Here is a 72,089-nt window from a genome sequence, read left to right as displayed (position 1 = left end):
CCCTCCTTGTATATAGGCCTAACCTACTATATGATTAGCTTGTGCATTCCAATTACGTATAGAAAAGCAATACGGCTAAACTCGTGAAAAGTTGCATATTTTGGATGTATATTGTAGAGCAAAATCTTGACGTGATAGAAGAAAACTGGCGGCATTTTTGAAATCAGCACACCGGAATTAGCCTAAATCAAGTGCAAAATCAAAGTCAACAAAAATTTTTTTTTCAAAATTATTCCCCAGTGGTTATGGTCGTTGTAATTCATGTTATGGTAGTATGTACCTAATTCATGTTGTTCAGCCCCCATCTCTATGGAGATGCCTCAACGCGGTGTAGAGGTGAACCCAGACTGAAAACTAGGCTTACTCCTAGAAACCCTGGGGCTAAGTAATAAACACACGTAAAAGTCCTCCACGGCATTTTTTTGGCGGAAGAGGGCAGTGTCTGACGAGCAGGCATCCTGTAAGGCGGGCCTCGATGAATAGAGCACCCGGCAGCCCGTTGCAACCAGTTCCCCTGAAGCTGCACGTTTCAATATAATAGGACCGCAGTGGACATGGAGCTGGCCAAGAGTGTGTATGTGCGTAGCCCTCGCGTAATCACGACCACCTTAAACAACCAAACAAGCGAATGGTCTCTGTCTCAATTTGGACTTGGACCAAGCAAAGCCCAATGACGATGATATCACGGGTAACGGGAGCAGGCTTGGTAGAGTTGGAAGCCTCCAGCCCGGTTTCATACATTGGCGGCGGATCTATGATGATCGTCTCCCAATGAACTGCGGTGACAATGGGTTTGGGTAGTAAGACCCGTGTCTGGGATGGCCTATCTAGGATTTCCCGCAGCCCACCCCACGTGGGGAAGCCCCTAAAAAAAGTGGGGTAAACGATGTTTTGGTAGAATAAAGATTAGCATTTTGAAAGTTGTGTATTATTTATCATTTTGTCAAATCTTACAGTAAGCTATACCCTGTGCTTTTTTTACTAATACAGCACTGGAAATAACTACTTGCCAATGAATTTCTGCAATCATAATAAAAAATAAGCTTAGGCTAAGCCAAACCTTACTTTTCATGAAAAGCTCTTGTGCACTGCAAAAATTAATTGAAAAAAAATGACTTCGATTGGCGTCGAACCGTCGTTCTCACGAATATTAGGCACAAGATGAAACCACTGAACTAAACAAGCAAACGAAAAAATACTTGCATTCACACTGTATCAACACAAACTTTATGCGAAGTAGGCTACGGTAACCGACAGAAAAATTTACCGCACGCGGTAACCAATAATGACTCACTTACCGAAATATGTAGGCTAAATGAGATAGAAAGTTTGTGGGAAAAAATTTTGCCACCGGGCCTGCGTCAATGATTCAAAGCCTCTACTTCTACATCTAAGTTACAAGTAGCCTATACGAAACTGCCAGGGTTAAGCAAGAAGCTTTCCCAGTCCGAGGATTCAATCAATCAAACACCCAATCAAAGCAGCTTGCAAAGGTTTATGGTAATCTGGTAGACAAAGCATTAAATAATATTACAAAATTTATATTTTGCTTTGTTTCCAGGGTCGTTGACAGGATTTCTCGGGCCCGCTCTACCAATTTATTTTCGGGCACCGTTCATCGACAATGTCATGAATATAAAAGTTGTGTACAAACTTTTATTGATGTGCTGTTAAAATGAGGATGTCGTAGGATGACACATGTCGTTCAAAGTAGAATATTAGGAAGAATAAGCTATCATTTATACTATAGGCCTACCGTATTCTCAAACACATTAAAATTGTTCTACATAGCCTACCACCTTTCTTCACCCACTTTTTAATTCTGAATATATATTTTGGTGGTAATCACTTCTAGCTACTTAATTGCGTCTACTTAACGAAAAATTTATTTCTGCCAAAAACTCAAACAATTTTAAACATACCGATGAAGATCGTGATTGAGAAAAAGGATTTTGCAGTATAAGGAGAAATTCCTAATGCGTACAAGTAATTGCGCAGTTGGTGAAATTCGTGGATACAACAAATCCTACAAATTGCACGTTTATTTTGGAATAAATTTACTTACATTTGACATAGTTAGCTCCTGCATACCTACTAATTATTTTCAGAACTTTCATCCGAAAAAAAAACAACCTTAGGGTAATGGATCCCGAAAACGAAAACAATTTTCCTAATTCTTATTTATTTAGAGAAGAAATATCAATCCAAACATTTTAAAGACTTGGAAACACAATAGCAGTGATGACATTTACTAATCAACGCTATTACACAATGCAACAGTCGACATACGAAATTTATTAAACCAATTAAAATCAACAACACAGCAGAAGAAACACGAAAACAACACAGAGAAATTAAAATGATTTCACAAAGTCTTCAAATGTCTTGATTCGCTCTGCGTGACTAAAACTCTATCAAACTAACTCCAACTAACTAACTCTATCAGGTTTAACCACGAATATTACCCAAAACACGAATTTCAAAACAAACAGGCTAATATTTGCTCAAATTCAAAAACTGAAATGGCATAGGTAATTAGAAGATTGCTATCCCTATTTTTGCACTAAAAGTCAGACCAAAACCGCTTTTCAGATTGCAGCAATCAGCAAATGTTTGATCTAGGCCCAAAGACCTTTTCCAAATCAAATTGAAAACTTTCTGACTGTCTGCACTACCTTTGCTGTAAATTCTCTTTTGGTGAGCCTATATTGACCAATGAAACACCAATGGAATCGGGAAGTCCTCTAGCGCCATGTGACAAATATAGTTCAAAAAAGCAACTGCTAGATAGAGATACAGGTTCAAGAAATTTTAAGATTGTGCAAGATTTGTTAAATAACCATGCTTAAACGACATCAATGAAAGTTTGTACACAACCTTTATATTCATAACATTGTCTATGAAGGGGGCTCGAAAATAAATTGGTACCGGGCCCGAGAAATCCTGTCAACGGCCCTGATACGCACCGTTTATTTTTTAGACAAGGTTTGATTAATAAATTATACTATAATTTATAGTTGAAAGTTATCAATATCTCACAAAAATTAAAAACAAAATAAGAAAAAAATTGGTGATATTAAATGCATTTATAATTTCACAGAAGGTAGACTTACTGAAAATAGTTTTTAAAAAAATATTTAAAAGCAAATTAAGAAGAAAGATTATACTGTAATTGCAACAATTTGTATAATACAATTACGTTAAGCTACATAAATGAAGCAGTTTTGTAATAATACGAATTTGAATACAAATATCTAATAAGGTCTGGCAGCACTGATTTTAGAAATACAGGTTAGGTTTACTACAAGACGATCTCTATAACTGTTATAGTATAACAGGCCTGGACGCCGTGCGCCTCCAGACAAAACTGGAGGCGGGTGGTTCAAGCGAGGTTTTTAGCTATCACACAAAGTACTTTTGATTTTTGCGACTGCATTGTTATTCAGGGAGCTTAATAACAATAAATTTAAACTAGGCACTGTAGTTTTTTCAGAGAATTGAGGTTTTTGTGTGTGAAACTAGATTAGCCTGGCAGTAAAGCTGCAGAGGCCAGCAGGCTAGTGTGTTACATATGTTTAGTAGCCTACATGAGTTAAAATTGAATCCAAGCTAATTAGTCTAAATTGTGTGCTTTTGAAAGTACCGGTAACATATATGTTTCATAGTTTGGAGACACCGCTAGCCCTAATGTGATAATGGGCAGAAAGTGTTGTGTTACTGGATGCAGATCTGGTTACGATGGAAATGAACAAATTTTAATGTATCACTTACCCAACGATAGTGAAGAGAGAGAGCGCGCTCTTACTAGAATTGCATCAAAAGTTAATAATATGCAAGGTTTTAACTTAAAAACTATTTTAAATACATTGCAGAGTCGCCAGAAACAAGTACGGTACCGTATATCTTTTGATAAACAAAATATAGGCCTATGTCAAGCCTAGTATGTCTTACCATGGAAGAGAGATTTTTTGGAAAGCTCAATATAATTCTAAACAATTAGCAACCACTGTTTTAGCGGTTATGGTTAAGTATTTTTTGGCGGTCCCGAATTCTTATTAAAAATTAAACCAGTTCATCATTTAACAGCAGACTTTCAATGTGATCAAATCATCATTATTATCGATAAACTTGAGCAGTGCTGTTCAAGAGCAGTGTTGAGCATATTGGTGATACAATCTGTGATCGAAACCAAGTCAATAGGTATTTTTTCAAACATTTTGAAACAATTTCAAACAAGCCTTGGTTGACAAAACACAAGATTGTCAATGTGAAAGGGTTAGGATCTAATTTGTGCTATATTAAGGATCCAGTCAGAGATGTTGTAAGATTTGACGATGACATTCAGCTGAAGATTTTAACACAGTTGGCTAATTCAGTTGAATGTATGAGTAGAGTTCAAAGAAAACAAGTACAACAGCTGTCCAGTTTAACAAGCTCAGCTTTTCATCATACCTGCTTAGGTCTAGTTGATCTTGCTCGAAGCCTTTTATCAGCAGATCATGAGTTTGTTATGTTCAATGAGTTTTCAACAGATCCTCTTGAGAAATTATTTGGCAAGGTTGTGGGGGAACAGATTTTATAAATGTTTAGCAGGTCTCCAAAAAACTGTCAATAAGCAAGACCAAGCTTGCTTTGCATCAGGGAATTGACATTTCTTCTGTATGTGCACCAGCAGGGCATGTTTGCAATCTATGCTTAATTGCTTATGCAGAATGGTTTTATCAGAAGTTTATCATTTGATGAATTGCAATTTGCAAGCCATTGTTTACTTAGCTGGATAATGGGTATTTTACAATGAAAAAGGAAATTTGTAGTGACGACACTTTCTTTACTATGAAAAATTTGGCTCTTACACCCAGTTCTTGAATCGGGAAGGATTAAATGTACCAAACGATGCAACATGTTAGATTGTCAGTAGTGTGGTTTTTGCTATGGCTTATTTTTGGTTGTAAAATTAAATGTTACAACCAAAAATGTAATTGATTTTTATGAATATGACTTCATTACCAGTTCATTTTGCTCAATAAATTATGCACAGCAATGACTCCATTGTCATGGGAGCAAGTCTTTTAGGCGGCGACAGTTAGGCGCTGGTCTAATAGGCGCGCACACTGTGGCGTCTGGATATTTAGGTGCGGAGCAATGTGGCGCCCGGTCATTTAAGTGCTATTCCTAGTAAAGTCTGTAGATTGCATTAGCTTGCCAGAAAATTATATCATGGCTGTCGTGAATGAAGCTGCTTAAACCGGCAATGCTTTTCACACAAAATGTTATATTAAACAGAAAAATTTATTGTTGTTTAATTGATTTATTATTGTTTTATTTGTTGTTAGTCCAAGTTTGCGTCAACTGGTGAAAGCTTTATCAATAAATTATTCAAGTTTCCGAACATTATTGAGTTCATTTTTAGTAAACTCTTTCGCGACCACGGACGTATACACACGCCTTGGGATTTTTGCCATGATGACCAAGGAAGTATCCCTACGTCCAAGGTTAAAAGGCTTATTTTAAGCAAAAAAATGTAAATGATGGCAGATCCATAGTCTTTGCCTGTCCTTTTTTGGCTAATTAAAAAAAAATATTTTGGCGGTGCAGTTATCAGATGAGGACTTCTTAAAGATGGGGACGCAGTGGATTTTTTTTCTTTCACTCTTTGGAATTGGCAGTCAAAACTGACTAGGCAACCCCTTACTTTGGAATTTCTTGATGAAAAAGACTGTAGGCTAAATTACGTAAACTTTTTGCTTAAAATTATAATATACATAACGTTTTGTGTGAAAAAGCATTGCCGATTTAAGCAGCTTCACTCACTGAAGCCATGACCAACAACGCACACGTATTAACAAAAGAACGTATTTTTCTGTTCAATATAACATTTTGTGTGAAAAAGCATTGCCGGTTTCGGAAAAAGCATTCAAAAAAATAACATTTTGTGTGAAAAAGCATTGTCATTTTAAGCAACTTCACTCACTGAAGCCATGACCAACAACGCACACGCATTAACAAAACAATATATTTTCCTGTTCAATATAATATTTTGTGTGAAAAGCATTGCCCTACGCCCCTCCCTGCCAAGCTGATACAATCTACAGACTTCACTAGGAATAGCACTTAAATGACCGGGCGCCACAGTGCTCCGCACCTAAATATCCAGACGCCACAGTGTGCGCGCCTATTAGACCAGCGCCTAAAAGACGTGGACCCATTGTCATGCAAAGAAACATCTCAGAAACTGTTAAAATTGCAGTAATCATAATATACACTACAGTACGCTACTAACAAACTGTTCATTCTGAAAACTTGTGATTCTAAAAACACATAAGTTCTAATGTTGGCTTTGTATTTGGTAACACAGCACCCCCCCTAATATTTGTGGACCCAATTGAATGCATATCATAAATCGTTGCTCAATCACACCCAACAAGGCCAACATGTATTGTATTTAAACCTTAAACAATATTGTCACAACCTATTGTACTTAAGTGATTTCCTTGAGAATTGTATGTCAAATGTACAAGTTTGGCCTAAAAAGGCAGAAGCCGCATATCAAGTGACATGTGTTAATAAGCATTAAGCGATGTTATATATGTTGGGTGTTTGAGGTATGAAGTTTGTTGCATTAGTTAATAAGTGCTTGTGTACTGAAAAATTTGGTAGTTCCTGTTCTATGTGGAATGCAATAAGCTGAGTTATAGTAGTTTCAAGGTTTTGTGTTATTCTCTGTTTTTCTTGTGCTGCCAACAAGCAAGGCACATTCATTTACGAGGTATATATTATATAAATGCATCAATTAAGCAAACTATTATAATTTTCTATGATATTATTATGATGTCATAAACAACCTGCATTACCCCCAAATAGTTGCTATTGACCCATGCTTAGCAGAAAATATCTTGATTCCAAAAATATGTAGTCTTATTGAGGAAATGTGTATTTATACCATCCGCCTCCAGTTTTTGACTGGAGGCGCGTGGTGTCCAGGCCTGTTATAGAGATCGCCTTGGTTTACTAACTTCACTAGTCAACATTTAATTGTAGTGGCAATTTAACGACTAAATAACTATTTAATACAAATTAAAGTTGCATTTCAATAATAATTGTATCTCATTCCAGGCCAGTCTACTTTTTTATATGATGCAATTTCCGCTCTTGCATGTCTACTTCTTGTCTTCACTTTCTTTACTTCTTGTCTTCACGTTTTTCTGAAATTCCACTTGCTGATAGTTTGGAGAATTTCTGACGAAGATCTAATAAGATTTCGTTTTTTTTTCGAGTTTTTCACTAATTCCCTTCATCTTGGTATCAAAATGACCACAAACAAATTTTCTACTGAATTTTCTTCAAAATGGGATGTCTCCGCAGGCCCAGGACTGCGATTTTTGCCTTTTTCGGTGACGAGGTCACTCGACACGCGCCATCACTATTCGACAAACGCCGTGCCTTACGGAAAAAAAAAAAAACGAAAAAAAAGGAGAATAAAAAGGAAAAAAACTGAGAGAGGACTAAACATCGTCAGGTCGAGGAACCATCGGGGGGGGAGGGGGGCATGTCATGATGCAATCATAAGAGTGCTGACTTACGTAAACTTTCCTTCGCTAGGTACTTCAAAGCGTCAGCGCCGCCATTTTGAACACTGCGGGAGAATGCTTTGATCGAAGTTCCAACGCCTGGCATCAAACATTTCGCAACACACGTTTCGTGCTATTCGACACACCGGGTTTCTTTTATAGATGAAATAACCTAGGCTACGTTGAGTTGTCAACGTCTATGCCAGTTTGTATTTTGCCGTTTGAGCTAATTAGCAATATTGCTCTGGTAAAATGACTGTTGGATACTTGCTATGAAAGTTTTTCACATGTAGAAAACAGCCTAGTTTCCGACCAGACGTTCAGAAATACAGATGAAAAAAGCCGTTATTTTTATGGAAAGGAACATTTTGAACACTGCGGGAAAATGCTTTGATCGAAGTTCTAACGCCTGGCATCAAATATTTCGCCTCACACGTTTCGTGCTATTCGACACAACGGGTTTCTAACTTTCTTCAAAGTAGGCTACTTTTACTTGTCAACGTCTATGCAAGTTTGTATTTATGTCTGACTTATGCACTTGTTGTTCCAAGAATGGAGAATTTTTTTGCAATGTGAATAAAGAATAGTAGATAGATAAACACGGTTGCAACTCGACTTCCTTCCACTAAAAGGGTTTCTGTGATTACGTATTGGGCGATTTTGCACTTGCATTCACAAAAGCACACAACCCAGCTAGCAAAACCCCTCGTTTTTACATTGATTCAACGTCTGCAGACGTTGAATCGAAAAAACGAGAAGCAAAAAATATACTAGAGTAGTCTATCACGACCGCACTGTTTGATTTGTTGTGACTTGTGATGTAATAATACCAAATATAGCGATACGCACGCTGTTACGTTAATTCACCTTAAATAACTCAGGTGGGAAAAGTAAGTTAATTTTGGGTTAACTTTAAAGTAAGTTAACAGCACAAATCGATTTAAACTTCCTGGAGGGTTATATTGCGTAGGCTACCTAGACAGCAAAAATCATCATTTTACATTGATTCAACGTCTACAGACGTGAAGTCAATGCAAAAATAACAAATTTTGATGCCTGCGTATCAATGCCCAAGAAGAAAATTACGTTTGTTTTACATTAATTCGACATCTAGCGACGTTGAATTATCATAAAATAACGTTAATTGTTCAACCAGGTACCGGTAACAAATTAATAGCTCACTGAGAGATGATTGCCTCGATTTACGTTTACACTAACATAATTTCGGCACAATTGGGATACTGCGAGCAAACACGAGTCTGTTTGATAAAGAACTAGCTGTCAGAATCGGAATTATCAGATGCTGTATCGGAGAATGAGGTTGTCGCGTCGTACTTGAATACTTCGTCGTACTCGCGTCGTACTTGAACACTGGAATACTTGAAGACGCAAAACTGCCCGTTCATAAACGCGCGATGCCATATGATCGGAAGCATTACTTTACTGCCAAAGAACCATTTATCGAATTTCGTACTACTTTTTTAACTTGACCCCGTAGCTTTTCTAATTCCAATTTGTTTCCGTCATAAAATTCTTTACAAATTTTGCAAAATACCACACTAACTTTTCCTTCTGTTTGATAATTATTCTATAGCAGGTAAATTCTACTTTTTAACTGTATCTTTTTTCACCATGATTTATATTCGCAACGACACCGGTAAACAATAAGCATTCGATGAAAGAATAACTTTTGCGTAACAATTAAGCCAGTATTTACAAGGTTGCAAACTTTTCACAGTTCACAAGAGCATTGTCAGCGCATAAAATACCGGTAGCTTGCGTAATGCTCTGGGCTACCGCCGTGTGACACGATGAAGAAGCGCATAAAATTTCGTTTGATTAAACTTGAAAGCGTACTGTGCGGCAATTGCCGCCGCAATCCAAGGTTTGTTGATTTGGCGACGGCAATGTTTTTGAAGTTGTAGATACAAGCTAATTTCGAGGGCTGTATAGTGTATACATGTCCGGTAGGTACATAACTTAGCGCTTGATACTCCTTTGCAATCACTCAACCAGCGTGCGATTAAAAACTTAAGTAAGTGACTCTGATACCACACAACTTGTGCGGTAACTCGCGGCCAAACGCTTATAATCTGACTCTTGTGACGTCTTATTACTATTCGACAAACAAACGCAGAATTTTTGGTCGTTCGACAAGAAAGAAAAAATTGCAGCCCTGCGCAGGCCTAATGAGAATTTAACAGCCTAATGATAATTTACGTGTAGCCGAGTGGTGAGAGCGTCTGCGCGACATTCGAAAGGTTGTGAGTTCGACACCGCTCCAGAGCACTCAGCTATGTCTCGGCAAAGACACTTAATGGCAAGCCAAACTAATAAGAGCAGCTGACTCGAAGACTATATGTCACTTCGCTGCTTCCTGTCGTCTGTTGTATCGCATCTGTTATCGCAGTGTACTGTACGGTATGTTATCGCAATGGGCGCAAATAAAAACACGATTATGATTATTGTTATTATTATTACGGCCAAATATGTCAAATTAGGCCTTTTTTAAAGTGGTTTGGCCGACAAATGTTTGTTTGGTCATTTGGCCCTTTTTTGAGTTTCCTGATTGCCACAATCAATTTTTTTAGATTTTCAGTAAAAAGTGCAAGAAAAATACTCAGGCAATGAAATGGTAGGCATGCAAGGTCCCCCTTTTCAGGCCTACCATTTATGCATCTTACTGAAAGCAATATTAATGCCATTGAAGAACAATATAGAAAGCTAAGCATGATTAACTGGAAGAAGATGCATTTAAAGTGCCTCTGACAGGAAAATAAATTTGCTAAATTTACCTAAGATACCAAAGAGATGACACTAACAAACTTCCCTGACCAGCAAGTCGTAAAAAATATCAACACGCTACTAAGTTACACGCTTGCAAACTTTTGTTCACTTTCGGCGAATCTGGCACTCATTCAATTGCGAAAATAAAAACGGCAACCTCGCTGTGACGTCACCATGGGTGGGAAGGATACATTCTTTCTCTGTGGTGAGTTGGTAAGGTATGGTATGACTGCTCCAAAACGTCAATGTGTGAGGCTCTATTGGTCTAAAGCATGTGAAAAATGAGAATTACCGAAATGAAAAAGTCAACTTATTATTACTATCAGGTTTAGATCAAATAGATTGAGTTTATTTTTATCAAACAGCATCTCAATTCAATTGAAATTGCAGTTTTTCTAAACTCTTGTAGGGCTACAATTTGGATAATTTTTTATTTGTCTTAATCTGGCTATAGTCATTTGCAGTGTAACAGCAGTTTCTCACAGACAGTACCCTTAATTTATTGTTGAGTTAATGCCTGGAAATTGCTGTTTATGTGACAGTGTTAGTGACAAAGACCGTGTGCTATCTTTTTATGCTTTCAAACAAAACAAGGTGCTGAGAAGAAAATAGTCAAAGTTTTCTTCAAGTGTTTGAAAGTGGGATGGACCATACAAAACTAGTCGTATATGTTCACTTCACTGGAGATGATTTTGTTAACACCACCAACCCGATTTGGATCTTCTCAGCAATGAGTGGCGTGCTGGGAACTGTAGGTGGTGCGTTTGCCACAAGTGCGAGTATGTCCCAGCCCAATGAATGTGTATGTTGCCATGAAGTGCCACAGATGAAAGAACTTTTGAAGAAAGACGCATCTAGCTGTGTTACCAATTGGACCGATTTTGAGGCACACTTACATCCTGCAGTTCTGAGGACTTTTTTTATGAGGAGCAGGAAGAACTGGAGAAAAAGCAATAAACCGAAAGGAGAAAACAGAGACCTATCAAAAGAGTAAGGATGCTACATTAGGCTAAAATACCCTAAACGCTACAGAATGCACACTAAACGAAGTGATTTTATTTCCTTGCAGGCAGCCAGGCAGTGTCGGTAATTAGTCGCTTACAGGCATGTATTGGAGTGGATACTACAAGGTGATGCTCCAGCCCTCGAAATTAGCTTCCATCTACGACGGCAAAAACATTGCCGTCGCCAAATCAGCAAACCTTGGATTGCGGCGGCAATTGCAGTATGCTTTAAAGTTTAAACAAACGAAATTGTATGCGCTTATTCTTCGTGTTTCATACGGCGGTAGCGGAGAGCATCACGCAAGCTATTTTATGCGCTGACAATGCTCTTGTGAACTGTAAAAAGTTTGCAACCTTGTAAATACTGGCTTAATTGTTACGAAAAAGTTATTCTTTCATCGAATGCTTTTTGTTTACCTGTGTCGTTGCGAATATAAATCATCGTGAAAGAAGATACAGTTAAAACGTGGAATTTACCGGCTATAGGTTATTAAACAGAGGGAACAGAAGGAAAAGTTAGTGTGGTATTTTGCAAAATTTATAAACAATTTTATGACGGAAACAAATCAGAATTAGAAAAGCTATGGAGTCAAGTTAAAAAAGTAGAACAAAATTGGATAAATGGTTCTTCGGCAGTAAAATAATGCTTCCGATTATATGGCATCGCGCGTTCACGAACGGGCAGTTTTGTGTCTTCAAGTATTCCAGTGACGACGCGACAACCTCATCCTCCGATATAGCATCTGATGATTCCGATTCTAACTAGTTCTTTATCCAACAGACTTTGTGTTGCTCGCACGCAGTATCCCAATTGTGCCGAAATTATGTGAGTGTATACGTAAATCGAGCCAATCTTCTCGCAGGGAGCTAATAATTTGTTACCGGTACGTGTTTGAGCAATTAACGTTATTTTATGATGGTTCAACGTCGCTAGATGTCGAAAAACAAACATAAATTTCTTCTTGGGCATTGTTGTTACCCAGGCAGCAAAATTCGTTATTTTTGCATTGATTTTGCGTCTGTAGACGTTGAATCGATGTAGAAATGATGGTTTTGCTGTCTGGGTGCGCAATATAACCCGCCTGGAAAATTATATCGATTTATGCTGACTCAAACATTGAATCAACCCAAAATTAACTTACTTTCCCCCTGAGTTATTTGACATGAATTAACGCAACAGCGTGCGTATTGCGTTGCTCGATGCGGTCGTGATCGACTACTCTAGTATATTTTTCCTTTTTCGTTTTACATGTTTTGGTACAGTTTTGTCGTAATAAACGTTCACAGCAATTGCCGACACAATTTCAACTTTTGCCGTTTGGCCTCGGCAAAGTTTTTGCCTAGTAAAAATATGCTATAAAATATAATATTTTTGAAGACTGCGTGAGTGTTCACAGCAAGTAAAGTGGTCCGAGGTGAGGTCTTGGTACGATGTTTCTGCTGATTAAACTCCCGCTGCGAGTAAATAACACAGGAAGAAGTTTTAAACAATTTTTGTTCTAATTAAGTGCTCATTTTGCGGCAGCATTTTTATTGTCGTTGCAGAATGGCCATTATGACGTTTACGGCGGCATTTACCGCGGCAATTGCCGAGTGCCGCCGCTAATTTTGAGGACTGATGCTCTCGGAGCAACAATCGGATTGTGCTGCCATTATGCATTGTTTGGCGAATCCGAAACAATTTTCAAGTCCAGATGGCCGTTACACAGGATTTCAATGGCCAACTGAAGGCACATTATGAGAGAGAGAACTTTTATTTATTTATGAATAGTGATGAATGATGATGAATTAAATATGAATGATGATTCGTATGATTTCTTCATTTTTCACTTCAAGTATATTTTAGGTATTGTAGGAACGTATCCAGTACAGTTTTATTAAACTGCAAAAAACAATAAATCTTCGAAAAAAGCAACCGCTTGTACCAACTCCGACCAAACTGTGACCAGTCGAGCTTTTAAAGATGATCAAAGGATTGAAAGAAAAAGTTGCTACATCATCAGAAAGAGTTACTAAAAAGGAATGAAACTGTACTTGTAAAAACTACAAATCAAGCAACATTGATTTCCATTGATATGATGCGTAAAACATTGCATATCGCATTACGGCTACACCGGTACCGGACTACTGGTACACCTTTTGTCTTGAGCATTGTCAAAGGAAGTAAAATAGTATTGCTTACTGAATACTGCATGTCAACTGATTATATATATTAGGTAAACCGACAAATGCGCGGAGGTTTTGAAGAAACTTTAATGTAGCTTAAATAGTTCTTGCACATTTCAATTAATTTTTATTCTGTGGCTAGCCTAACATCTTGGGTACGTACTCCCAAAAAATTACGTCACTTCCGGTTCGCGTTTTTACGCAGGTAATTAAAGACACACTACCCTCATTTTCACTTAAAAATATGAATGCGTGACGCCTATTAGGGATATGCGCACGCGGAATATCATTGCGGGGAAACCACTTAAATAAATAGGTTTACATCACCTATTGCACAATCGAATGAATGAATAACGGCTCACAGGGCTTAGGAACGTCGGAACTCTCTTCCTGTGACCCCAGCAGTGCCGGTCTTAGGGTATTTCGGGCCCTGTGCGGAATATGCTTTGCGGGCCCCAATGACAATTATCCAAATCATCCAATTCAGTAGCGTAGCTGGGTATTTTGAAAGGGGAGGGAGGTTTGAGGGCCGGCGGCCGAAGCCTGACGGCGTGTTCGCCAAAGGCGACCCCCAGTGGCAGGGAGTCTTGGGGGCATCCCGCAGAAAAAAAATTTGAAAAATTACTTTAAATTTGGTGCATTTTAAAAGCATGTTCAACAAAAATTTGGGTATGAAACTGTCTAACTATCTCTATGTTTTCTGCATTTTCTGAGTAAATTACGGGCCCTGTACAATCGCACGGTTTGCACACCCCAAAGACAGGCACTTCCCCCAGACCAGAGTATTGGTATTTCATTGAATTAATACTCCTTGTTGAATTGGTATTTCATTAAATGGATAAAGGAAAATTGCTCTCCTGAACATTTTACGTCATTCTTTTTCCTTACAGACTGGCTACTTCAGTGAATCAGCAGGCAGACATCAAGTAGCCTACGCAAGTTGCATAGCCTACCGACAGAAGATTAGTTGGTTCCTTTTCGCCGCTTCCTATCGTCTGTTGTATCGCATTTGTGATCGCACTGTATATATTGCATGATATTGCAATGGGCGCAAATAAAAACATTTACTTATTGGATGGTTTTAAACCAACCATAAGAGTCGAACCAGCGCCGCTTGATCTGATTTGATTGAATCTTTATCCTAGGACTGGGAAAGCTTCTTGCAGAGCTTAATTGATTGATTGATTTGAATCTTTATCCTCGGACTGGGAAAGCTTCTTGCAGAGCTTAATCCTGGCAGTTTCGCATACTTGTAGAGCCTTTGAATCACTGACGCAGGCCCGGTCACCGAGATTGACAGAGTGAAGTTTCCGACTGTTGAAGTCTTGTTGCCGGGGAACTATTCCAAATTCCATCCATTAGATGCCGCTGAATGGAGAGCAGTCCTTAACGTGCGTTGCTCAAGCGTATTGAGTGGCGTAGCGGTCAGTGGAGTGGTGCCTCACTCTACCGGCCCGCGTTCAATACTCGGTGCGTCACAGGAAGCCTCACTTAACTCTTAAAAAATTGTTGCTCAAAAAATATTGGTACCGGTAGGCTACGTGAAAATCACATCACAATGAAAGAATAAGAACACTTGATAAATCAACAAGACTAGGCGAAACACAAAATGAACAAGCACACATAAGCAGAAGAGTGGGAATGGATAAAATCGACCAACGATCCTCACGCAGTGCTTCTACCTCCGCTTTTGATATGATGTCGGAGCATGGAAAAACTTCGATGTCTTTTTGAAGGTGAGGAGGAATGCTTCCGTGGACACCTTCCTCCTTTGGCTGCATCTTCAAGCAGCAGTCGATTTCCAAGCTGGCAACTGGACCTTCCTTGTTTTGTAAAAAAAAGTAGTGCTGCCAGATCTTTTTGTATTGTATTTATTATCATTAAAACTGTTTTACTTCTGTGGCCTTATTTTATTTTTTTGCATAAATTGTCTCATATGATATAACTCTAATTTCGATCACAACTTATATATAATAGCACAAACTTTCATCAACTCGTATTCAATAACTTCAGCTCTCAATCAAGAAAAGGGTCTAATAGAATAATTTCAAATTTCTATAATTTTGTAATATAATTTCTATAAATTGTATAATTTCTAACCTCAACTCTCAATCTAGAAAAAGGCCAAATGTATAATTTCTAAAGCTAACAGAATCTAAAAAAAAAAATCTGTGGAATCTGGCATCAAAAAGTCCAATCTGGCAACCCTAGCACACGTGCGCTCATATGATCAGGTGACGTAATTGAATCTTCGATAGCGTGGTTCGTCTAAAATGAAGAAACTAGAAGAGATTTCTTTTGTTTCTTTTGATATGACGACAGTATCTGCTCTTCGCTGCAAATCAAGAAAATATGGCGTTAATAGGATTTCTGAAGAGCCAGCAATGGCAAAGTGAATTTCCCTAACGGCAAACTTGTTAATGCAGTAAAATTAAAAAGTTAGATTTAGTTAGATTTGAAGAGAAATTTTTCTACTAAAACAAAAAGGTAAGATGTTACATTTTCTATCATTGCAAGAATGGTGCTAGTGCTACAAAATTAACCAGTTGGAACCTACAATTTTTTTGTTTGTTTATTATAATTTACACCTGCGCGCATTCGATGGTATTTTAGCTGTTACACGCATTTGTCGGTTTACCTTATACTGTATGTATACTGGTAATTTAAGGCTTTAGTCAAGCAGCCTACTTTAATCTTTTGTTTACATTGCCAGACTATTGTGTGATTGTTACATTGCCACTTCAGCCAGCTATAGCAAAAATTTGTATAAAATAATTTTTAGAGTAAATGAACTAGATTTTTTACAAAAACGCTATTTTATTAAATATCTAAAAAACTACATTACCTAGACCCATAAAATGTATTAAACACTCATAGGAATATTGGTGTTCTGGAACTTTTGGTGTTTATTAGAGCTTTCTAACTATATAAGTGGTTTTCAAGTTATGCCATTTTTTTAAAATTTGGGTTGTTTCCATGAAACGTAAAGAAAATATGCGTCAAACAACAATGAAATTTGAAATTTTTTATATTAGCATTAGTTTTGACCCCAAACACAACTTTTTGCCAGCCAACAGCAAGATCAGTGAAAGTAAGGTTTTTTTGGTACACCCAAATGCCTAGACTAATGCTGTGCTCAAGAGAATATTTTCTCTGGTTTCTAATGTGAAAACAAAGCCAAGAAACAACATGCAACTACAACTACTTGACTCGATCATTAGAATAAGATCTCGCCTTGCGTGATTTCTGGAAAATGCTGTAAAGAGTAAAAGACTTTGTTGCTACAAGCAAAATGCTGCAACTATTCAACTCAGATCACATGTACAATACGTCTACTGTTGACATATGCTGGCTCCACTGATGTCCAGACAATATTGAACTGTTTATTTAAAATAATCTATAGAGCATGTTTTTTAATATCTGCCACCCAAAACTTTTTGAAGCATAAAACTTCTGTTTGTTAATTGTTAGTGGCTTATAATGTAGGTTTCTTTGTTCTACAAATGATCTAATAACTTTTGTGAAATTTTTGCCAAAAATCTTAGCTGATGATGTTACTGGATCTTTTCTTTTGCATGTTTGCAAATCTTTGATAGCATCTGATAATACTGTTTTCAAATTGGGTTATTTGCCTCACAAATAATATTACACTGCTTATTTTATTTTGTTTGAGTTTTGGCTTATTTTTGGCTTTTTTTATAGCTATTTGGCCTCAAGTTGGCCTATTTTTTTGGTGAGTCTGACCTTTTTTGCAAATTTCAGTCTGGCCACCCTGGTGCAGAATGCAGTCACGCAGATGGTCAGAAAATTTTCAATTTGATTTGGGAAAGGTTTTTGGGCCTCTGAGATCAAACGTTTGCTGATTGCTGCAATCTGAAAAGCGATTATGGTCTAATTTTTAGTGCAGAAATAGGGACAGCAATCTTCTTACCTGTGCCATTTCAGTTTTTGAGTTTAGACAAACATTAGCCTGTTTGTTTTGAAATTTGTGTTTCGGGTTATTTCACTAAATATTTGTGTTTAGGGAAATCACTAGACTAAACTAAATTCTTATTTTACTGTTTGGTGGCTAAATTGGCTATTTTACCACCAGAGAGCTAAAGTGGGCCCGGTAACCGGAAGAGGGGCGGTACCACTTTACCATCTGAAGTGGCTGTTTTTACCTCTGATGGCAATTCCTTTAGATCTGATTATATTTAGATCTTGATAATCCTTAAGATCTTTAATCCTTAAAATCTTGATAATGTTTAAAGTCGCGGGGAATCTTTTAAATCCAGGTCCCTTAAATATTCCAGGCCGAGGTCCAAAAGTGCTATCTAGACCCCCTGTCAACGGGTCTGCTACTATTCGGTGAGTCCGATTCGGTGAGTCTGATTTGGTGAGTTCCTAACTTCTAACCCCTAACCTTAACTCCTAACCCCTAACCCTAAAACGGCAATGATAATTAGGCTACGGTACCCGATAATTTAAAAAAAAAATTGAAAAAATCCCCCGTTAAGGGATCGGACTCACCGAATCGGACTAACCGAATCGGACTCACCGAATCGGACTCACCGAAACGGGCCATTCCGCTGTCAACGCCCCTGAGTGCTCTTTCACAATTTGCCCTGTTGGTCAACTGGATGATGATGTCATCATACGTTACACACGTTGGAATGGACTATTATAAAGGAGGAAGTACGTGGTGGAAATGCACTGAGTTAGGGTTAAGGGTTGGGGTTTACTTTAAATGATAAAAACATTAAACGACGGCCAATTAAAAGAACATGTTACTATGTACTGTGTTACCTGTTACTAACCTTAACCCCTAACCCTTAATAATAGTCCATTCCAACGTGTGTGACGTATGATGACATCATCATCCAGTTGAACAACAGGGCGAATTGTGAAAGAGCATCCGCCCCTGTTTGTTTCAACCCAAGATTTGGTACTTGATTATAAATTGAGAAAAAGAAAGTTTTACAACAAGTCTGTTCGATTGTGTCTATCAAGTTATTAAATTAGAGAAGTGCAAAGTTTGAATAGCCTACAACTATACTATATGTGCACAAAGTGCTGCCATGGGCTTTTCCTGGCTGCTTTGCTTTTGTAAATGAAATGTAGCCTACCATTTAATAGGCTAGTCCATGTGCGTAAACTGCGTGTTTGTCAGGGATATCTAAAGAAGGGGATACGAAGGCTTTTATTACGTCTGACAATAGAAGGGCTTTTGTTTATCGTAAATAATCTGTGTTTATCGTAAAATGACAATTGTAACCGATAGTAGTTTCATAAATCTTGTTATGATAACTTGCATTGCGTATTAGCATCAGGCCTGGATATTCACAGCATGCTCATGGTTGCTTGTTAATTCAACTACCCATATACTTGCTTCACATCTAGCCTACTGCAAAGGCTTTGTTAAAAAAAAAAACAGCTTAAAAGTAACTTTTCAACTGTCTTTCCAAACAAGTATTCTTTAAATATGCTCTACGTAACATTTGCTAACTGTCTTCTGTAGCTCATTGTACGAGCTGCACTACAAAACTTTCTACAATTTAAAAATGAACCACATGTTTAAAGCGCTACAAACTACCGCCCTGGTAGTGTCATGAGAATAAGACAATCGCTGCGAGCCTTCATATCCCCTTTTCTAGATATCCCTGGTATTTGTAACCACTTTTTTCAAAGACATCTGAAAATCATATTTGTTAACTTAAACAGGTTTACTCTTTTTTTTATTACAAAGATATTTTCATACTTTTAAAGATGTAATAATTTGGTGGTATTGTTGTGTGAAGTAAAATTGTAACACAGCATTTTGTGAATGCTGAATCAATTCTAAAATGCGTCCAAAACCCACTATCATAATTCTGCGCGATCTGCCTGATAAAACAATCCGTAAAAAAACATTCTGTAAATTCTGTAAAACATTCTGTAAGATGCGATGATTGATTGATAGCAACAACATGAGCAACACCACATGTACCGGTACCTTGATGTTGACATGTTTATTTTTATGCCAATTGAAAGTCTGGATGCCATTTTTTTTTTAAATTTTTTTTTATAAAATAAGGAATTTTTCTAAAAACGTAATTTGAAAACCAAAACAAACAAGTTGCATAATTGGCATAAAAAGATGAAACTTACACAACTTGTGATAACATTATTATTGAAAAATAAACTCTTAAATTTTTTTCTCTCAAATTATTTTCCAATTGCAAAATATTTGCAAAGTTTTGAAGTGGACGCAATTACGTAACTAATGATTGCAAACTCGCGCATCAACATCGACCCAAGTTTTTTTGTTTTTGCAGTTTCAAGAAATTTTGAACTTAGATTTATGGAATTTTATGTTTGTGAAAACCCTGTTTAACATAGGCAGACACTCTTTTGGATGAACATGAACAACCATGCCTTTGTGAGTGGTTTAAGCCTTTGTTTGTATGAAAACTGTCAGCAAGTTAAGCTCTCAAAGAAGCTTTCTCAGTCCATGATCCATTCCCACGATCAGTCAATTGTTAGAACATGGAAAACAGCACTCCAATGCATTCCATCTTGCAGATGGCAATGCTCTAGTTTTTACGTTTATTTTGGCTTATTAATGTTGATAACCAATTTCTTGCTTAGTATGTAACAACAATTTAACAGTTTGTTTGAAAATTACAGCTGTGCATAGTTTTATGATTGTGCCAGCAATCTTGTTCAATATGACTGAATCAAAACCTCATGTTAATCCTGATTTGCAAAAGGAAAGAGATAATGCTTCAATTGATGTTGAAGAATTGACCTGTCTGATCTACAATGGCCCAGAAGAAGTTGCTAAAAAGAGAAAGTTGGGTATGTTATACTGTTACAATTAGTTTGAACAGTATATATGTAAAATGTTTGAATGTTTTATCATGATTCTTCAATTTTTAACAGTGTTTACCTTACAATGTTTATCTGGTTGATTTAAAAATAAAAGTCAAAACAAAAAAAATATTGTAATGTTTTGTGGAAGATGTGCAAATCATAACAAAGTGTGATAGCCTGCATCGCTAAAGGAACTACGGTAAATAAGCTTCCCTGCTTTTCATCAGCACATTTTTGACTACACACATACCACACATTTTTAACCAATTGCATCTGTATCATACTATATTGTCACTAGCGTTTTTTTTCAAAAATTTTGTATTTTGCAGTCCTCTAAGCTCCTTTATTTTTGTGGCGACCAAACATGGCCTACCAGAGCTTCTTTCCGGCGGCCAAATTCTTGTGGCCAGCAGCTAAATAAAAAATAGGTTAACAATTTTTGTTTTTAAAAATCAAATAATATCGTGTTTTTGCATTCACTCGGGTAAGAACAGCGCAAACAAGGCGCTGAAACATGTTTGCAGTTGTAGCCTACTTGAATGCACTGTTTCCCAAGTAAGTGTACTACTACAGTTAGCCTTTGAGTTTTTATAGGTCGACACTCAGACCTTTTGCCAAACTTTTACCAGCAATATTTCTTGTTAACATGTAGAGACTTTGCCTTGTTTGTGAAAAAAGGTTGCAAATGAAAAGAAATGAGTTTCACTTACAAACACAAGTGGAGAAAAAAGTTTGAAATACGAATGTGAGTGGAGAAATGTTGACTTGAGGTTCAAGCTAATGATCAAACATGGCCTACCGGTGCGGTAGTTTCGGAGGCCATTTAATGACTTTTTGGCCACGATTGCCACTGGGAGCTTAGAGGCCTGTTTTGTAAACTGTAAAGTTCTTGCAAACATTAAGTGTTTAGACAAGCAAAAAAGTAACCTAAGCGGGTTTAACATAATGTATTGCACACAAAATATATAACATAATAACTCGACTGTTTTTGACACGTATCATACATTGTATATGCGTGTTTTCAAAAACGTTTGAGTTATTATGTTATATATATTTTTTTGTGTGTAATACATTATGTTAAACCGGCTAAGGTTATTTTGTGTTGCTTGTCTATGGTTCAAAAAAGCAAACTCTCTACCAATCATTTATTTACCTGTCCATACTATTTTTTGTTGTAATGCATGCCTCACAATTCACTTATGTATTGTATCTACATAGTAATTAGTAAATCAATATTTTATGGCAGTGGGCTGGCGCAGTGGATAAGGCGCTCGCTTTCCAATTATGCAATCCTGGTTTGAATCCAGGCTTCAGCTAGTTGTTAAAAAACACCGCTCACCTCTACCCAGGGGGGTCTGCTACTATTCGGTGAGTCCGATTCGGTGAGAGCGTTTTTCGGTGAGAGCCTTTTTCGGTGAGATCCCTATTCGGTGATTTTTTTGAATTTTTTTTTGAAAATTATCGGGTACCGTAGCCTAATTAAAACCCAAAAACCCAAACCCCCAAAACTCCCAAAAAAAACCAAAAACCCAAAAACCCCCAAACCTCCCAAAAAAAACCAAAACCGCAACCCCAAAATCCCCCAACCCCTATCCCCTAACCCTATAACAGCAATGATAATTAGGCTACGGCGCTAAGGTGTGTCAATTTTAAGAGAAAAAATGATTTTTTTGAATTTTAGATGGGAACTTATTTAAAAATATGTGTGTGGCCGTGAATAAACCAAATCCAAATTTTTTTTTTGATTGAACAAAATTTTGCTTGGTAAATCTTTGTTTGTTTTAAATAGTGATAAAAAAACCACAAATATAAAAACATTTTATTTTTTTTCCCGATTATTGTTTCTAATGAGACACGTGTTCTTCAATTCCATAATACTACGGTGTTTATTAATTGCTAGGAAGTTTTTCTCCCTTTAAAGATCATTTTTCAGGTTCCACAAGCTATTTTTTTCCCAGATTCACATTTTTGAAAATTTTTACAGTTGTATCTCAATATTTAACGTTATACGCGTTAGTGTTATAGCATGAAGATAAGCATGCTATTGCAATTTGTTAATGTAATTTTTTCCATGAACTAATGTAAAAACATGTAGACCAAAATTAAGTCGCCTAACAAAAACAAATCAACTAACATTAACGATTACCAACAGCAATAACCAACGATAAAATGACAATACAAAACACAAAATAATGGTATTTTCTTGACCAACAAGTTTCATCAATTCTTGTTTTGATTCATTCCTTGACATCATGCGCCGACTTGCTACTTGGCCCCTGATGCAACCCTCACGTCTTTCATGCGTGTACACTTTTCCAGCTGCCTCAGTGACTTGCTTAACGCACCTTTCAATGGACTGACCATGACAAGGCCACTGTGGAACTTTCATAGGTTCGTTGATCAAGCACTTAACTTGCGCTATTGTAAGCTTGCAAGTTAAAGGTGGTTCGTACTGGGAGATCGTCCAAACAATCTGTCGGACCAGTCGATTAGCTCAATTAGAGATGAAGCATCTGGGTTAATGAAAGGTGTCTTTCTGGGTTGTACTGAAACATCTCCGAGTGTGTCATCATCTCCTCCCCTCAGATCTATAATCTTTTGTACTCCAGCTTTTCTCTTCTCAATGTCTTCTGAGCACAAAAGAGTCTGGATGATGTTTTCCCTGAATGCATACCATGCTGAACGTTTGATGGTTGGCATGACAGCATCCACTACTGTCTTGTTTTGCATCCGGAGTTGGCGCAGAGTGTGACGTGGCCCTTCGACCCAAGAGTGCTTAATTTTAATATTGAACCAACAGGGATAATATTCCCCGACGATAAATTCTACCATCATTCTTAAATTATGAAGAGTATTGCCTTCAAGGCCATGATTTGAGATCCATATTCTGCAAACCCTATTTGCTGTTGCCAGCCACATGGAATGGCTCACAGGACTAATCTCAAGGAGTGTCAAATCATCAGGAAGCTTTCCTGTTTTAATGGCCTCGGTAATTTTATATCTGTGAGCTTGATCAGTAGACAGATCCGTTATAACATTTTGAGATAAAGCAATAAGGGGTTCTCCAATGGGAAGTTTAACAAATGAGGGTCTGCTACTATTCGGCTAGTCCGATTCGGCTGGTCCGATTCGGCTGCAGTCTTTTTCGGCTGGTTTGTTGGATTTACGGAAGAATTTTGTTGGATTACAGAAAGATTATGGTTGGATTTTCAAAAATTTGACAAATAGGAAACTAGCTGAGAAAGACTGTACTCGAATAGGAACTAGCCGAATCGGACTAGCCGAATCGGACAGACGTATCGAACTAGCCGAATCGGACTAGCTGAAACGGGCCATTCCGAGCAAATGAAGTATCCACTTCAAGTGTTGTGGCAATGTCTAACATCTTCCCAATGTCACCTGTCCACTTGTTGTTAGACAAGGTCTTTCCATCGATTGTTTTCATTAAATGCCTTAAGGGTAACTCGTTGGTGTGAAGGGCACAAATCAACCATATCAGCTTGCGTCTGAGCTTCACTTCTACCCAATGGATAACACCACCCGCCCAGCCAGTATTAGCGTTCGTGGAATCGTTCCAATTGCCTGCAGACTTTTGTCAATCTCTTTATAAACGAAAAAATCCACGAGATTATCTGCAATCACTTCAGCTAGTTTTTGTTAGAAGATCCTTTTACAGGAGTGAAATGATAAAGATATCTTCCTCCTGGTTCACTGCATACTGCATAGTGCTCTTCTTTGATGATGCTCGGGAATTGTCTGTCTGAATTGTCTGCTTTTATTAGAACCTTTGTCATGTCTTGGCGGCCGTCAAAGAATATGCATTTAATGTTACCAACCATCCTTGCAAAACTCATCAAACTCTGCATCCAAAGCGTTCATGACTTTTAATTGGGCTTTTTTGACTTTACTATGATCAACTACAAGTCTTTTGTCTTCTTGTGTGATCAATCCAACATCCATAAAGGCAGCAGTGGTCATAGCAGCCGCTGCATGTAGGCCAAGACCATATCTAATTCTCGTCATAGCCACATTAAGTATTTCTAATGTATTGTAATTTATTACAAGATTTGCTTGGCATTTCTGTGCTTGATGTCACATATTGAACATCATCAATGTTTTCATCATCGGAGGACATGGTTTCGTTAGATGATATTGAAACCTCTTCCCTAATTGTTTCAAAATCCTCCACAATCAGTCTTCTCTCATCTTCTTGTCGTTTCTGTCTTTCGACTTGCCTGTTGTGCTCAGGTATATCTGGCAAAGCAATCTGATGTGGCCCAATTGATCCGATCTTATTTCTCTGGCCGTTGATAAAAGCAAGCTCTTTCCCTGGAATCTTCTTTTCCTTTGGGCACGCACATATTATGTCAATTTGTATTTTGCAAATATCTGCTGAGCAACCAAACTAGGAATACGGAATAATGTTGTATTTACAATTTAGGATATCAAAAAGCCTGTCAAGCTTTGCAATAAATGCCTCCTTGACTTGAATCTTTCCTCTTCCAAGAGATATATTTTTGCCTGTTCCCAGCTCAAACGAATCTTTTTTAAGGTTGCGGGTCGGCATGTAATAATTAATTAGGTATACAAAACAAAAATTTGCTCGGCCCCATCTTTTCAATAGTTCAGGGTATATGTCCATTGCCAGATCGGATAGAGGGTAGTTTCTCACATCCTCACAGCTTCGTTCTCTCAACAGTAGCCCATATCTCAGAAGACATCGCAGAGTGGGAAGCTCAGAAGGCAACATATCTTGACCTGTTCCAATAAGATTGCTCATATGCGTCAAAGTCTCTTGTCTTGTACTTTTCGTAGAAGCCATCGAAATATTTTAATCTTGAAAATAAAGTAAAATACAGCGTGATAACAACGTGATAATAGCGTGGTAACAGCAATACAAAACAACGATATGGATTTACAAAAATAGGCATCTGATAGGCGCGGATCTAGGAGTTTTTTTCGGGGGGGGGGGGGGGGCAGAAAATTTGAAAATCAGTTAAAAATAAACAAAAAGCTAAACAGATATGAACAATCATACTGCGACATATACGATATGCTATAAAATAGACATTAAAACAGCAATTTTCATCAATCATCATCATCGGCCATGCCTGAATAAAGCGTCGGCTACCGTGAGTCTCCACAACGATCGATTGTCCATAGCTCTTATTAGGTTTTCAAAATTTTGGTTTGTCCATGTTGAAAAGTTGTATGAAAGAAAATAACGGAGTCTGATCGATGGATAATTTCAACCATAATAATAACAAGAAATTATTCCCCCCGGGATAGGTTAAGTCCGCCGTGGGACTAATATCAGGTGTTTAGAAGCATATCAAACCATTTGATGCTGAAACATACAATTTCTCACAAAATTTCGGGGGGTGGGTGAGCCCCCCGCCCCCCCCATAAATCCGCGCCTGGCATATGATATAAAAAAAATCTTGAAAGCTGAAAAAGTATCTTTAAATGAAGACTATAACAAATTAGAAACAATTTAAAGTCTTATTTATATGGAATTGAAGAACTTATGACGAAAAAATGACCATAATCGGAGCAAATTTTTTTTATTTGTTGTATTTTAAATAAACCTGAATTTACCAAGCTAAATCTTGTTTAATCGAATAATAATTTTGGATTTCAATTATTGATATCTATACACATGTTTTTGTATACGTTCCCTAGCAAAGTTCCAAAATAATTTAAATCAACACGCCCTACTACGGCGCGCAATAATTTAAAAAAAAAAACTCACCGAATAGGGCTCTCACCGAAAAAGGCTCTCACCGAATAGGGAACTCACCGAATCGGACTCACCGAATCGGGCTATTCCGACCCAGGGTGTAATTAATTGGGTGGCATAGTTGCTGAAGGAAAAGTGGTCGAGAAAAAGGAACTGGCCACCCTACTCTCGTTTGTGCCAATGGCTTAGTTTAATGACAATCTTATCTTCTCATCCTCGATGCTGGAATCAAGTATGCTACTCAGTACTCACCACCTAAATCAACTTTATATAAAGCTCATTATTGTCTATTTAATCTTCAGTCGTAGCATTACCAACTGTTCCATGTGCACTGCAGCCCATATCATCTCATACAAAATCAACTTCAATTTGCTTGCTAATTGTAATACCGATGTATTTATAGTAAAAATTATATTTTTAGTTCTGCAACTTTAGCTTATTAAAACTACACTATTTGAAAGTATGACATCTGTTCTTCAGAAGATGCTGTTTTCAGTGATCCTGATTATAAATCGGTTCCTTTGGCATTTTTATCACGGGAAGAAGAATATGAAGAGACAATGAGAAAGAGTGTACTTGCAGTTCTGAAGAGACCTGATCTTGGAAGTCTAATTGAAAATCATAAAGATCTATTAACCTATAATTCGTGAGTAGTCTACTACAATGCATTGTTATTGTGCTTTCAAAACCAACATGGTTTGTATCACCAGTGTCACTGCTTCATAAGTTTATCCTACTCCTAGCAAAACCTTTTCTTGCATTATATTATTTTATGTATTTTTTCTTCATTTAAGTTTATAAAGCGATAAATGATTGATGGAGTTAAAGTTTTTTTAATGTAAACTTACTGTAAGGTACCACGAACGTTTAATGTAGCCCACAGTACATGGATGGGAAAATGTTGTCAAATTTATAAATTGTTTTTTTAATTTCTTTAAATAGAAAAAAATGTTGTACTGGTTGGAAGAATAATAATTTCCTGGCTATGCAAACCTCTTTGAAAGCAAATAGTTTCACACTGGTCATCCAAGTTGACTGTGTGAATTCTCCACTTGTTGAAGAGTTTCTGCTTGTAAATTGCTTTGTCAACCAGGTGCCACTGAATGGAGAACTGTCCCCTTAATGCAGGGGTACGCAAATACTTGTAGGTGCGGCATAAAAACAATCTTTCTAAATCTTTGCAACCCAAACATTTTGAAAGCATTTTATTTTGCTAGAAATACTTTGCCTCACTTATCAAGCCCACATCAGGACTAGACGATTTTGGGCAATTATTAAGCTGGAGACAATCTTTTGCCACTCCTATGGTAGTCGGATTGGGCCACTTGACATGCAACAACTCAGCAAGTACATTTCAGCTACTGCCCAAATCAGCAAATGAAGTTTTCATTTAGCAGATCGGATTTGCTTGGTCATTACTTGCTAAACTGAATTTTCTAATTTGTGACATGCCAAGTATCGGCTTGGTCAGTTTTTTCTTGCTTAGGTTCATCATTTACCAATTTTAGCCACTGGCTGAAACGTTGGTAGTTTTGTTGTCACTTGCTTAACTGCAATGTGCTGAGTTGTATGAGACTCCTCTCCTATACATTCAGGTATTCCAGAACGGTTCAAATTGGGCTTAATAAGCGAGTGGACCTGTTAACCGTGGGCTTAGTAAGCAGAGACTACTGTACTACCATTGAAAGTACAGTCAACCCCGCTTAATCGGCCACGTTTAATAGGACCACCCGCTTATTCGGACCATTTTGCACTGGTCCCGAATCCAAATCCATTTTTCTGTACAATTTTCCCCGCTCAAACGGACCACCCTCCGCCCTAAAATATGCCTTTATGGTTTACGTTTTTTACTTTTTGTACATTTTTCTGCGAGGTGACGCGTCAAGAGTTGATGTGGGCTACGTGCTACGTTCTCGCTAAGCCATTTTAAAGTGAAGTAGGCTACAGATAAACAAACGCTTGTTGTCACTTCATAAGGTCAATTGTCATCTATCAGAATTGCAGTAATTGTGATGCAGCACCGAATACTGTACTGTACAGAAGAATGAATGAATGCTTTTAGCGCTTGAATAAAAATGGCAGCAATAACTCGCGTAGATCGAACACTTAAAGAAAAAATAGAGATTCTTAACAAAATGAAAAACCAGTCTTCAGGAACGTCAGAGAGGAAGTTAGCCGAGATTGTTGGCCTACCAAAGTCAACATTAAGAAGGCTACATGTACAGGAGAGGGAATTGCAAGACCTATGGGCAAAGCATGAGAATAATAGTAGTGCAGCTACAGCTTCTCGTAAACGCCAACGAGGTGCTTAAAATGCTTAAACTATTTTCAAAAACGATGAAAAAAATAACAAAATTTGTTCTCCTCGTTTAATGGGACCACCTGCTTAATCAGACCAATTTGGCTTGGTCCCGATGTAGTCCCGATTAAGCGGGGTTGACTGTATAAATTTTCATGTACAAAATTGTATGAAACATAGCACGTCAAAGAGTAGGTAAATGACTGTAGTTATTTTTTTCTAATTGAGTTATATTTATAGTAAGTTTGAATTATTTTGCGACCCAGAGTGGATGGTCTTGTGACCCGAATTCGGGTCATAACCCACTATTTGCAGACCCCTACCTTCATGTGCTGTTCTCAATTCCACATGCTGAGACTTGCATTGCACCAGAACTGTAATATGGTTGATAGATTGTTCCATTTCTTTGCTCTCATAGGTCAGTGTTTATTCACTGAGCTATTGGCAAAGAAAGATTTATATATTATATGTATAATTTTAATTAGAATTTCATATTTTGAAATTTTGTCTTGTTTTTCATTTCTTCTTATTTCTGATGCCACTTTTAATATGTTTGTTCGTTCAAGATGTCAAGTAAAAGGGTAAGTATTGTACCACAAACGTACAAAATTTAAATTAGTTTGGCTACACTGGAAGTATATATATGTGTGAGGACTCTTTTCAATAGAATAAAAAGAGCTTAATGAGTATCATAACTTCGAAATCTCCTGTTCATTAGGCCTACTGTTCAAACTTGAAGGGGCTATCTAGTAATTTGCATACCAGGTAATTGAATATTCCAATTAAACACTGAGAGAACCTTTAGGAACTGAACTATTAAGCAGAATTCGTCTGTTAATAAACTTGTGTTTTCTCTACCGGTACTTCAGTTTAGTTCAGTTGTTTTTATTTCTGACCATCATATCAAAAACAATACACGTCAACATAGCAAAGGTCGAGAAAAAGGTAGAAGCGACAAAACGCGAACGTTAAAACGTGCTTGTGACCGAAATAAGTTATTGAGTTGAGAAATTTGGCACGGTCGCAACACCTTCAGAAAAATTTAAGATATAAACGAAAAAAAAAAGTTACAAAAAAAATAAATAAACAACATATATTTACTTTAGGCTATAGCTTTATTAGCCCAAATAGCTTTAGCTGATATTTATATTTAAGATTTGTATGGACAGTTGCTATGAAGATCGGCCATGGTGCATTATCAAGAGTGCTGATGGTTGTGAGGGGAACATGTCTTGATACGTTTAGCTAATAGCAAAGAAGAGCAAGGCAGGCAAAGAAAACCCCACAAAGAAATCCTACCACGGACAAAGCTATTTCAAGCGCAACGCCCCGGCCCAGGCCTTGCATGACTCAAAAAATAGATAGGTTATAACTTGACGACATGAAAACAATGACTAAAATAAACTAGCAAAAACAACATTATCATCCTGCAGAAATTCAATTATACCCAGAGAAGTAAAAGTAACTTGTAAAAGTATTGTGACGGATCTTCTTTTTCACAGTTATTTAAATCCTTGATTTGGATTTTCTAGTTACGTTGCTGAGGTAAATGTGTTGTTCGACTTGAACTATGGCATGTTTGTGCCGACTATGCTGGGACAAGCTACAGAAGATCAGGCTGAAAAATGGCTGTCACCGGCACTGAATCATGAAATTGTTGGCACATATGCCCAAACGGAAATGGGTCATGGTAGGCTTGTTGGTTGAATAAGTTTGAGTACACCTATAATTAAATTGTTGTTTGTTTTGATCAAGTGTTTCATTTTTTGACAATTTTGTGTATATTTTTGTTATGTGTCTTTTTGCATTGATTGGCATGTAGTGCATTAGATTTCTTTTTGATTGGCATGTAGTGCATTAGATTTCTTCATTTTTTTTTAATTGTGTGTGTTAATATATTTTTATGCAAAGCTAGTAGCTCCGTCTCAGTCCTCCCACCTTTAGTCACATTATTAAGCCAAATGTATTGCAAATTAGTAAAAATATTCTTTTATCAGTAAACTAAAAACTTCCCCAATTAATTCCAATTAGAGAAAGGGGTGAGAAAGAGCAACTTTTTTTATAGTAAAAACGGATTTGTTTTTAATAAAAGTTGCAGTAAATAGTTGTATTTATGCACCAGGGTTTGAAACCGCATTGCTTTAGTGGTGTGATGTATTCATGTTACAATGTTAACAGTATCATAACAGGGTCAATGGTCATCAATAATTAACGTTATAACTTCAAACAACTGTATTTAACAAATGGTAGACAATTTTTGAGTAATAAACATAATATTATTGTCAAATAAATAAATATTTAGGAAAAGCAAGTTTAGTATCTGCCATTTGCGTCGATAACAAGTCGGAGACGCTTCGAAAAGGACCTGCAAGAGTCACAAATAACTCTTTTTGAGGTATTTTGGCCCATTCCTTTTTCAGATTAGCCTTCAACGCTTCCAAACTTTGGTGGTGTTTAGTCGAAACCTTGCTCTCCAGGTAAGACAAGATGCCAAAGTCTAGGGAGTTCAGGTCTGGGGATGAAGGCCATTCTTCCTTGGAAATGAAGAACGGCACATTGGCTGAAAGCCAGTTTTGCGATCTCTTAGCTCCATGTGAAGGGGCAGAATCTTGTTGGAATGACCAATTACGTTTTTTGAAGTGTTTCTTTGCCCAAGGCAACGATGAACCTTCAAGAATATCATTTCGGTAGTTTTCTTGGTTCAATTTCACTCCTTGGTCCACAAAAATCAATGGACGCATTCCTAATTCGTTGACTGCGGCCTACACCATCACTGATGCCGCCCTTTGTCTCCGAGTGACTACCTGGGGTTTCACATCACCATCTCTTGACCAAACACGATCATTCTGACTGTTAAAGTGATGCTGGACATCAAATTTCTTCTCATCGCTGAACACAAGGTTTAGCAGTGAGCCTCCTCCTTCAATGCATGAGAGCAGAATTCTGGCTCTGAAGAGACGTTTCTCAATGGTATTGGCATTTAGCAACTGTTTCTTCGTGTGTTTGAATGGGCTCATCTTCAAATCCTTCTTGAGAACTGTGAACATGGTTTCATAGGCCACGTTCGCCTCCTTTGCCAGTTTTTGGATTGGATCTCTTGTAACTTTAATTATTGATGACCCTGTATACAAATACTGGTAGTATATACAATAGGCTAGCCATGGAATTTCTTCGTTAAAAAATAAAAATCTTGAGCCAACAGTTTACCTAGCATATTCAGGCTTCGCTCAACATAAAACGAAGTTGCTTGACTGTGTAATAATTTAGCTTTAGCATATATTGCTGGGTTAATGTTTGGCCAGAACATTTCTACATTCGCTGTTAAGTCATTATTCAGTTCAATCCAATGATAAAAACATACCACCCAAACTGAAGCGTATGTGCTTCACGTTTGTCATTTCTCTTTTTATTTTAGTGCAATACTGGAAAAAGTTGCATTATGAAATTCTTGGAAACGGCATAAAACATGCTCATTGTTTGGAATATTGTTAGGTTTGGAATATTTTTGAAGCTCGTTGTTGCATAAAAAAGTTATCCCATTTATCACATTTGCATTTAAGTCATCATTCTTGCTTTTGTCGCACAATTGACCATAAAGAGTCAAGTCAACATTTTTATAAATCTGTCTCCAAAAGAATGATTTCAAGGGAATACAGTTTTACTCTGTTCTCGTAATTTGCTACTTTTAACTTTTTAAACCACAAACTCCCAGTAGAATAGTTCATGCTGAGGTCAGCTTGCTTTTGTACCAATTAACTTCGTGTCTTCGGCCTCCCAGCACAGTAAGATGTTGCGAGAACTATGGACTTCATTAACCTTTCATTCGATTTTCTACTAGATATATCCTTTGAGTTTTAAAAACTTTTAGGTGATATACGAGTGGGACATGTGCTAGTCAGGGCTCGTCAACCTTTTTTTCATCGCGGAACCCCTGATTTACGTTCCCATTTGTTACGAAACGCCCACTAACAAAAGTTTATATTTAAACAAAAACGTTCTTGTTAATACTAATAGCATAACAATGAACAAGTGACGCAACAATTTATCAATGTGTCTTTTTGGGCTATTGAATGCACTCAACCTATTGTTTAACTAACTGGCCTACTTGGAGTGTGAATGCGGCACGGTGATTTATAAACTCAAAATGATACATCAATACATACTGAATAGAGATGTATCGGTATCGGTGATATCGGCCATTTTTTGAGTATCGGTATCGTCAAAATTTGGCCGATACTGTGGCCGATACTAAACACGTAAAAAGGCGTTTGCTGCGGATTTTCTACAGAACGCAAAGATATAGATTTTTTAAAGTTGTAACTAACGTCACATTGATATAGAAAAATAACAACCTGTTCAAATTTTTGATACGTCACACTCCCATGACTTCTTCCACGCACGTTTTAACATTGGTTGCTTACAGTGATTCTTTCACTTAAACAAAACGTTTTGTTTCAGCAGTTTTGCGTTGTTCGATTCTTAAGTTGTGTAAAGAGACTCAATTTCTCCAATACTTATCATTTGTCTTTCTTTTTTACACTCAGCAGAGTATAAAACTTGTAAAAGTTTTTCATCCATACAACGTCATGAGTTAAATTATGTCTCAAGTTGGCATAATGACGTGACATCATCTAAACGTAATAGAAATAGCGAAGAGCAAGTACCGGTATCACTATAAAAAAAACACAAAAATGTGACGCAAAACGGCAACATTAAAGGACACAGATGTTCTTTGACTTGTCAGCAGCAAGTGGTGATAACTGTGGCTGTGGGAGTTCGTTGCGCAGCCTGCTTACTCTGACATTGTTTAAATATAGAAAAGTGGCAGTTGGGACCTCGAAACCATGGAGTTGTGAAAAAATATTTCACATGTGGCCATAACTACTTATTTCCCAACAAAAAACAATGGTTTCACTATAGCAGGGGTGCACAACCTTTTTGCTTTTTCCGGCCGCATTCAGATTAATTCTATAAAGCACGGCCGCTAGTGAGTTTTAAATGATCTTTTTTAAATTTGCGTTATCTATGAGAAGAATTTATTCATTAATATGTACTAAACTTATCATACTTATACCTAATAGTGCCATGAAATATCAAACACTTTTTGAAATGAATTTTTTCCGTCTGCGATATTGCAACTAGTGACTCCCTTGGTTTTGCATACTAGGAGATAAACTTGCAAAGTTGTGAACCTTGCGAGATACCATCAGTCTTAGTTGGGACTCCTGGTTTCTGTCCAACAATCGCGTTCGGTACTCGTTATTCAGGTAATTCATTTGTGAAAAGGCAGACTCGCACACGTATGTGCTTCCGAAAAGAACAAAAGTTTCTCCTGCCAATTCTCGTAACATTGGATAATCAAGTGCGCTTTTCCACGCGTCAAGCAAATTTTCTTCGCACTTGAACTTAATCACAAGCTGCTCATTACTTTTTAATTCCACCAGTTCCATCTGAAAATGTAACGGAGCACTTTCGGTTTCAACCAGGTGTGAAAAGGCAAGGAGTCGTAATGTATGCAAAATTTTTGAAAATCTTGAAAACGATCAGCAAAATCCTGCAACACAGTATCAAAAATACCACAAAAAAGAGTGATTGGAACGTTGTCGACCTGTATTTCGCAGCTGTCGATGAGAGCCATAAGTTGTGTAAAATAGAAAAAATTACGCTGCTGAAGATGATTTTTAAGGAGAAGATACTTGTCACAAAAATCCGATACTTTTCTGTGCATGACATGTATTGCTGTAAGCTATCTTTTCCTTGCAGGCTTCGATTTGAATTGTTGACATGGGACAGAAGATCCACTACAAACGCCAGAGATGTGAGGAAGCTCTTGTTTTGTAAAGGGCAGCCTTTTTTTTGTGGAATAGTATTCCAGTGTTTCTTTGCGCAACTGCAGAACACGGCGAGATGTTTCTCCTTGAGACAACCAACGAACTGCAGTGTGATAGAGAATGTCTTCTGCAGACGTTTCGCTCAATTGCAGAAGTTCTCGTATTGCCTATGATGAAGTGCATTGGCACGAATGTACAACATGATGCGATTCACGTCTTTTAAAGTGTCATTTAAGGCAACAGATTTGACACTCAGGGCTTCTTGGTGGATAATACAATGAACGTTTGAGAGCTGCTTATTATGGTACTCTTTTGATAAAAATTCCGAAAATCTTGCTCCAAAGCCTTGTGCGTTGCATCATTACAGGATGTCTCCTGTCGCACACTTTTCTTCAAATTTTCGACTCAGATTTTCCTCCACTCACCTTCCAATTTTGCGTAATTACGTGACATGTGACAAGGGTATCCAGTGGTTCTAGATATCCCTGTATAATATTTAAAATAGGCTACATTTCATTTTCTTAATGAATTTTTTTTATTTAAACAACAGGGCACGGCTGCCAACACATGCTTATTAAATTACATGTTAACGGCCGCATAATTATTCATCCACGGCCGCAGGTTGAACACCGTTGCTCTATAGGTTGTAAAAAACCGTACACCCTAATCACTAATCACAATTTTGCTATTTTATTGCTAACAACAAATTTCCAGAATAAACTAAATTGTGGTTCATGATAATCTGCTGAAGCGAAATTGTGCTAATACAAGGTAACCTATCGAAACATTTCGTACTTAGTTTCAATGAGACTATGTTTGAAGCCACCACAGCACGATCCAATAACGAATTGATAATGATAAGATCAAGCAAAAGATCAATTTGATCTGCAGAAAGCGGTACCAACATCTTCCAAGTTTATGTCTTGCCTAATTATTCACTGTATTCGGACAATGGCTTTTGTTTCTTATGAAACGGAGTATCGTAAATCCAATGTCCACACCCTGCCGTTGGGCCCTATAGGCTAAAAATAAAATATTTTTGTATAAGGTGCCTCTAACCATAAACAAGAAGCGCATGCTTGGATGCAAATGTTCCATTGCTTGGTTTCTTTTTAAAATTATTGCTTTATGTTTAATTTCGATTACTGTGACCAATGACTATGGCTTGGTGTGACATACAATTAGGCCTGCTCGATGAAATTACCTTAGCCATGCCGTGTTTTCAAATTCAGTTTGCAGTTGTACAAAATACATATCTTTGTCAAGTTTTCTTCAGTTTAACTATCAAAATTGCAAAATCATGGATATTTTGTAATGGCTGGAAAATAGACAGTAGACACCAGCATAAAGAAAATCACAATTATTTTACTGTACAGTACGCCCTTTGTGTTCCTAATTTTGTTGGTCAAATGCACTTCACTTGATGTACAGGCACTTTCTTACGAGGGCTGGAGACAACAGCACATTACGATCCAGCAACACAGGAATTCGTTCTCAATTCACCTACTGTGACCTCAATAAAGTGGTGGCCAGGGGCATGTATGTATCTCGTTATCACAATGTAAATACTTGTGGTTGCTTCATAATTACTTTTCATGTCGTTAGAGCTAATTTTGTCAAACCTGTTATAGCTGCGTAAAAACTCTGCAAAGCTATTCCGATCGTAAGCCATCAAGTTATGTTGGCAGTCGCCTATTGTTTGTAGATTGTTGTTGGCCATGTACATTTTACACACTGACTATATTTTTATTGCAATGCGGTGATAGAAGAATTTTTTGACAAACATTATGAGTATATAATATACTATATAGTATTTTGTTTCTGACATTTTTACTTGTTTAATTTTTTTTCTACATAGAAATGTTTGCAGCGACGATTTTTACAGTGTTTTGTCTTTTTAGTTAGTTTTGAAATCCTTGTTATACGTTCCAACGTTGTCATGTAATCATTTCTTGACAGTGGGCAAGACCTCGACACATGCTGTTGTGTTGGCTCAACTTCATACTCTTGGCAAGTGCCATGGCATCCATCCTTTTGTCGTGCAACTTCGCAGCTTGGAAGACCACACATCTTTGCCAGGTTTACTATTATGATTACGATATTACGATTAATACTAATAGGCATTGTTGTGTTACTGGAAACTGTATTACTTTTTGTAGATTACTTAATAAGGAAAAGGACACGTATTTCAAAACGCGCAAACTCGCACGACACGACTCTCAATGTGTGCGCTTGAGCAACGCTTTTCAAGGACTCCAATTAATTATCGGTACTTATTGGATTGAATAATTTGAAGACAGCACTTCAATAATCGAAAACTTTACCCTGTCAAACTCGGTGACCGGGCCTGCACCAGTGGTTCAAAGCCTCTACTACAAATATGCGAAACTGCCAGAAAATTTTCCAGTCCGAGGATAAAGATTCTCTCAGACTCAATCAACATTCTCTTTAATCTGTGGACCAAGAACATAGTTTGTGTCCCAAGACACTGCTCCAGTCAAGGCAACAAAAAGCTAAAAGTTAATTTTTTTTTGGGAGCCTTTGTTTCGTAATACCCAGACAACAAGCTTTTCGTGTCACAAAGCTGTGATATATAAGTGTTACAAAGATGTGATATATAGTATCTGATAACTTGTTCAATTTGAAACACTTTCCGAGTAAAGGAAGTCACTTCGTGACTGAGCTAACCAGCAGTCGTGCGTCTATCTGGCTTTGGCGGCTGCCTTGCAAGTTCTGCGTGTGACTTATCTGTTTACAAACCTAGCTATTGAGGCCAGCTTACCGGCACTAAATGTAAAAGGACAATGCACATTCAAACATTTCATTTGTGTTTTTTAAATAAATATATATCTGGTGTTACGAAGCATGCAAAAACTTTTTATCGGGATTTTTGTATTCGTAAAACTTGAAATTTGTCGGTTTAGTTGGCTCAATTAAAAGATTGCCATGAAACTATACACGTCAGTCATCATTTTCAATATTAGAAAGACCAACCTACATCTGAAAATAATCTTAACACGAACAAACTCAAAAGATATTAATTCTTATTGTGCTGCAATGCATCAAAATGACTTTTATCACGTGCTCTGGACGTTGTGTTGATATAAACTGTTTGTCCAGCAAAGTTGTTAACTGATGTGTCTTATGACCCGACAAAGATTTCGCGGAATTGCATGTAGCGTTTTTCAGTTTAATGATTGACAGTTTGAAGCAATACAGTCTTGCAGCTGAAAATCATTGGTGAATCCATAAGCTCGATCTTAACGGCTAGGTGGGTTTACATCTTGGTCCATCTACATTGTGTTCATTGAATTATTGTTTTTCGAATGCTCACGACCACCATTTTTTTCATAGTCATTACTTGCATCTTTTCTAGAGTTAACGAAAAGAATTCTCTGCAAAATATGCGAAATGCAGAATCGCACTAATGTATTTCTATTTCTATATCACCTATTGGGTCAGTTTACGAAAGCTTTGCGTGTTTGCAGGAATAACTGTTGGAGATATTGGCCCGAAATTTGGATATGGTGCTAACGACAATGGATTCTTGAAACTAGATAACCACCGAATACCAAGAGATCACATGCTGATGAAATATTCTCAGGTAGATAGTTCCATATTGATTAGGGTGTACGGTTTCTAAACTTTTTTTCAAATTTTTCAACGAAACCAATTTTTTTTGTCGGGAAATAAGCTGAAAACTCATTATCTCAAATATTTTTTTCCTACTTCAACAATTCAAGGTCCCAACTCAAGAAAGAAATTTGGTGTAAAATCATGGTACCGGTGATGGGAATTTCAACCACTAAAAAGGACTTTGAAGCTTTTTGCAGTTAGTATGAGTAACATTAAGAGTTAGATATAAAAAAGTGTGCCACAGTGGTCACTAGCCTGGGGTTCAAAGAGCTACGGGGCTGGAAGGGCCCCAAACAGTGGCTGCAAGGGCCCTAAAAGTGTCCAAGTCAGCTTTATGAAACGACGGGGGTCAACTTGCACTATAATTGCAAGTTCAATAATTAATCTCATTACCAAGCCAAAGATACTTTAGCCTTGGTTCAATGTTATACATATTGAACTGTTTGGTTTACAGATTGTCGCTGACAGGGTCCAGCACTGTTCGCTGGTAGGTAGTCAACTCAAACGGGTCACTCAAAATTGACAAACATGAAGTGCTGTTGCCGGGATGTGCAGCTTCCCATCCCAGCCGTTTTGTGACTTAGACTGAGTTACTCGGTAGTCTCTGAAACTAAGAGTTTTATAAATTAATTATTAAAAAAAACAGCTATTGTACTTACAGCATATCATTATACTTTCCTTATTCAATTCATTCACAGAATATTTTATGGTAGTTTTGTAACTCTGTAAAATGGCTACTTCAGCTACTAGCAGCCGAATGTCCATAAAATAACTACCAACCCATCAAATAAAGAAACAGCCCAAAGTTGTTGAGAAGTAAAAAGAAACTTGCCTCTTTTTATGACATTGCCATGCAATGTTCACCATGTTTATCACTTGCTACCCCAAACATCTGGCATTCATTAATAAACAACCAGATATCAAATGAAAGAGAAATTGGTTTTGTGAAAAAAGGCATTACTGAAGGAAAAGTAAAGGATAGTAATGATATGCAGGCACAGTAAAAAATTAATGAGGTTGATGACAGAATAAGAGGTTATCTTATTTCGATGATGCACTGATTACTTGCAGCATTTAATGTTGCCAGGGCTGTGGAGCCACTGTAAGAGAGCATTGGCTTCGGCTCCAGCGCCATCAAGCATTTATCAAATAGCTCTTGCTCTAGCTTCTGAGCCATCAAGCATTCATGCAATGGCTCGGGAGCTGCAAATTTTTAAAAAATTGCTCCAGCGCCGGCTCCATTAAGTATGTTTATTGTTCATGGCATTTACCACAGTAGGACACAACGGTTTAGTAATTTGCATTGCAGTATTATATATAAAATTCTGTTTAAAGGGGCAATCACACTAAAGTAGTAATTTTGCAGCTTCATGTCATCAGTTTATCAGTCTTACTACTTGATTTTAAGCTAATCAAGATTAGGCTACCCAACCCTGAAGCTGGAGCAGGTAAAATTTTTGTAGCTCCGGTTCCACAGACAGTTAAAAAAAGGCTCCAGCTCCAGAAAAAATGCTTGGCTCCACAGCCCTGAATGTTGCTGCAATAAATTTCAATCTTGTTGTTCGTTTTTGATGTGATTATGTGCTTTTTGTGTTATGGTAGTGTTTAAAATGTTTGTTTTTTGCCTGATATTTCAAAATTTCGGTGTAGACAAGCATCAAAGGAGTACATTGGACATTGTAGTACTGTAGTAGTGTTGATGGTTTCATACAGTGTGTACCAAAAATGTATCTACTTTTTTTGTGTGCTCAGTACTCAACTTACATGTTCTCGTAATAATAAAAATGGACAGAAGTTATTGTTGCACTTGCTAACATATTGGGCTTGGTGCCTTTGAAGCAGAAGCAAAAAAATATATCAGTTAATGAAAATCAAGAGATGCGTTTATTTTTTTGTTACACACTGTAGATAAGGTTTGTTTAAATGTAGAAAAGTGGCAGTTGGGACCTCGAAACCATGGAGTTGAGAAAAAATATTTTACATGTGGCCATAACTACTTATTTCCCGACAAAAAACAATGGTTTCACTATAGGTTGTAAAAAACCGTACACCCTAATATTGATCCTCACAACATCAACACAAACTACTTAAAATACTCGTTTATAAATTGCAACGCGTTTCCTTTAAAAATGTTTGCCAGTAGATTGTTTCTCTATGTTTATTTATAATTATTTGTATTGAAGTTTAAAAATTTACTGGCAAGTTAAGGGCATGATTTTATCTGTCACAAAAACTACCATTTATAAAATTGTATAGTGTATCCTAATTTCACCTACTTCTCGTATTTTTCGTTCGCTGCTGCAACACATTTGCATCTTCCACTTTCATAATTCATGCACTCGCCAATATTCCATGAACATTTGAACACGATTTGTGCATCCATACTTGCAGAGTTGCAGTTAATGCATTGTATATTGCAGGATCAGTGACATAGTAGAAACACACTTCGTCTATGTTGCCTAATTGTTCCGATAAGTTAGTTTATACGGTTTCTGCATACTGCAGATAGTTTACCGTATTTTGACGTTGCTTTTAGGTTGCACCAGACGGCACGTACACCAAACCGCCGAAGTCCACGTTGACGTATGGCACTATGACGTTCGTGCGTTCTGTGATCGTGCGCACCAGCGCGATCGCTCTCGCCAAAGGAGCAACGATAGCTGTGAGATACAGCGCCGTTAGAAGACAAAGCGAGATGAGACCAAGGTTTGTAATTTGTATGGAAAGTGGATATTTTGCTTACGCCTTGCATGGTGTCCAAGAAATACGGCCTCATCATTGTCATCTTGCTGACAGTGTCAATGATTTTTTTTAAATCACACTTTTTTCGTTTTTACTGCCTCCCTCAAGTGGCAACTTTACCGGGCCGATATTTTTGAAATGACAAGCAAAGCCTCTCAGGCAGCCATTGATGCTGATAGCATGGCATATGAATTTTTCGCAATGTGGTTTTGCAGTTAGGAGCAAACTAATTGGAACTCTTGGTCAATCTGAACTAAAACAATGAGTCCAACATTTAGAAACAAACTCGTTGTGGTGCAGACTTCGAGTAAACCAAACTATATTCGCCTTTAGTGCCATAACTCAATGTTTAGTTTTAGAGCTTAAGAAACGTTTACTAAAGGATGTGTGTGTCTGCATTTTAGGCTTTTTCTGAAAATTTTTCCGTTAATTTTCGTTTTTAGATTTTTATTCACTTCACCACCCTTGCAGATGGTGGTTTTCCCAAATAACATTTGCAAAATAGTTATTGTTAGTTTAGTCCGTGAACATTTTTAAGGAGATTCAGTGTAAAAAATCCACCAATCCTATCTCATGCGATAATGTTTATTTGAAGTGAGCCGGAGCCACAGATCCTAAGCTACCCCACTCAACAGCACAAGCTCCTTCCATTGTTGGCTGCTGCATACGCATTCCATTTTGTGCAACTTTCTATGATGGAAATTTACTCGATTGTTAATGGACAAGTTGCAAGCGGAGACTATTCACGTTCGCAAGAGGTAACGCAACCACTAGATCTAATTTTCCTTATAAAGCATAGGCCCAGATTTATAATTATGTAGAGAAGCAGCAGAAGTTGGGAATTAGTCTCACGAAATCATATCACATCTAACTAATCTTATGGACCAGTGGTGTGTAACCTGGAGTTCACGGTCTCTTTCGAGGTTTTCTGTTAACGTTTAAAATGATTCCACAAATGTATTGACACTGGAAAAATTTATATATTTGCGAAGAGTACTTTTGCTAACTTTCTTACCTAGGGAATAGGGATACTCTTAAAAATTTAGTGTCCCGCAAGGTTAAGTAATATTTAATGAAATCTTTGATTCTAAAAAGGTTCGGAACCACTGCTTTGGAACCACATTTCAGTGGTTCTTTTTCAAATTGTTTTAATCACTGAAATATCCGCAGCTGCATGCCCTATCGTCTGGTCTGAAAGCGTTCACGACTTGGGCGACTAATTCCGGGTTGGAAGTTCTTCGAATGTCCTGCGGTGGTCACGGCTATTCTAGAGCAAGCGGCTTCCCGAGGCTTTACACCGACTTCACACCAGCCTGCACTTACGAAGGCGAAAACACTGTTCTCATGCTTCAAACAGCAAGGTTTGTGCCAACGAAACTGTTTTCACTATCGAGCTGAGCTAGTTTATTCAACGCAATGTCTTCTATCCACACGCAATCACTGAATGGTAAGATCTTTTCCCAATGCTCGATGGGCGTCGGTTCGATCGCCAGCGAGAGCACGCTGTTGTATGTCTTTGGAAAACAATGCAACAAGGACATGTTTGGAGCACAACGGACACGCATATGGGCTTTGGCTTAGTCTGAATCTTGAGCCATCAGGCGTAAACCAAGATGCGACAGAAACTGATTGACAAAACTATAAATAAACCATAAATTTGTTGCGAGAGAGATGAAATCTTTTCTTGTAGGCGAAAGTATCAGCGTAACCGTGTTACAGCAAACGCTTAATTGAGAGATGAAATATTTTCAAGTAGCATCAGAATCTTAATGTTTAGCTTGTGATACTTTTAATATCTCGCGGATGAATCTCACTTACATCTTGTACGCGAAGGTATCTCATCAAGTGTGTCCGCGACGTTCGATCCGGATCCTCCCTCCCGGACTCGGTGTCCTACTTGGCCTCCAAGCCGCATCCGCACAGAGAAAATCGCGATTTCATGGATCTCGACTTTTTGGAGAGTCTGTACAAGCAACGTGCTTATAAGTAAGTCTAAGAGTAGCGTCCTTCATTTAGTGAAGCGCTGGGCAGTTAAACAACTTAAAGAACATATTGACAAAGCGCCTTTTCTTGCAATCCGCAACAACATTATCTTTTCGAATGCTGTGCTTGTCATAATGTTGTCATATAACACCACGTTTTTATGGAGTTATTTGCAGAAAGCCAAGAAAACCAAGTTTTTAAACCAAGTACGTCAAGATAAGGAACTATTGAACAACATAACTCAAAGGCAACTCAAATTTCTCGGTCACATTATCAGAAAAGAAGATTTCGAAAATATCTGTCTAAGCGGTCGCCTTATCGGGAAACATGCTCGTGACAGACAACAAACAACATTTATATCTAATTTCAATACATCAATCAGCCAACCAAGAACACTTTGGGACACTGCGCGACAAAGAGAACATTGGAAAAATTTACGAACTGAGCATCTAGTTCATCAAAGGCCGCATCGGCTATGATACTGTTGATGATGATGATTTGCAGAAAATGTTTGTGTACCAGACAAACTGGAATAGTTTAGTCAAAGATTGGAAATATCACAGAACACGAATTCATGCTATATTTTTTCCCCCTAATTTTCGCTGTTTAGATATGCTATCCCCGCGTGAAATATGCCTCAAAAGAATAATTTCACTTAATTTAGATTGCCAGTGCAAATAGCTAGAACTCGTGACACTTTTGTTGTATTTTGCAGACAAGTTCATTTTGCGTCCTCGAAAGTCGACGCGGCGACAAAAAGTGGTTCCGACCTTCTTGGCGCAATCAATGCTTCTGCTGTGTTTCTGGTGCATGCTGCCAACGTGAGTTATGGACCTTCCCAGACATCAAAATCCCTCATTTTTAGACGTTGAATCAATGTAAAAATGACGGTTTTTGCTTTCTGGGTTTGGATGCGTCGTCCACTTTTGTGATTTTAACCGTCTGCACACGTTGAGTCAACGTAAAAAGGGGCTAATTTACTAGCTGGGCTATGAATGCTTTCACTGAATCACATTGTATGGTGGTTTTGATTTCAATTATGTAGATTGGAAAGCAAAGAAGCTTCGTGACCACCTTCAAGCATGGTTTGGCTTGCTATACAAACACTGAATCTTACTCTCGTTTAGTCGCTCGCGCAGGCGCTCACTTCATCTGAGTAGCCGTAAATTTGTCATCAATCAACTTGAATTACTTTTGGTCCGCAGATGAGCAATTTTAAGTATTCTATAAAAGGATGTGTTGTGTGCAGCTATATTTGTGCTCATCAAATAAAATCCTTTGTTATTTTTCATTTAATTCATATGGAAGTGTTGAATGAAACTCTGTGTATAGAACAGAAAACTTAATTTTTCCTGTACTTTCGTTTTTCTGCGGTTTTTGCTTATGCCAGGCCAGCAGCACGATCCACTAAAGGACAATGCATCATTAAATTTCAATCATCTCAGGCGTACAGCCACCATTTTGTGGTGAAGAACATGATAAAAAAGCTGAAGGCCATGGATGTCTCACCTGCCCTGCGAAAAGCCATGAATGAGCTTGCCCTGCTCTACGCACTGGATGGCATTGACAAGTCCAGTGGAGAGTTTCTAGAGGTAATCTTTTGTTGTTGTTGTTTTTTAAGAAGGCTGTTACTGTGTATGATGCCCAGCTGAATTGCAAAGAAAATGGGTGCATCGTTAACCTAATTGGATGTCCTAAAGTTTATTTTGAGCTTGTTACAGCTCGAACCTTGCCAGCTCAAGACTAGAATCTTTTACCACCTTTAAATTGACTGTTAGGGCAAGTTGTTGAAACTGTGCCATTCTGCAAGAGTATTTTGCTTTGTTAAACTTGCGTAGCGTTTTGCCAATTTTTAACGAGATTGTACGTCATATAAGGTTAGAGAAACGTGAAATTGTATCAAAAGCGATTGTCTTATCAGTACAACAACACCAAAATAAAAATTAAGACTGATACTTTTATTCAAGGATGAGATTCTAAGTGGCGCAGAGGTGAAGTCTTTACGTCAATACGTCGTCGACTTACTCCCGGCTGTACGCGTCAACGCCGTAGCTCTGGTCGACGGATTTGGTTTCAGGTTGGTTGTGACGTTTGCGTAACGCTGACGTTGTAATGCTCCGCAACGCAATTAATTGCTGTCAATTTTTTTTTATACTAAGCGTCCAGACATCAAATTTTGCCATTTTTATATTGATTCAACGTCTGCAGACGTTTTTGCCATGGTGGATTTTAATGTCTGGGCGGTTTCTTTTCGAATTGTCTTGCTCGAATTGTCTGCTTGAACTTTCCAAATGGTTGTGCCTTTGGCTAAGCAGGCGATAAACCAATGAACAAAAGAATCGATTTTCTCACTTGAACAGCTCGAATCAGTCGAACTGACGAATTCTTCTGTATTATCATCACCGTATTGTTACTGGTTAGTATTATGGTGGTATTTATCCCAGAAAACAAAACTCTATGTTTCGTCTACTTTTCTCCCTTCATCTTCTGTTTCCATTCCAGGGATGGAGCACTTCACAGCGTGTTGGGGAGGTACGATGGAAACGTCTATGAGAATCTTTTCAAGTGGGCTCAGAATTCTAAGCTAAATAGAACAGATGTGAGTTGTTTGTTGTTGGAAAATGTCATCTTCAAACTGCTAGCCTGGCAGATTTTTTTGGTCATTCGATTGCGCAGTTTCTGCCAATGCCGTCATTGTTTTTCTTCACATTTGCTATACAATATGCAAGTAAAAAAAATCTTGAAAAAGGAATTTTTTGGTTTTTAACATTAAGCTGATTTAAAATTGCAACCTTTTATAACTCGAAGATTTAACAAATTCTTTGTCCAAAACAATGATATGGCACTGGGGCAGAGGTGAACAGTACTGTGTTTTGTCTAGTTAGTGCACGACGTTACGAAATATTTTTATAAAAAAAAGAGGGCTTACCTGAACACAGTTTTGTCAATATCCTGCAGAATTCTAGGAAGGTGAACTTTTATCAACCTCTTTAAAATCTCTTGTGATTTATGTCACATTTCGGCGAGGTAATTTACAGAAACCAATTTCGTTCTGATTACTGCATGTTACAAAGCTTATGATTTGCACTACGGTTCTAATTTATGCTCGAAAATGATCCACAGCAGAAGTAGAACTTCAAAAGTTATGGCATAGCGTTAACAAGTAGAACAGTATGAGTAGAGCGTTTATAACTGAGTGGTTTTAAACGAAGTGAACGTTGTGATTTTAAATGCTCTGCTTTCTGGCTTTGTGTTGATGATCTTAGTTATTATGGTATTAATTTGTTTTTTTAGGGTTAACCTAGTGTTTCCCAACCTTTTTCGAGCCGTTACCCAAATAAACGGTTGGCAACTTAATCTAAACTCTAGATGGTTTACACTGCGAAAGATTATTTCGCGCACAGATCACAACCTAACTGCAGATCATAAACTATACTGGAAACATGCCTGTAATTCGCATGCCATACTGAATACTGATACCTTTCAATCTGGTTTGTCGGACTGTCGTTTGGCAAAGTTAGATCGTCCAATAAACTTTCTTATGATGTTTTTTCAGGTTCATCCCACCTATCATAAGTATCTCCGCCCACTTCTGAAACGAAAGCAATCCAAACTTTAGAAGCAATCTTCACCATGATAATGAGCTCTTCTGCGTTTCTAATTTGCTTTTTACTTAAGTTAATCTTCCGTTTTTAACTTCTCATTTCAACTAATCTTGTTGCCTATAGTTTGCAAAAGCTAGGGTTGATTAGAAAATTGTGTTTAATTTCAACATCGCGTGCTACTGAATCAGTGCAAGAGTTATGTAATTTGTCAGCAAAACCTTCATTTTATGCCAGCCAGAACACCATGCTGTTCCACATATGCAAGTTTGTTCGATAGTTTGTTTTTATTATTCCCATGATGTCAGCAGTCTCGGAAAATGAACCTAGCAAGAGATACAGCGTTTATGTTTTGAATATGTTCTGTGTGATGACTTGCCGAAGTTGAATATTTTTTGTATGTCGTTTATGAATTTTTAAACAATCGATTTTTGCTGGAGTACCTTTCTTGCTTTCATTAACTGTCATAAGTGATAAAAATAAATAAGGAAAATGACTTACGCAAAACACCCGGATTCGGAATTGTCCTGAGTGCGTTGTTTTAGCTTGTTTGGAAAGCAGTATTTTTCGTGCGTTGTTTTTTGTTTCCTTGTCGCAAATGCTCGCTTAAATACTTTTAGTATAGAATTTAGACAAATTATTACGTCTCATGATGTAAAGGTGACGCCTTACACCTCTTGTGTTTGCAATAAACGTAATTGAACTTTGTGGTATTGCCCTCATTGGGAAATGAATTATGCAAATGATTTCATTTGGGCGACAAAAGAAAAGACTTCATCTCTATTTAGATATACACATTTCGTACTAGCTGGCATTTAGTTCGTGAGATTACAGCTGCGTTTGGGACTATTCAAACATAATATACTTTTTGTGGGTGGCAGAACCCAGTCGATAGGCAAAATAGCGCGCTTCATTTCTTTCAATCTCACTCCAGCTACTTTTCAAATTTAAAGTGAAAAAATGACTCGGTTTTAGAGATTTTTTGTGGAAACGATGCGAGAATATGGCTACCATATGCCCTCTTTTAAGAGGATTTGTCCTCTTTTTTCAACAAAAATGAATTGTCCTCCGAGGACACTAAAAAATGCTCAAATGTCCTCTTTTTTGGCAGTTTGGGTTTTCATGCTTATATTTTCAACGGGATTCTATTGCTTAATGACGTTTCAGCGACGGCTTGTAGGCTATTTGTTTTCTAAACATTTTGTATACCATACCAATGTAACATATGCTGATTTATAATTTCTACAAGAAATTGGCGCATTTTATGGAACTGTTGTTGAACGTTCATTGCCTGGTTCATTGTAAAATATTAAACGAAATTTTAAAGGCCATGCTCACACTTTCACAAAAAAATCTTTCTTTTACCTACATACGTTTTATATTGATACAACGCTTGTAGGCCTAGTCGTTGTTGATTACCAACTGAGTTTAGCTCGTTTGTTACTTGAAACAAATCGAAACGAATGTCTAAAAGTGCTCCACTCCGAATCCACACTCCAAACCTGTTCGTTCAGGAGCAACTCATGAGTGAACGAATTCACAGACCCCTCCATTTGTACAAGCAGAAACTTAACTCTGTCAACCTCAGTGACCGGGTCTGTGTCAGTGGATAAAGGCCTCCACACAGTGCAGCCTACTGTTTTAATCATATTTCTTGCAAATAATTTAACAATTTCGTTAAGGCTGACCATTCCTTGTTGAAAAAAGTTAAGGCTTGACCTGGAGGTCGTGCCTGATTTGTCATATTTTGCAGATTTTTGCTATCATTGCTGTCTGACTGAAACTGTCCAAAAAGTAGATATTTTTTTAAACTTTTTGCTGACTTAAAAATACAAAATCATTTGTTGTTTTAAGGAAGCACCAGAAATGAGAAATATAAGTTATATAAACGTTCAGTCAATCTGTTTTCTTGTTTTTTTGCTTTTTTTTGGTAACTTTGACTGCGTTGGCAGGGCCGAAATTAGGTGATGGGGGGCCTGGAGCACTTTTAGATCGGGGGGCCTCCGTGCAAAATTGTTTCGCGCCATTGGCGTGAAAAACCACCTCTACGTCTACAATAGCATTAATCCAGCACTGCACAGCGTTTTGCAGAAACTTCAAAGGCTGAAATATAAAAAAATAACACAAAATCTCATTTTTTCCACGTAGGGGGGCACCTGTGCCCCCACCCCCCTAAATCCGGGCCTGTGTGTAGGCCTATACAGCTGTAATGATCTAAAAACATGCAAAAGATTCTTCAAGCGTAAAATTCTACTTGCTGGCGAAATGTGTCCTCTTTTTAGGCGATGAAAATATGGTAGGCCTATGCGAAAATATATCAAAGAAACAACTCGACTGTTGCGGAAAACGTTAACCGATTTTGATGCTGACAAGATGGAACGAAGAAGCTTCAAGATTAAGCGGCGCTGGTTCGACTTTCGTGGTGTGCGCTTCAGCAACGGACGTTAAGGGCTGCTCTCCATTCAGCGGCATCTAATGGATGGAATAATTTCCCGGTAACAAGACTTCAACAATCGGAAACTTCACTCTGTCAATCTCGGTGACCGGCCTGCGTCAGTGATTCAAGGCCTCTACAAGTATGCGAAACTGCCAGGATTAAGCTCTGCAAGAAGCTTTTCCAGTCCGAGGATAAAGATTTAATCAACACCAGTCACGACTCCGAGGATAAAGTTTTTGGTGCATACCATAAAACGTCGGAAAGGAAAGTCAATTGTGGAGACCTTTTTAGTGTCGATTTAAAACGTTTCTTCATTAAATACAACATCCTCATTACTTCCAGTGCTGCGGTGGAGAGTTTTCTTCGTTGATGAAGATGTGCTGAGCCAAAGCGGACAGGACTCAGCGACTCGTGTTTTTGAAAGATGCCTAACAATACATTTTTTATAACGACGTTGAAATGGCAGTGTAAAGGAATGATATTATTCGTTCTCAAGGTCATTTTGACGTTACAAAGTGCTTCCTGTCAGCCAGGGGCGCCAGAACGACTTTTGACTGGGGGGGCAGGATTATAAAAAAAGGGCACTTTTATTGCTGAAAGGCCATTTTTTTTAAGTTTTAAGATAAGATTAGCTACACGGTAATGCTCATCTATCAGCTCATTCTAGAGTAATGATCAGAGGTGGGCACCCGCTACTTTGAAAGAGCGCGCGCTACCGCTACTTCTTCCGCTACTTTTGTCTAAAATGACACTAAGTTAGGAAACACTCTTCAAGTCCCTAATGACGCAAAAATGACCTTGAAAACGAATGTTATCATTTGTTTACACTGTCATTTTAACGTCGTTATAGAAAACACATTCTGAGGGAAATTTATTGTTACGCATCTTTCAAAAACACAAGCATTTCAAAATGAGAGTCACTAAGTCCTGCCCGCTTTGGCTTTAAGCACATCTTTTCCAACAGAGAAAAATCTCTCCACCGCAGCACTGGAAGAAATGGGGGTGTTGTATTTAAGGAACAGATGTTTTAACTCAAAAAGTAATTGTAGTTTTGTTTGTTGTCACCACCAAGTGTCGAACCCGTACCGCTAGATATTTCACCCGCGGTACCGTTCCGCCACTATAGCGGCTTTAACCCGAAAAGGTCAAGGACTTGCTCCTGTCCGAAAAAAAGGCGTCCACAATTGCTGTTTCTTTCTGCACCGACGTTTCACCGGATGGCGCCAACACACCAAAAAAATCATCCTCGGAGTCGTGACTGGTGTTGGTGTCACTCTTCTAAGTATCAACCTGGCTTGATGTCTCTCACAACAGTCGAATTACATCTGTCTTGACTTTTTCTCGCAGTGCGTCAGCATCAGCCGTGGAAACGTAGTGCAGAAATTGTAGTCACGACGTCTTGAAGGAGGGATGAAGACATGATACCATAACGCATTTCATGTCGTTGAAGCACTTGTTGAATCGTTTCTTCACCCCTTCAAGGACTTTCACTCTCAACTCTTCACAGCTCACAAGATCACTGATCTCGGTGAACTTCTTCCCGCAAATTGTAATGGTTGGAAGCAAGACTCCGTAATACGCCTTGGACTCGCCCTGGAGAATGTCTAAAGCCTGGCAGGTAGGCTTCATCACACGGAGATATTTGCCGAAGTAGTTGACGTCAGCTAGAAATAAATGAGCTGTTTAGAAATAAGACAAACTACGTTGTAACTTCAAAGTTGTAAGCAAAACAAACCACACAAAATTGCTCTGAAATGATTTCTTTTAACAAAAACAAAAACCATCGTGTAAGACAATTTTATCAGCAACAAATATCTTAGCTAACCATTTGTCAACAGTTTTACTTTAACCAATACGATAAAAGTTTATTTTTGGACATCTTAACATAGGTGATGACTGATGAGGCAATGCTCACTGCATGTAGTCTATATTCTATCAACCATAATACAACTTTACTTCGACTATTATTAAAATTAAAATGAACATTATCGATTTCATACCTTGATCGCAGCATCGCAGCTCCACACCAGAAAACGAGATTCCCAAAAGACCGAAACTTTGCAACCAAACCGATCATATAGGATTATAGGTTATATAATATAACTACTTGACCACGCCAGTGTTGCGAAAAAAACAAGTATTTTTTATTTTAAATTAAAAAGTAGCGGGTAGCGGGAGTGCGACAGAAAAAAAGTAGCGCCTCTCCCGTTACCGCTACTTTGGAAAAAAAATAGCGGTGCTACTGCAGCCGCTACTCCAACTAAAAAGTAGCGCCGGTACCGCTACTTTTACCAAAATAGTAGCGGCGCTACAAAAGTAGCGCGCTACTGCCCACCTCTGGTAATGATACAAGTGTCCGGTATACAAAGAACAATGGCACGGAACGGCATCAAACTATGTTATAATGAAAATGTGATAACCTACTGTGATACAGAATTTTGTGTCGTTAATATTCTTTTAAGGCAAAAATGGAAAGATTATAATTAGGCTGAAAGCGAATACCGGTAGCAGAAATTGTTTTATTGCAAAATATGCAGTAGCTTACATAACCTTAAAATGGCACCATTGCCCCCTCTGCCCCTCATCCACAAAAAAATTGAGGTCAGAGTGGGCATCCGCCCCCCGCTTCCGACGCCCCTGCTGTCAGCTTAAGACAGATGTAGCGCGCTGCTTTATCCCAAGTAGTGGGTCGTACGCTACTTTTAAAGTAGCGGATGCTCTTTTCTGCACATTTGGCGTCATATAAAGTAGGCTAAATGGTGTTATATCATATTCTAACAATTACAGCGGCCTAAATCGCTTTTATGTGTCAACTCATAGGTTATCTAAGCCGCGACGTGACTATATTCTGAACCAGTCGTTTTCGAACAGAGTGTCGTCACCTAAAATATTCTGACCTTTTGAACAAAAGGCCTAGGAGAAACTTTTTGGGTCCACGCGTCTCGGAGGAAGTAGTTTTAGCCACCGGAGGAATCCAGATCTACAATGTTAATCAACATGTGAAGTATTACAGTATAGTGGCCACAACCTCATTCGATTAATTTTGGATGGTGTCCGACGTTTTTTTCGTAAACAGTTGTTCGTAAAACAATTGTTTGTAAAATTAATTCTTCGTAAAACAATTCTTCCTAAAGCATTTTTTCGTGCATGCGGTTGACATTTGATATATACGAAGAAATGCTTTACGAAAAATTGTTTTACGGATTTCATTTTACAAACAACAGTTACGAACAATTGTTTTACGAACAACTGTTTACGAACAATTTGCCTATAACCATTTTGGATATAGCCTAACTTACGCCCACGTTTCTCACCTATGCTATGTCCGAAAAACTGGCGACATCAGCCACGTTCAACTCTTGACGTGTGTGCTTTTTATAGATCCAAGATGTATTACGGCAAGTAGCCAAGGACTACTATTATTTTTCGTTAAGAAGATTTTTTTAGGTTTATGGTCTAAAACAGGGCTTCCTGATTGGGGGTGCGAGAATCCACCGAGGAAGAAGAGCTATACCGTATATAGAGATGGATTTTGTTTAACGAGGGAGGTGGTGATTATCTCTCAGAGCCTTCTATGTTGGCTTATTCAGCACAATGCACAACAGCAAGAAAATACCACCCGACAAGTTGCTGATAACAACAATTTTCTTATTCGTTAGCCATATAAAGGCCGATGAGCTGTTTTTCTGCGTTGTTTTCGTACGTATTTTGAATTTTTTTCTCAAAACCACTACGCTTCAAAACAGGGGGTGCGAGATTGGCTTCATCAATCCCAAGGGGTGTGGGGTGATCGAATCGGGAAGCCCTGGTCTAAAATAAAACTGAGTTGTGTAACGCATTTCAAGGACAGATCTTTAATTAGCTGCACTTCATAGATGGACCAATTCACAGGCAACTTTATGTGGAAGCTTTGCACTGTCAATCTCGCTAACTATAGGCTTGCGTTAGTCAGTAGTGTCTCAAAGTCTCTACGAAACTGCTAGGATTTAACTTTCAAACATGCTTTCTTTCTCAGTCCGAAAAAAGGATTCCATAATCAGCCCATTTCAATGTTAAGCTACTTTTGTTTAGGAATGGCTGTTTGTAAAAGTTTCATGTCACCAGGGAATTACTAATAGGCTACATATAGCCTACTCCTTAGCCTATCTGTCCTGGTTAACAATAATAATGTTATGGTTCATTTATTGTCGCTTTACAACTGCTCAAGTCTTTTAGTGACAAGGCTCATTTTGAATTTTTTATTAGGTTTATTATGTAGGCCTACCAGGCCCGGATTTAGGGGAGGCAGAGGGTGCAGTTGCTTCGGGCCCCCTTTTGAATCCACCCCCTATTATTTTCTCTCAGCCTTTCAAGTTTCTGCAAAATGCCTCCTTTTTCTTTCAAGGTTAATTTTTAGTCACAAGGTGGTGACTGAGCTTGGCGTAAAGGCATAAGCGGTGTGGGTGACTTTCATGTTGCCTTTCAAGTTGCCCGGCCTAACAAGCCCCAAGTTTAGGGGAAGCAGAGGGTGCAGTTGCCCCGGGCCCTCTTTTGAAGCCACCCCTCCCCCAGGAGTGCAAAAATGTGATTTTGTGTTATTATTATTATTTTCTCTCAGCCTTTCAAGTTTCTGCAAAATGCCTCCTTTTTCTTTCGAGGTTAATTTTTAGTCACAAGGTGGTTACTGAGCTTGACGTAAAGGCATTAGCGGTGTGGGTGACTTTTACCTATCCTTACTGTGTTATGCAAGAAAGAGCACTGGCGCTACCGTTTTTGAAGCTTTAGGTACGACTCGACCTGAAATCGAGCTCAAATTTACCAGCACTTGAGCCGAAGGAGAAACCTTTCGGCCACTGAACTGGTAGCATACCTCAGTTGAGAGCTACTGCGTCAAATTGCTATGAAGTGAAATAAAATACAGACCAGAAACTAGAAAGCTTTAAACAATTAGTGTGCAGTATTTGCTTGTAGTGTTTATCGCAAACGAATACCTTAATTCCAGCTGTCTCTACGATTCGTTTCCGGCTAATCTCCAGCGGTGTGTGCCATTGGAATTGATTGATTTGCTTAATTAAAATTATTCATGTCTGCCGGTTATTGCAGAGAAACTGTTCCATTGCGCACACGCTTATTTAACGAAGTCAGGTTCATAGCGAAGAGCATAGTTATTGTCCAATGATGACAGTGAATGTGAGCAACAAATTAATTTTTCAAATAACTCGCATCATGTTATGGATTTGTGCAGGGGAGAATGACTTTGTAGCGGATGAAGTCGAAGCTAAAGTTTAAACAGCAAAGTTTGCACTTCAAATGTTGGGTTATATTCCAAAGCAATGATGCACTGTCAACAGAGAAAGTTAACAGAGTGGCGCTTTAGGTGTCAAGTTTTTTTTGGTGCAAACTAATTTTACGTTTTCATTGACTTTTGTTAGGAAAAATTTAAAAACTATGATGTAGACCTGCAGACATTTCATTTTTTTAGAGTAAAATACAATGCTAAAGGAGTAATTCTTAGAATTTTATAGTCTGCATCATGGCCATCTAAAGATATGGCCTGATTTGTCACATTTTGCAGAAATTTCCAGGTTTTTCTAACTTTGGACAAACGTTTAAATAAATTCTTCTAAAAATTATATTTTTACGCTTTTTTTATTCTTTTCCCCAGACGACACAATAGGTTTTAACATCCTCACATGTTGATAAACAAAGAAAATTTGATTTTGAAGATTTTAGTCAGACTGTTAATTTTCAATAACAGTCTGATTTTGCGATTTTCAACTTACTTTTTCTCATTTGCTACTGCTTCCCCAAGGCAACAAAAAAGTTTTATGTCATTAGGAAACCACAAAAAGTAAAAACATCTCAAAAAATGTCAGTCAAGCACTAGCAGTAGCTGTAATCAAAATCTGCAAAATGTGACAAATCAGGCCGCATCTCCAGGTGGCCATGTCTGCATGCTTTACACTACACTGGCATTGCCGTGAGGGCCGTTGAAAGAATAATTTGCGCCAGGTACAAATGAGTTCCTCACCCCCTAAATCAAGACATTTCTAAGAAAAGTGCACTATATTCGAATAATACGCGATGATTTCTTCAATTTTCCGAGCCCATTGCAAAGGTTATGGGCCCCTAAATTTATCGCGAGCCTGAGTCCAAAAACACTCTGTCAACTCTACTGATTGCCATTGCTCAGTTGGTTTAATGCCAGACTTCACAAGCGAAGAAACTTCAAGATCAAGCGGCGCTGGTTCCACTTTCGGAATGTACGCACATTTTTCAGTAAAAATAATTAATTTTTTGCTTTTAAGTGATACAAATTTGCGTGTTAGTATTATTGTAAGAAACAAATACGTGCTGGATTATTTGACAAGTTGGGTGTTGATAGGGTTATCGAGCAGTGATTCTATCTAGTTAAACGATCAACAACAACATCAGCAGATTTTTATTATGTAAAATTTACCTAACTCGTCATCTCAAAGGTATTAGAAAAAAGTGACGAAATATATGAACTGATGAATTATGCAAACAACATAAAAACCATAACGACTCAAATACATGGAGCAAACTGACGAAATAAACGATGACGAATTAAACAAATTTTACGTACTTATGCCGTACTGATGCCTTTTTGCTTTATTGACACAGGCCCAACTATTTTTGATAAACAAATTAGCTTGCGTTGAATCGTTGCCGGATTTGTGGCAAAAAAACTTCATTTTCTATTACATTAAAATCAATATACTAACCTTTCGAATCTATATTGACGAATGAAATAACTTAGGTTACTCTGAACAAGAAATAATCTTTTACAGGTGAAGCATTTTTTCTTTCTTGCTCCTGTGTGTACGTTTCATCGTGATCATCAACATTCAGTATCATACATTCAGGAAACAGCAAGAAATGAGAACAACTACATTGTTTGCAGAAAAGTCTCAGTTGATAGTGCCTGACTGTGCAAGAGGGAAACCGAAAGTTCAAACAGCACTGCTGGTTCGTTTCTCGGGATGTGTCGCTTGAGCAACGTATTTCAGCGATTTTCTCCATTTAAAGCACCTAGTAGATGATTTAATTTAGACAAGAACACATTAACAACAAGCGTGAACTTTACTTCTTCAATCTCGGTGGCCGAACTTCTATCAATGGAACGAATTCTCTGCAAGTAGCCTATGAGAAACTACCAGGATTAAGCTCTCAAAGAATTCGCTGACCAAAATTCACACAATCAGTCAATGTAAAGCAGTTAAAAAGAATTAATTTAAAAATTAAGTATTTTAGCATATTTGCAGCTGAAAGGTTGTGATAAGTTGTAATTTAGAAAAAGATCATTGTCTGTGTCATGGTTGAGTTATCAATGTCTGATGTTTCAAATTTGCATTTTCAAAACAAAGTTACTGTTACTGAAACGACTTTTTGTAATAGGCTACATTGCCACCATATCAGCCTGATATCTTATTTATTAATGCCGTTTCATGAAATTAACAGTCCGGTGGAGTAGTATCCCATGTATAAGCTATAACTTTTAAGAAGATAAATAAACGTATTATGCAAATGTATTTTCCAGTCAACACACTTGCCGTGCAACGCATGTAGTGCAGCAGACACTGGACATAATGGATGCTGGACAATACAAAACGATGAAGTTCATTCAAGCAGCAACTTTTCGGAAAGAAAAATGCGAAAGACGACTGTTTGTGGCAAAAATAATACAACTAGCTTGTGCTTTTTGCCTTGCATTAGCTATTTTTGTTATAGTAAATTCAGTCAGAGAACAATTGCACATGAAAAAACAGCAAAAACTACAACAGGTTCTCACGAAAAGCCTCGATCATGAAGTCAAAGAGACAGTCTTACGAGACAAATTGTCTGCTTCTTCTTCGTTTAAACCACTCCTAAGACCGAGGGGCTCTGTCTTGTCTGCTTATGATGACTTTGAATTATACTTTTCCACCTACGGAACCGATGCATTGTTTGTCAGGAAATTATATTTTGCTACTCAATTCACGGTGTTGAAAGACCGAATCAGCGGAAACGTCTTGCCACATGTTATGAAGAGAAAACGTCGATCACAACGTGAAAGTCTCCTAGGTACCAATGAATTGCCATTTGATGACCACAATGGATTCTCTTCTGAACTGTGGTACAATACAATTGAAGAAAAGAGCACTTTGCCTGTGGAACATCAATTACTTGGCGAAAAAGTGACTCGAGCTAAAAGAAAGGATCCTTCTGACGAAAAAGTGAAAAGTTTATACAATTTTAACGAGAAGCCATCTTATAAAACGTTGTCATCCGATGTGTATCAAATTACAGCCAGCTACTGCAAAACTCAATTTATCAATGAGTAAGAACTTATTAAAATTTCTCTGTTTGTTTCTATTTAAAGCGTGATAGGTTTAAAGTCTTCAGTTTTATGGTTGGATTGGTTGGCATATAAAAAAAATGAGAAATCTTTTTGAGATTTTAACTCAGAATTTCGAAAATGTTTTGAGAGATTATTAAAGTCTAAGAAGAATGCTCAAATACAGTAAACCTAACAAAGTATGTTAATTTGTTGTAATACTCATGTTCATGTAAAAACCTCAATCCATAAAAGCAAATCCAACCATTTATGATTTTATTTTCAGTTTTGTGGCCTTTTTTTATTGCAAATTTTAAGGGACTAAACAAAAATAATTCCTTGACAATCTTAAGTTAGAAAAAATGGATAAAATTCCTCAAATCAAAATTTCCGGAATTGCAAAACTAATAAATAATATGTGTCTATTTGTATGCCTAAAACATGACAATATGAACTTCTACGTGACAATACGCATTGTTTTTGCCATCAATAGTGCACAAAAGAGCTACCGTACTGTAACTTATTTCCAATTTGTTGGTTTATTCTTTGATAATTGATTAATTATAATTAGTCAAAGCTGTTGTGATGAAGAGTAGCCTATTTATTTCATCATAAATCGATTTATTAGAGACTCATTGAGTAAAAACTATATAGGCTAATAAATCCAAGTTTTGTTTCTTTCCAATTTTTCCTGCAAATTTTTATATCTACAGATCAGAAAACAATCAAACCTCACGTGGAGGCCACAATGCAAATGCTCACAATGAGAATGAAGATGCTAGAAAAGATCTCAAAGAAGCTTGTCAAAACGAAATAAGAGGAGACGTACCTGCTTTGTGGACGCTTCTATATATTTTCATTATTCTGTGTCTCTTTGTAGGTAAGAACAATATAAGTTCTAGGGCTGAAGTCTTCAGCCTTTTAATGATTGTTTTATAAGAGAATTTGTAGAACGATTTTTTTAGCTTGCACGTCTTCACAGGTTTGGCCATAATTTGTGACAATTTTTTTGTTCCGTCATTGGAAGCGATCTCGGAAAAGTTGAGATTGAGCGAAGATGTTGCAGGAGCTACGTTCATGGCGGCCGGATCTTCCGCTCCTGAACTTTTTACTTCTGTAGCTGGAGTGGGAACAGGGAGTGACGTTGGAGTTGGGACAATTGTCGGGTATATTATCTTTGCAGTATAAAATTTTATAAAAAAAAACTCTTTGCAGATTATCCATGCTTAAATCTAATCAGCAGTGGGTGCAACAAGTAGCCTTCAGGGTGGTAAATGCAAAAAAACACAAAAATATGTTAATGTCTAGATTAATCAAAGTTTGCAAACACACTGTAAATAAGGTTACTTTTTTGTGTTTGAGGGGAGCGAGTAATAGGTTCAATCACCCCTTCCTCACTGGATCTGCCACTAAACCTAGCGGTTCAAAAGTTTGATTGAGTAAACAGAATAGGCCTACATAGAATCCAATCTTTGTGCCTTTTATTCATGCCAAGACAAATTTGTGTGATTCTTACTGGCGTCGAACCGGTACCATTTGAGCATCGTGGAGGCTTTTCACTACGTGACCTCTCCATTGATTGCTACCATGTCAAGTGGATTTGCATATGCTGCAAAGTCTTGTTTAATTAACCGGTTCGATGGCTTGGTGGTTAGTACGCCCGCATCTGAATTGGTAGGCATGAGGCCGATACCCTGTCGGGTAGCCTAATACCAAAGACTTTTAAAAATAGTACTGAATCTAATTCTTGCCTGGCACTGAGCAATGGAATGGATTCGGGTAATAATGTATTCAGTTGCGCCTCTATACGGCTGCTTGACACTGTCTGCTTTGTAAAGCGCTGAGGAGCAACGCATTCTGCGATGGATACGGCGCTATATAAAAACAAGCATTATTATTATTATTACTGACTTCTTGATTGAGGTAACATAAACGGCAGAGGTACACCCAATACAATTTACCCATTACAATCTACATTAAAAGAGGTTCAGTTAGAATGAAGTTTTTATTTAATTAGAGAAATGGGTACAAGTCATTTTAGGATTATCAGACTCTGCCAATTATGACGTAAACATGTTAGTTTCTCTTGAAAAAAGTTTCACTTTAATCAATTATTGATATTGTTTATTTTTACGCATGATAATTTCTAATTCCGTGCTGAATTCGGTCCTTGTTCAATTTGTGAAAATTGCCTGACAAACCCTTATTTTTATTGTTAATAAAATGTCGCATGCGTTTCTTTTAAAACAAAGGTTTCATAATTATCGGAAAGGGAACTTTCTAATTTTACAAACTTTACCTTTCAGATCAGCCGTGTTTAATCTTTTGGTTATCATTGCCCTGACGTCAGCACTATCTGGAAGGGTAAATGCAGAATTAAGTAGCATGTTCTTAAAACACTATTATTATCTTAAATTTTTGCTTTACTTACCCACAACGTTGAAAACGTGAAAAGTGAAAGAACGTGTAGTCTTATTTTTTTTAGATATGTCTACTTTTATTGTAAGCATTAATATTTATGAAACTTGTTTTCATCAAGGGAAGGGTCTTCCATTTTTCTTATTCTAATTCATTTTTATGTCTTGATGGATGACGTAGAAAATTTGCAGAATGTGTTTCATTTACAACGTAATCGAGACATTTGATAGTTTACGACTCCAAGCTAATTTTTTATCTGCAAAAAAACTTTTATGTTCATGTCAGCTATCATGAACTTATTATATAATAATTCACGTGACAGTTAAATCAGTTTTAGTTGCATTCTCAACACGCATTTTCATCTTCATTTAAAGTAGGCTATTTGTTTTCCTGTTTAATTAAGAATATATTACACTGTAAGCTGCGGTTTTCAAACAGTCTGAAATAGATTTGCGGTCAACAACAAAATTACTTTTTTCGTAAATTATTAATTGATAGATAATAATTAACTCAGAAAATACGTTGAACGCTCACTAAAGTTCAGCTCAACCCTAGCTCGCACATGTTTTTAAAAACTCCACGTGCTTGGCATTCTTATCAAGAACCTATCACACCATTTGTTGATGCTATACAATTGCCTATGAATTTCTAATGCCTTACTGAAAATTAGAAAAACATCAGAATTTACACGTCACATAGGTATTTTGCGACAATGATGTGATTGCTTATAGGCAATCAACTGTGTAAAAATGGCCAACCGCTTTTAGTCGTTTAAGATTGAACTAAGCTAAACAGCCGAAGTAATTGCTTGTTGCTGTGCATTTTTCATACAGCCAACGAATGGTGGATAGGCTATGTAATAGATGGTCAGATTTTTAAATTGTGCTGAAGCGATTTCTTTTTCAGGTTCTTCAAATTGATTGGAGGCCACTAGTGAGAGATTCGACTTTCTACGGCATCTCGATCGCCGTTTTCATATTCTTTTCATGGGACGGTTACTTCCAGTGGTGGGAATCGGTGCTTCTGCTCTTTCTTTATGTTCTTTATATCATCACGATGAGGTTCAATTCCCAGCTGATGACATCGATGAGAAAAGCACCTTGCAAGTTAGTGATTTTGCAAATAAAATTAGCGACTGTTTTCTTCATAATTTCATACTGTTTCATATTTCATGGAATCTTCGGATGTTTTCATAAGTTTAATTAAAGCCTTGATAAAATTCTAAAGGAGAAAACAAACTTGTTACATCAAATAATGTTTTCTGTGTAATGCTTTGAAAAGTTTGGATGTTGAAGCCATGTTTAAAAACTCAGTGGTGTGAAAGCACTTTCGTAACGACCTCTCAAGCGATTTAAACCACTCAGTGCAAGTGTAACTACGTTTAATTGCAGAGATATGGCGCTGTTATGTTGCCTTTCGCCTAAACTGATGAAAATAAATGTCATTTCTTCCTCACTTTTGTCACATATTGTGTAATGGAAAGAACATAGGTTACTTGAGTTCAGTTCAATTTGTTTTGTTTTTTATTTAAACGTAACAGCAAAAATGATACATGTCAACAATGCAGAGGTCAAGAAAAAGGTAGAAACGATAAAACACGTTATCAATATTTTGAGAATTTCATCTCCTAAATTTTCAGCTCCTGTTTTGAAGCAAAAGACGGCAGAGTGTCCCCTAGCATTAATGAAGATGTCGAAACCTCCACATCCGACCATGTGAATTCCGCACACAGAGCTAATCAAGTGATGGTAAGTGGAGGCTCGTCAGAATTTTTTACATGTTGATACTGTTTCATCTTCGTCTTTTTGGTGTGGGCGTCGCGTCAGAGGGTTATATTTTTACCTTCTCAGATAGGCGACTGTAGCCTGCTTGTGGATATTGACTTATATGGTAATTGATATCGCATTTCTTACATACAGAACTCCAACAAACTCATTTATATTATTCTTTAGTGGGCATTTTCATGCTGTCAACCAGCAATTTAAGCCATTCCTAAAGCGGTTGAAGATAATTTGGGCCAGGCACCAATAAGATCCTTGGGCCACAAATTAAGACACTTCTAAGAAAATGCAATATCCAAAAAATATGAGCAGGTTTTTTCAAGTTACAAAAAGAAAAGGTTACGGCCTCCTAAAATGATCCCGGACCCAAGTCCAAAAGTACCCTCTGGAACTCCCTGTCAACGTTACTGACCATTCCCATAACATAATGTCCAATATATTTAAATTCTATTGGGAAAGACACGGTAAACTGTTCCATGTTTTTTCAACAGCAGCATTGCTTTAAAGCCACAATGTCTACCATAGTTGATATCGGGCTATGGTGAAAATCACTGTTCTTAGACAATAGAAGTATTTTCAAATAAGAAGAAACGTTGAGATAGTATTAACAACTGAACCAAAAAAGTTACAAAAAGTTGATAATTTTAAGAGACCAAGCCAATTTTGTGAGGGCTTCAGCATTGTCTGTTTCTAACTAATTGTTTCAGTAGTCCATGCTACCAATAGTCCATAGCATAAGCAATATACATATTGTAGCCTATGCTGTTCAAATCGTCCACCATCATTGATTTCTCAGCCAATGGTTACATTCCTCAACATCTGCCTGTGCAATTTACTTTAATTGTTGTAGATATTTATTCCCAGTCCGCAAAACGCTTTTAAAGGATTAATATTTTCCAATAAGCTTATCACCAACTGTATTGTAACAAATGCCTTTTAAATCAATACCGAGTCTCTACCATCGATTGGTTATACTGTACTTGCTCATTAAAACGACGACATTCAGTAGCGTGGATATGGGAATCCAGGAGGTAGCCTACTTTGGACCAGGGCTCGGGATGATTGTAGCCGGCTGGGTTTTTTTTTTCGCTGAGACTTTTTGGTCATTTGTCCGAAATGACTTGAAAAAATTCGGTCATTTTTTATTTATTTCGGTCATTTTTTCTGATGAAAATATTTCCTTTCAAGTAGCTAATACAAACCAAAATTTGCACTTCCTGACTAGCTACAACATTAAATTTCGCTGAGAAACGTTGTTTTTTTCGGACATTTTGACCAAATTGACTATATTTTTTTCTGACATTTTGCTAAAAAATCGGTCAATGACCGATAAATGACCGAAAAAAAAACCCCTTAGGGGTCGGAAACTTAAAGAAACCACCTCGTATTCTTTAAATATGATGCGTTTATTTTAGAAGGATCTTCATTTGAGGCCCAAAAATCCCATTGGTATCGAGCCCTAAGCAAAATCATCCTTTCAATGGCTCTGACGACAGTAAAGTAGTCCACTGAACGCCATTAAACATTGAAACTTCTAACACAAATGGTTTTGTTTACAGACCTCCAGCTCTTTACCATCTCCAAATATGACTCATAGAAATGTGTTAAGAAAATCGATCAGTCTACATAGCGAAGAGTAAGACTTTATTTTAAAACTGAAGGAATATAAAAATAAATAAATTAGATTATATTACTAAATTTATCAAAAAAAAACAAGACGATAATGTATGTGTGGCTTTGATTTATTGATTGTGAGAATCTTTGTGCTTGGACTGTGAAAACTTCTTAACTTCTTAGAGAGCTTAATTCTGGTAGCTGGCATAATTGTAGACAATATAGAGATGATGCACTAACGCTCACTGTTGCACTAAAGTATTTTCTTGTATATTGAGGGGTAGACTACACCCAAACTCTTTTTTATGGTCTATTGCTGTAAGCGCAAAGGCCTCATGCTACTGGTTAAATATATGAAATGTGATTGAGCGGGGAAACGAGCCAAATATTTTTGCAAAAATCTGTTGAAAATTAAAGTTGTTTCTCAGTTTTGAGGATACACGTGACCAAGTGCTCCCCTGAATCTTGTGTATACAAGTGTAGGCTACTTCATTAATTTTACATCCTTATGAAAAAATGTCATTAGAAACCCAGAAGTAATCTGTAAGTTATACCCTTCGTATACCTTTTCTCAGTTGTATACCCTCTTTGGTGATGTGGTATAGGCTACACTTGAGTATACAGTATTACCGGTTAAAGAGCACTGATATAAAGTGTAGGCTTACGAATTGCAAGCTTAGCTATGCATATCTTTAATGACTAATGTAGTTTAAGCTCTATTTTAGTGTTGTAGCCTCAACTAAAAGAGTGTACAGTGAGTGAATTATATGAAGAGCTTGTTTCCAAAACCGCTTACATCCACTTTCGGTGATTTCGAGAAAACCACGAAAAACGTTTATGACAGTTTCGCTTGGTAAATGTAATGCGCTTTTGATTTCTAACGATGTATAACTACCTACTGAATTGAGCCATGACGTTTGTCCAGATCTAAGGAATATTAGAAGGCTTAGAATCGCCTTTTTATAAAATTAGAAATGTGGTTATAAGCGGTTTTGGAAATAAACTGGAGAATAAAAATTGCCAGAATGACAGAAACCAATTTTTGAAACCATTTTTCCAAGCTGACCACCACTAATTCATCACCACAATCCAAATTCACTTTAAACAAAGCAAAAAAACACAGTTATAAAGCTCAAGTAGGCTACTAAGCAGTCTGAGCACCGTTGGTAGCTGCAACAATAGGCTGCAAGCCTATAACAGTGCTTATCAGTGTTGCCAGATAGTAGATGCTTCAAACTACCAAACACATTTCAAATTTTGCCAAACTGACCAGAGACTGACTGTCAACTCACCAAAAATGTTTGCCAAAGTTCTGCCAACTCAAAATTTACTGCTAAACAACGTAAAATTCTGCCAAATCTCGAATTTGGTAGTAAAATTTGCCAAATGGTAACACTGCTGCTTATTACGAAACGATGACGAAAACGGTTTAACAATCAGCGATATGTCACGTCATACAATGGCTTAATATGATTGGTTAATTGTGGATACAAGTGGTTTTGGAAACAAAGTGTGATGGCGCGTAAGCGGTTTTGGAAGAAAACGCAATTTTTAGTGTCGAATTTGAAGCAGAAAGAGAAGGTTTTGGAAAAAAAGGAATGGATAGTAGGTACCTATGGTAATACTCTACCTAATGACACTCTAAACTCAATTTTGGTAAAAGTGGCGCCTAAGCGGTTTTGGAACTGCTGGGCTCTTCATATTATTCAACTACAACTTTGTGTATCGCTGAAATCCGAAAACAAATAAGTTATCAATCAAAACAATTAAACCAGTAAAGTTTTTTACAACTTGGGCTGAACTAAAACTCTGGGCTGCAATAGGACTGGGACTAAATAGGACTAAAACAACTGAGCTGCATAGCCTACATTAGAAATTGATCATGTGATATAGTGTAGCCTACTTGCAACATGGTTGGTTGGTTTTAAATCTTCATCTTCGGTCTGACAAAGCCTTGATTGGTTATTCCTGGTAGTTTCGCACACTTGCAGAGGCTCTTGACGCAGGGCCGGTTTCCGATATTGGCAGAGTGAAGTTTTCCCATTTTTGAAGTGTTGTTGCCGGGAAATTATTCTATTCACTAGGTGCCGCTAAATGGTGAGCAGTCCTGAAAGTGCGTTGCTCAAGCGCACACCCCGAAAGTCGAACTTGCGTCGCGTGATCTTGAGCCCGGCGCGTAACTACTGAGCTAACGGGGTGGACAAATGACAACATGAAAACTACATCTATGGTTATTATTTCAAAGCGTTTGACAAGACTATCCTTGGCCGCTAAATGGCAATTTACTTGAATTACCAGTTGCCTATTCCGATGATCTGACATCTGCTTTGAACTACAACAGGAATACCGACATCAAGTCTTATACCTGCTGTTGCCAATGCTGCTGTTGCCAAAGCCGAAATAACACGTCAGAGTACAAAACTGTGGCTACTCGCCAAAATTTAAATAAACAAAAAGCTGCTGAAACATTAATGAAGTCGCCCACTGTTTCACCACTTAACAGTTCTCATAGCCAAAATAGCTCCCTAATATTGTGCACAGAATGCACTAAAGGGCAAGTTGATAAAAATGGGTACCCAGGATTGACGTCACAGAAGAAAACTGAGGACTCTATTACTCGACAATATCCGAAAAGAGGAAGTTTTGAAGTAGAACTTAATGATGCAAGCATCAGCCTTGAAGTTAGATGGAATACAAATAAAAACGAAGAAGCCATGAACGGTTCAAGAAAGAAATTACACGTCACACCACCACCACCTTATGACAATTTATCCATCAAAGAAACAACCACTACATGTCCTCAGTGTGGCGCAACAAATACCACGTAAGTCATTGGTTTTATTCTTGCATAAACAATATACTCAGAAAACGACAAGTTATTTACATTCATATTTTACTATTGTATATCAAAAATAAATTGCATGGGGGTCTATTGAAACGAAGTACGGTAAGTTAGCGATGCGTTTTCGGAATTACACTTTTGGCTATGATTTTGCTCTTGCTGGTGGACCAAATTTAAAAGAAACAAGTAGGCCTAGATTACAACTAAATGGTCCTTTTTGTAGAATGTTTTGAGATACTATGTTAACTTGTGGTCAAGCAAAACTATACGTGAGAGGAACTGGTTGCCATGTTTAAGGGATTTTTATTGAATGGATCTTCATATTTTCAGATTTAAGCACACGGTTTGGTTAGTTTGTTTTTTAAATTTCTATCCTCGGACTGACAAAGCCTTGATAGGTTATTCTTGGTATTTTCGCATACGTGTAGAGGCTTTTGACGCAGGGCCGGTTACCGAGATTGGCAGAGTGAAGTATTCCAATTGTTGAAGTGTTGTTGCCTGGGAATTATTCTATCCACTAAGTGCCGCTGAATGGAGGGCAGTCATAAATTCCGTTGCTCAAGCGCACATCTCGATAGCCGAACCAGCGCCGCGTGATCTTGAGTCGGACGCATAGCATAGCCCTGAGCTAACAGGGCGGACAAAGGCAAAATGCCGACACAACGTAGCTTTTTTATACTGTAGCCTACTGTAAAAATGTGTGCAATTATAAACTTATTTTCAGAATATTCATTACTTTATTAATGAGAACCAGAAAGGCAAAAAAGTGCTTTCTTCAGAAATCGTTTTGATGACAAATAACCTTTCAATAGAAATAGTCATTATGACAAAATGTGTATTTTTGTGGCTATGATCATCAAAACTCAAAGGTATGGCTATCAAACGCCACACGAAAAGCCTAGAACATGTTGTTGAAAGAAATTTAACTAGGTAGCTGAGTGGTGGGCTGGATTTCTATGTTCGATAAAAGATAAGTTTCGGATACGCTAACAAAAAAACTTGGTCTCTTAATATTCATTGCCATCGTAAAGAAAGAACTATTATTTCTATTAGCGGTAGTCAACTCCGTAGTATTTATTTGATAACAGTTTTATAATTACGTCTAGCCTACCAGTACTTTTCAGTCAATCGCCGTTTGGATAAACTGGGAAGCATTTCTGATCAAAACTGTATTTCAGCAACCTACGTTGTACGTGCATTGTTTTGAATAATTAATTTATCATTTTAGGACTATAAGCGAAAACAATATTTTCTCTACGCCCAACTGCGAACTGTCGAAAGGTCAGAAATCGAACCGCAAAAGATCCTATCAACTGGCTACTGGTGAAACTACAATAACGGTAGAAGCTTTGCATTTGCAAATGTGGCTATCTTATGCCTATTTTTCACAGGCTTCTTTCGGTAAATGACAACAATTAGGAAGTTTACTGAGTTTAGTCCACAAAATATTCTGCTCGTAGATCTTTCACTTAAAAGACAACCTTTTTGAGAGTATGAAACTCGATTTGTGGCATTTGTTTCTAACAAAGGTATTTTTATTTTACATATTGTATCACACATGAATTTGTCCATAGGCTATCACAATAAACAAGCACAAAACATAATAAACTTTGTGATGCACTCAGCTTTAAAAAGCTAAAATTAAAATTAGGTACAATAGCAATCAATTTAGATTGATTAGCTTAGTTCATTTTCAGCAAAATGAAATGTCTGAGCAAGAGATCACGTACAAAGAAACATCGCTGGAATTGGACTTGCGTGATGGAGCTCCAAAACCAAACGAAGTAAATTTCTTGTTGAGAGATAGTTTCTACAAGGCAACTGTATAACAAATAGTATTTATGATAAGTTATCGTTTATTTGAGGTTTGAATGGCTAGTGTGGAAGCTACACCGTTATGGTTAGCGAATCGCAACTGCTGCTCGCTGTACTAGTGAGTGCTCAGCCTTGTGCTGACGGCCGGGAAGAACGCTTCTTCTTCTCAAATAGTATTTACTTGATTGCGTGCGAGTGAATTACTGATGTCTGATAGTTCTACTACAGTATTGTTTCGGTTGTGTGCCAGATGGGATTTGCTACGTATATTATGTTGTTTACAAAAATTTTGGTATAGCAGCATTTAGGCCTACCAATGTTGTGTGTTAATGCATCACAAAACATTTTGCAACTCATTCAGGCTACAACTAAACTGTTTTCAGAAAAAAAACTTTTTATACAGTTCAATCCATGCAACATGTGTTTTCAAAGAATGTTTTGTACGTAGATGCAGATTTATGTTGATGCACATTCTGAAACATATTTTATAATACAGTAACACAGGTCAACAAGTTGACAGTCGTAAAAAAAAGTAAAAAAAAAGAAAAAAAGAAAAACAGTACAATGGTCAATTATATTTCAGCTGCATGTGTCAAACAACAGTCCATCAAGTGAAGCTGGATCTAGCCAATTGTCTCCGCACGAACGAACAACAGGTCAACGTTTAATTGAAAAAAAATCAACATAGCATGTAACTTTAGTATTAAAACACACTTTAAGATTGTTAAAAAACACCAGATCTGTGGCCTAAAATGTATTTTGATCAAGGCAAATGCAGTCGAATATGGGCATCTTTTCTTTTGGGTCGAAGAAAAAAATGTCCTTTTGGCTTTGCAATCTCATTAGCTTGTCGCTTGTTCAAAATGTTCAACAAGACAAGCAGACTTAGTTCGAGGAACTTTAGATAAACTTCAATTTGCCTTCAATAGTTTAGTCCTAATAAAGAGGATAAAAAAGTTACAAATGATTTTTTATCATGTTATCTGACACTTGTACCTAATTTCAACATTTTTTTTAGCTTCTATTTTATTTTAATTTCTACTCATTGGTAGTAGCACAGCCACAGGGAGCATTCACAGTAGAATTCCAGTGTTAATTCATTTTGTGACATTTTGCAACATAATCAACCTTTTTTTTTGTTGCATAGACAGCTCATCTTCACTTCCAGCAGACGGAGAAAACGAATTGCTCAGTGTTTTTCCTTGCTTGCCACCTATCAGACATTCCACACCGGAAAAGTAATGAGTATCATTGAGTTAATACGTTGAATAGCCTATTTAACTCAGACAAAAAATAATTCTATTGCGAGCGAGTATTACTTTAAAAGGCAGAAAGGGTATACTGTAACACTGTAATTACAGTATCATAAACATCATGAGTTTTGTGCCAATGGATTGTTATTTGTTATATAAGTTAGCAAAAGGCGAAACTAAAAACTAGGGTTAACCACTATTGCCAACAATTCTAAAGCAAAAAAAGTTGCAAAAAAACTACAAACATAGAAAATTAAACCTCGCCATGTGAGTTTTAAATTCACAACTTGTAAAGAATGTGGTTAATAGAAATATTCCTATCTTCCTCTCTATATGAGCCGACTTCGTCCTTATCATGATTATGTTCCTTCATCGTATTGAGGGTCAGATACAATGCGACATTGTTCTCGATCATGAGCTATGCGTGCTACACAACGGTCATCGCGACTCTAGAGTCCGATGTAGGGATACAGTAAACTACACAAGATTTTTTTCTCTTCAGGCCGGATTCTAGCAATTGTGCTCCAAGCGTGAAGTACTTTGGAGAATGGATTATTTACGTACTTTCCTTGCCATGGCTATGTATTTTTACTTGGTCTGTTCCAGATTGTTCAAAAGCAGAAAACAAGTAGGTCTATGCTGTATAGGCCTACGCGGAAAATTTGCTACAATTTTTTGAAATGAAGTAGTAAAGTGTTAACTAAACTACATGAATAGTCTTCAGCTGCTTTGACGCTCATTTTATAACTAAATACTGTACGTAAAGTTTGTGATAACTCTAGGGACAGCGGAAACTTCTACTATCCCTAGATAGGAGAGAGTGGGGTTAGTTGGAAGGCGGGGTTAGTTGAAAAATGATATTTTGTTTAATTCTCAATAACTCTTTTAAATATTTACTGCCAACATGTGAAGTAGTTTATAAAAACACATAATCCATGTTAGTTTCGATTTGTTGAGTCAAGGTATACCGGTTTGGCTGACAATTTTCTTACTTTCGAAGTAAATTTTTTGGCGTATTAAAAAACATCCTATGCGTCGATATCGTTAAAGATAGGCAGAAGTTTTTTTGGTGTGTGTCAGCTGTAGGTGTTCTACAACACTAAGACATAAACAATTTTTAGTCCAATGCACCATGCTTGAATATTTTAGGAAAATAGTTTGTCATATGCTAATGGGGTTAGTTGGAAAATGGTGGGTGGGGTTAGTTGGAAAATGGTTTGATAACGGTATGACTATGTAGTACGATACGAGTGACTATGTAGTACGATCGTCGTGGTATGATAATAAGTAGTATAAGCTCCAATGTACTTGTTTTAAGCAGACATACATTGTAAAATTTTAATTTGAATAACTTGGAAAGTGTTATATATACAGCATCACAAGTTTTAACAACGCGTTTATTAAAAAAATGGTTTTACGATGATTAGGTGTAGAATTCATTGCATTTTGATTTTAAAGCAGGTAAACATATTTGCTTACAACCCCATGTAAATGTTTATTGGTTGAAAAAAGAGTATCCAGTTCATTAGTGGGCATTAAACTGACGTTTTTCAACTAACCCCAGGCATTAGTTGAAAAATCAATTGTATGTTTGTTTATTTCAAATTTTCATTAAAAGCTGAATTGACTCAATACTTATTTTTGGTTGTATGATAGAGGACACCATAGATGATAATTTAAGCCACTTTACGTTGTCAGGTTATGCACCAATTGTTTTAAATTTCACTTTAAAAAAAAAACTTTCCGACTAGCCCCACTCTCCCCTAACTCTTATTCAAAGAACTATGATAAAAATATTTTTTTCTTAACTTTTGTGATACTTTTCATTCACGATATAGGTTTTATAAATTCTCAAAGTGAGGAGGCTTGGTTGCTTTACTGACTGTGATTACAATTTTACAGTTACACTATTTTTTAGAAAATGGTTTATGCTATCCTTCGTCATCAGTATAGCTTGGATTGCTGGTTTAAGTTATCTGATGGTAGAGGTTGTCGAAAAAGTTGGTTGTCTTTTGGGAATAGATACTTACACGATGGGATTAGTAGTCATTGCTATTGGAACAAGCGTACCGGTGAGTAGGAAACCACCTTCATGGACTATACGCGACTAAATAATAAAAGTTTCCTCGACTATTTGTATGATAATTAGAATGTGAGGCTATGGGCTATCGATGTATAATAAGACTAACATGGCCTTTTTGCAGCATGATATTTTATAAATTAGCACCCTCATTCCATCATTGAACTTCATAATCATCGTCAAGTACGTTGAGAAGATATTTTGGGTTCGGAACCAATAAATTGCCGGGCCCTCTAATCAGGGATTTCTAGAAGTAATTTCCCAGCCTCAAATAAAGATATTTCAATAAAATAAGACACCTCTTTAGAAGAAAAAAGTAAGACGAGAAAATGCAAAAGTAAAATTATGGTGGAAAGGGATAGTTTTTTCCAAAATCCATAAGGGTTGTCTCGAACGAAATAGCCTAGATGTAAATGCGCTATAGTAAAAAAAAAGACCCTTAAAAAGGTTCTGGGAAACTAAAATCTTCCTGGTTCAACAGACCTATGTCCCAACGCTACTGCTCATCATTATGGAATCTACAAATCGCCAAATTGGAAAGCGTTAGAAAATGATTTTTAGGATAAAGATTTCTTAACTTAATGATTTTATTATTAATCTTCTTTTGCACGTTTTAAGGATGCTATTAGCTCGGTATTGGTTGCAAAAGCAGGTTATGCAGACATGGCTGTGTCCAATGCTATTGGTTCTAACGTTTTCGACATCAACTTGGGATTAGGCTTTCCTTTCCTATTCGCCAGTATTGTTTCTGGAAAACCAGTTCACCTGCTAACACCTTTCCAAAGCGTAAGTTTTATTACAATTATTTAAACATGAATTAGATGTAAGGAAAGAGATTTGTAGTAAAGATGTGTAAAATTTACAGTCTGACTTTTTACTAAAGAACTTCTTATAACTGGTGTGTGAATTCTGTTTGCCTGGTGAACATTCTAACTAATTTGACCATCCAACTCCAACTATTTCCACACAATTGTTACTGGAATTATAATCTTTAGTTATCAGTTATCAGAAGGTGTTCGCATAATACTGTTGGCCTATAACAAAATGAATTTAAACATTACAGAATAACGAAACAATATGAGGTTACGAATTATCACATTTTAGCAGTCATCCAAATTGTATACGTTCTAATTTTTATTCTCTGTAGTGTCTGTTCGTCTGTTTTGTCAAAGGGCGAATGTGAACAGTTTTATTTTCTGTTCACTTTTTTCTATTTAAAGCAGCTCAAATGGTTAATACAAAATCTTTAGAAAATGACGTATGGGTAAAAATAGGTGCTACAAGCTAAGATATATTCGGTTATTCTTAAAACCAATTTCATTACAATTATTCTGAATATG

At 37.3% G+C, this 72,089-nt stretch overlaps 2 protein-coding genes and 1 pseudogene across 3 annotated transcripts in view; 2 read left to right on the top strand and 1 right to left on the bottom strand.

Moving 5' to 3' along the window:
* The first annotated feature begins 20,177 nt into the window (after window positions 1-20,177).
* LOC145766137 (peroxisomal acyl-coenzyme A oxidase 1-like) lies at window positions 20,178-46,900 on the top strand. 2 transcript variants are annotated; one of them, XM_082577794.1, is made up of 15 exons: window positions 20,178-20,344; window positions 26,596-26,745; window positions 29,931-30,088; window positions 35,661-35,768; window positions 36,189-36,308; window positions 37,718-37,833; window positions 40,402-40,571; window positions 41,203-41,365; window positions 41,778-41,968; window positions 42,441-42,593; window positions 43,306-43,411; window positions 44,036-44,182; window positions 44,558-44,667; window positions 45,093-45,189; window positions 46,147-46,900. In XM_082577794.1, the coding sequence occupies exons 2-15, from the start codon at window positions 26,660-26,662 to the stop codon at window positions 46,207-46,209; spliced, it is 1,788 nt and encodes a 595-aa protein (XP_082433920.1). In that variant the 5' UTR covers window positions 20,178-20,344; window positions 26,596-26,659; the 3' UTR covers window positions 46,210-46,900. The 2 variants fall into 2 exon arrangements, with proteins under 2 accessions (XP_082433920.1, XP_082433919.1); XM_082577793.1 differs by having other exon boundaries at window positions 26,580-26,745.
* LOC145766138 (general transcription factor II-I repeat domain-containing protein 2-like) lies at window positions 33,537-34,126 on the bottom strand (annotated as a pseudogene).
* A 9,318-nt stretch (window positions 46,901-56,218) lies between the features above and the next one.
* The window catches only part of LOC145766750 (sodium/potassium/calcium exchanger 1-like), a 17,972-nt gene continuing 2,101 nt past the window's right edge, over window positions 56,219-72,089 (top strand). Inside the window, exons 1-14 of the mRNA XM_082578455.1 lie at window positions 56,219-56,949; window positions 57,660-57,826; window positions 57,929-58,112; window positions 59,253-59,310; window positions 60,271-60,470; window positions 61,004-61,112; window positions 65,012-65,583; window positions 66,830-66,941; window positions 67,299-67,385; window positions 68,000-68,072; window positions 68,564-68,654; window positions 69,172-69,297; window positions 70,588-70,741; window positions 71,368-71,535. Of these exons, the coding sequence (XP_082434581.1) occupies window positions 56,219-56,949; window positions 57,660-57,826; window positions 57,929-58,112; window positions 59,253-59,310; window positions 60,271-60,470; window positions 61,004-61,112; window positions 65,012-65,583; window positions 66,830-66,941; window positions 67,299-67,385; window positions 68,000-68,072; window positions 68,564-68,654; window positions 69,172-69,297; window positions 70,588-70,741; window positions 71,368-71,535 (2,832 nt within the window). The remainder of the gene's footprint in view (window positions 56,950-57,659; window positions 57,827-57,928; window positions 58,113-59,252; window positions 59,311-60,270; window positions 60,471-61,003; window positions 61,113-65,011; window positions 65,584-66,829; window positions 66,942-67,298; window positions 67,386-67,999; window positions 68,073-68,563; window positions 68,655-69,171; window positions 69,298-70,587; window positions 70,742-71,367; window positions 71,536-72,089) is intronic.

The sequence above is a fragment of the Aplidium turbinatum genome, chromosome 3 (genome assembly GCF_918807975.1).
Source record: "Aplidium turbinatum chromosome 3, kaAplTurb1.1, whole genome shotgun sequence".
Taxonomy (NCBI): Eukaryota; Metazoa; Chordata; class Ascidiacea; order Aplousobranchia; family Polyclinidae; genus Aplidium; species Aplidium turbinatum.
This window is presented reverse-complemented; position numbering and strand designations above follow the sequence as displayed.

Bases quoted from the DNA above. Each gene is read 5' to 3' on its own strand.
- LOC145766137 (XM_082577793.1), top strand. From the start codon at position 20,188: ATGATTGTGCCAGCAATCTTGTTCAATATGACTGAATCAAAACCTCAT. The intron at 35,769-36,188 runs GTATGTATCTCG...ATTTCTTGACAG, and splicing joins AAAGTGGTGGCCAGGGGCAT to TGGGCAAGACCTCGACACAT. The intron at 44,183-44,557 runs GTAATCTTTTGT...CTTTTATTCAAG, and splicing joins CCAGTGGAGAGTTTCTAGAG to GATGAGATTCTAAGTGGCGC.